At 39.9% G+C, this 72089-nt stretch overlaps 3 protein-coding genes and 3 pseudogenes across 3 annotated transcripts; 5 read left to right on the plus strand and 1 right to left on the minus strand.

Moving 5' to 3' along the window:
* Positions 1–3493: 3493 nt before the first annotated feature.
* On the plus strand, positions 3494–8840 carry LOC120435508 (kelch-like protein 10). Its single transcript, XM_039605257.1, has 5 exons — positions 3494–3723; positions 4971–5454; positions 6018–6632; positions 7540–7689; positions 8396–8840. The coding sequence occupies exons 1-5, from the start codon at positions 3572–3574 to the stop codon at positions 8756–8758; spliced, it is 1764 nt and encodes a 587-aa protein (XP_039461191.1). The 5' UTR covers positions 3494–3571; the 3' UTR covers positions 8759–8840.
* Positions 8841–10857: 2017 nt separating this feature from the next.
* LOC120435509 lies at positions 10858–16196 on the plus strand (annotated as a pseudogene).
* A 1394-nt stretch (positions 16197–17590) lies between these two features.
* Positions 17591–23568, plus strand: LOC116322232 (kelch-like protein 10). The gene is made up of 5 exons (XM_039605258.1): positions 17591–17817; positions 19067–19550; positions 20115–20729; positions 21635–21784; positions 23124–23568. The coding sequence occupies exons 1-5, from the start codon at positions 17666–17668 to the stop codon at positions 23484–23486; spliced, it is 1764 nt and encodes a 587-aa protein (XP_039461192.1). The 5' UTR covers positions 17591–17665; the 3' UTR covers positions 23487–23568.
* Positions 23569–24936: 1368 nt separating this feature from the next.
* On the plus strand, positions 24937–30330 carry LOC120435814 (annotated as a pseudogene).
* A 2088-nt stretch (positions 30331–32418) lies between these two features.
* Positions 32419–37765, plus strand: LOC116319990 (annotated as a pseudogene).
* Positions 37766–60639: 22874 nt separating this feature from the next.
* On the minus strand, positions 60640–67912 carry LOC116320010 (transcriptional repressor scratch 1-like). The gene is made up of 2 exons (XM_031739509.2): positions 67733–67912; positions 60640–61415 (listed from the first exon to the last, which is right to left on the minus strand). The coding sequence occupies exons 1-2, from the start codon at positions 67854–67856 to the stop codon at positions 60640–60642; spliced, it is 900 nt and encodes a 299-aa protein (XP_031595369.1). The 5' UTR covers positions 67857–67912.
* Between the last annotated feature and the right edge of the window lie 4177 nt (positions 67913–72089).

Below are 72089 nucleotides of genomic sequence, written 5' to 3' on the forward strand. Positions count from 1 at the left end.
TAATTTTTAGATTAGGGTTAAAAGCAGTTAGGGCTGGATCAGGTGAGCCTGAATCCTCCTTTTGTTATGCTGACATAGGCTTAGGCTGTTCGGGACTTCCCCAACAGATCGCGGCAGATTGCCATCCCTCCCTGAGCCTGGTTGTGCCTGAAGTTTCTTCCTTTTAAAAGGGAGTTTTTCCTACCCACTGTCCCCTTTGAGTGCTTGCTTAAAGGGGGTTATTTGATTGTTGGTGTTTTTCTATTATTGTAGGGTCTTTACCTTCTAATATAAAATGCCTTGAGGTGGCTCTTGTTGTGATTTGGTGCTATATAAATAAAATTGAAATGTTGGGTTCCTTTGAGCCATGAATTTAGGCACCTAAATAATGATGAAGGGGAGAATGATAATTTATTTATTTTTTGGTGCTTCCTTTGTTTTTAACTCTCCCTCTGAGGCTTTTTTGGAACCTGAAATGGCCTGTTAGGAACAATATAATGAACAAAGATAACACTGGGCATTTTGTTTCACTTTCTAAGAGGGTTGGTCAAAACCTGCTGTAAACATTATGAAAGCACAGATCCGTCATGTTTGTACGTTATGTGTTTGGTCACTGTTCTCTACCCTTTTGCGTGCAAATGGTGCAGTGAGGAAATTCATCAGAAATCTTTCAGTCATGCGTATTGATGAGGCACCATATCAGCCGCATGCAGTTATTTATAGCCACAGTTTTTGCTTTTGGGCCTGTAAAAAAAAAAGTATTCCCCCTTTAAATATTCGTCTCACGCTGTGTGTCTGAATGTTTTGACATCTCACTCTGAGTTGTTTTGCCTTCGAGACAGATTAGTGGGCCAGTGATTTGAAAACAAGCACAGTGACCCCAGTAAATAAGTTCAAGTAGTTTTGATGAAATCTGTTTGATTACAGTCATTCTTCTATGCTGCCTGTTTGTTTTTCTTTATGAATACCTCCTCAGACACTGTCGTATCAGACACAGCTTTGTTTGGCAGAAATTCATCAGGACAATGCCCTCTCCTACTGTTCACAGCCGCGAACGTTTCCTCTTTATCACAGCAAAATGTCACGAACTGAGATCTCAGATTTATTTCGGATGGGGTCTTTACTCAGTCAACCAAAGACTAACTAGCTAATTAGATCTCAGGCTACCTGCTGTGTTTGCCTTTGAGGAAGGCAGTAGTATAATAACATGGAGTGGGCACAGATTTTGGGGGTGATAAAGCTTGAGCAAGTGTGCAGCTGGATATCTGAATGCCTCCCTGTAATGATGCGTGTACATGTGAGGTTGGGAGAATGTATTAGACATTCTGTGTGTGAGCTTTAAAAAAATAAAAAAAATAATGGATGTTTTTTAAATGAGTTTGTGTGTGAGAAATAAAACCAAAAGCAAAATGTGGTTTGTGTTGAATGTGTTTGCAATAAGATGCTTTATTACCTACTCAGGTGTTCAATCACAGCTGATAGGTTTAAGGGAAGAGAGACCCGTTCCCATTGTTTTCTGTCATACAGTGAAAGCTTGACGGAGCTACAATGGGCTAATTTTCTGCTTAACTATGTAAATTATAACAAGTTCCGCTTTAGTGCTATACCAGTCAGAAAAACAAACAAAAACAAAACAAGGCTTGTGTTGCAAATGCAATAAATTTCCAGTCTTTCTTTTAAATACATTTCTTAGTACATCATTTTAATCTTGTAGAGAACCCAAACATATTCTGCGAGCAGTCTTTGGTTCAAGTTGATTGATTTTAGTCAGTGGCGGGATCGGGGTTTCTTTGCCAAGCCCAAATAAACTCACTTGTACAGCTCAGAATAGGTTCAAGTTAATGCATTCTCGTTCGTGCACACTCATATTCAGACTCCTCAGACTGCAGAAGCCAGTGATCAAGCCACTGACCTGCTAATTCGTTGACCACCAGATGTACCTCGTAAGCCACTGCCATCCTGCACACATGTGGCACAGTGGTGCAGTGATTAGCAAACAAATACACATATGAGGCTAAACTGGGAATTCTTAATTAGTCATAGGTGTGAGTGCGAATGTCTTTCTGTCTCCCTGTGACAGACTGGCAACCGGTCAGGATGCACAGACGGGTGCTGCATTCTCAAGGCACGAGTCTCAACATTAGAAGCAGGTGTATGCCTCATACTGCCATCACTGCCACCCTGCTGCAACTGACTGAAGCATCCTGATGTCAGGCTGAGCATGCATGAGGTGCTTTTTCTGATTCCTTGCATGACCATCTGACTGTTCTTGGTGGAAGTGACTTGACAGAGGTATCGAGATGAAGTGCTCTAACCTGTACAACAACCCGGCCTGTGGCAGTTTGACCGTTGCCTCCACATTGCCAGAGATCACCAGCATATCCAGACACTTCCTTGGCCAGCATTTAGTGCTGATATCTCTCCCACTGAATATGCCTGGGTAATTTTGGGCTGGCATGTTCATTAGAGGCAACCAGAACCCATTGCAGCTGGATGCTGCATTTATCTGGGAATGGAAAGCAATTGCTCAACAACAGATCTGGACGCGTGTGCAGTCAGTGCTCAGATAGGTGACTGCTTGCACCTGTCTGAGGTAACACTGTCAAGCACCGTCATTATAACAGTCTTGTACTATACATGCAGTGTATATATTTTAGAGTTGGTCTGTAAAATCTGTTTAGAACACAAACCTGTGTTTGGTTTGTTTGTTTGTTTCTTGCTACTATTGTACATCAGTAAAGTGCAGGACCCCATTTTTCCAACTAGATAAAAGTCTAATACAACCCAAGAAAACAGCTTAGCCATGAATCATAATATCAGTGTTTGGCACTGTCATGTATTTTTAGACTCATATGTTTAATAACAAATATTTTGGCTTGTGTAGTAAGGAAAGTACAGGGGGTATAATGAAGTGTCCACAAAGAATTGTGCCAGTGACCTAGCATGCATAAAAGCAGGACCATCACTAATACACAATAGTTTGACTCTGTGCATGTTACAGTATTTTGTATTAAAATGTTGGTAAAAACTGGTGGTTACAAATGTTTATTTGTGTGTTTGTAGTTTGCTGGGGATAAACTGGATTGCATCTTTGTTGTAAACTGTTATTGCAACATAACAGAGTCCAGTACAGCACGCCCCCAACAACTGGAACCTCAATAATAACTGAGCCAACACACGAAACAATAAAATGCATACTACTCAGAAAAATCAGAAAAAACTGCCTATTAAGGTTGAATATGAGCTAAATATGATATTGTAGTCCATTCGAAAGAGTGATTTGAAGTGCTTATGGTACCGGTTGACCTCTGTGAAGCAAACATACAAAATGCTAGGTGATATCTGTGAGGCTCATATACAATACATTAAAACCAAATCAAATCAAAACAAAAGCTTTTATGCAATGAAAGGTTCATTAAAACAATGTAAATATACATTTCAAAACAATTCTATGGGGCAACTGTTGCCAAGTCATGATGATGTCATAAGCCTCCATTCCCCAAATTCCGCAGTTAGGTTTGACTTTGTGATCTGAACACTTCAAGACAAACTTCAGACAAAAAAACTAAGAAAAACAGTCACAAAACTCAAGATGAGTGAAGACAGCCAGCCGCCATACAAGTCGAGCTCAGTGTATAATGAACTCCGTTTGGAGGGACAATTTTGTGATGCAATCATCAAAGTGGAGGATGTCGAATTTCCGGTCCACAAGATCATCCTGTGTAACTGCACCCCGTACTTCAGGTGAGTTGCTTACCTGATACTGTGAAGGGTTGACTGATTTATACTTGTGAAAAATGTAATTCATGGTCTTAGTCTGTGAAACAGTGCCAACAAAAAGGAACATGTTGAATCATGGAGTTTTTCTGATAGAAAGACTTTGTCATGGTCAACTGACAGATAGACCCAAAACACAATGCAAACATTTGCAGATTTCATCTTTACCTTCACAGAGCTCCAGATTCCACTTCAGTAAATGTGCCATTTAAAAAGCACTGTGAATCACTTGGTGATTGTATGAACTAAATTCAGACTGTGTTGAGCCGAAGTCTAATTTACGTGTTTTAAGTTACATTAATATCTTCTCCACTGTTATTCACACAGGAAAACACACCAGACTTACTGATACTAAAAAGGTTGAAAGTTATACGCTGAGCAAAAGTTTATAGATGAGTTTTTGTTCATTTGTTTATTTGTTTGTTAAGCTATTTAACGCTGATAAATGAATCATTTAAGCATGAAAAGGACACCTACTATGACTTGAAGGATGAACCAGTATTGTTTCTACACATAACACACAACTTAGCGAAGAAACAATTTTAAAGACAAAACAAGGAGTGGCAGGCATAAAAGAAGTAATGATCAACAGCACATGAACAGTATCTGAAAGTCATGTCCTTAAGAAAAACGAAAGAATCCAGCAAATTCCAGACACAAGATCATTTAGTCCATCTACTTTTCATGAAACCTCATCAGAAATGGTTATGGAAGGGAAACAGAGACTGTAATTAAGCAAAATGCACTGGAACTTCCATAAGGAAAGGAAACAGACTGAGGTATGCAAAATTACATATAACTTGAGTGAAGATCAGTAGAAACTGGCCTTATGGAGTTGATTTCAATATCTGTCATAGAGGTACAACAGTGAGTGTCTAGAGTTAACTTTAAAACACGGTGGAGGCTCTGTCATGGTGTGGGACTGCATTTTGTTTTGCATACTGCCAATGTAATAAAGGCATTGAAAACCCAATAATCAAGCACACTAAACATGTACAAACTCTGTTTTGGAGTTATATACTCTAATGGCAATATGGACTAGACATTACAAGACTATCACAGTAATCACATAGTAACACATGTAATTAGGTGATCATTTCCATTCCAGTCAACTGATTTTATATATTTATCCTACTTCTGCATGACGTAGTTTACAATCTTGTTGCCTCCACACCTTTTAATATTTTCTACTCTGTCTCCATCTCTACCCTCAGGGCTCTTTTCATCCGCTGGAGCGACCCAGACAAACAGGTCTTCAACATACCTGGCTTGTCTCCTGAGATGATGGCACTCATCATTGACTTTGCATACACTGGCTCTGTTTCCATAACAGAGGAAAATGCAGTGGAACTTCTCATGGCAGCTGATCAACTCAATGCAATGGACATTGTGAAACTCTGCTGTGACTTCCTCGGGGAGCAACTGTGCCCAGAGAACTGTGTTGGCATTTGGCAGTTCACAAAAGTATGCTTATTACCCGAACTACGCGCCAAGGCCTACCACTACATCATCAATAACTTTGAGCAGGTTGTTCTTGAGGAGGAGTTCCTGCAGCTAACTGTGGAGGAAGTTGCTGATATCCTTGATAGAGAGGACCTCAATGTGCAGTTGGAGACCACCGTGTATGAAGCGCTTATAAAGTGGATTAGCCATGTACCTGCAGAACGGGAACAACACCTCACCGCTCTGTTGTCCAAGGTGTATAAACTTTCATTACTACATTTAGTTTGGACTGAAATCTTCAGCATTTAAGTGATAGATTGAGTCGATCCATCTGGGTATAAGGATGCTTTAATATCTTGAGATGTTGCTCTTTTCAGCTGTAGCCAAACCACATTTAAGAAATTCTCTTCAAGAGCATTAAAACTGTATCAGATCGCTACACACATATTATAGAATAAATTATTTTTATTAAGTATAGTTGCTAGGGCTATGACTAAAAACTGTCCCTAACAAGTACAACCATTCTCCCCTGTTTGTGTTCCCCAGCTTTATTTTATTTTATTTATTTTTGTATAAAGTTATACTTAAGACTTTAGATTTAAAATTGATCTTCATTACAACTGTACAAAAGACTTTTGTCCCTGCTGACAAAAAGGCTAATGGTGTCTGACTTTGGTCGCCTCTTGCTAGCAGTAAGAAAATTAAACAACATGAGGAGCATTATCCTAAAGAAGCTTGAGTTTACTAAAACTGATGTAGTTGATATTCAGTGTTTTTTCTATTTTCTAAGTCATATTCTGTCTGTCATCTCTCTGTAGGTCCGACTGGGACTGATGACTTTAGACTACCTAACGGACAATGTGCTGTCCAGTGAGCTGGTGGGGACCAATTCTGAGTGCCAGTCCATGATAACTAATGCCATCTTAGACATACATGATCTAGGAAACAGACCCTTCATGTCTGGCTTCTGTCACCCTCTTGCTCGTCCCCGCCTGCCTCATTCCATCCTGCTGGCCATTGGGGGGTGGAGTGGTGGTGATCCAACTAACGGCATAGAGGCCTACGATTACCGGGCTAACCGCTGGGTCAACGTAACGAACAACCTCGAGTGTCGTCGTGCTTATCATGGAGTCGCCTTCCTCAACGGGTACGTCTACTCCGTTGGTGGCTTCGACAGGGTGGAGCATTTCAACAGCGTCCGTAGGTTTGACCTGACCACTCGCACCTGGAATGAGGTGGCACCCATGCACTCACGCCGCTGCTATGTGAGCGTGACTGTGTTGAACGGGTTCATCTATGCCCTGGGAGGCTACGACGGGCATGTACGACTCAGCAGTGCAGAGCGCTATCAACCTGAAATCAACCAGTGGAGTCTTATTGCACCGATGCACGAACAGAGGAGCGACGCCAGCTGCACAACACTTTACAGCCGGGTGGGTGAAGTAAAAGAGTAGCAGAGAAAGAGAGCACACAGGCCTAGAGACCTGTCAGCAAACCTTTGGTAACAACCAGTTGCTAGGGGAAAATGTGTACTCCTCAGCTGGTTAGGCAGTGGTTGTATGAAAGACTACAGATTTCTACAGCAAATAGTTTGTGAGTGTTTGCAGACAAGTCAGAGTACTCCATGCAAACCTCTGGTGTGCTCAACAGTCTGCTAACAACCAAAGCAAACACAAGGAGGCTTGTGGTGCAACACCTTCTTGGTTACAATTTCAGACTAGCGACAGCCATCAGCCTCCAGCAACCACTTGCCAACCAGTCAGGGAATACACATTTTTTACAGTGAAGCGAGGTGCAAGATAGGTCACAAACTGGTTTCTATGTTCATGTTTTCAAATTTAAAAGTATATTTTAAAAAGTTGAAAAATATACTAATATATATCTATTTTGTTTCTAACTGATCACAAGTGCATCTTTGCATTTATGTACAGTACTTTAGTAGAATTGACCTGTCAACTCAAATATAACAGATATTTAAAAAATTGTAAAACACATCATTTTATTTTATTAAGATCCCAAATTACAGTTATTTATTTGCATTCCTGAAAAGAAAAATTAGCCTTATTGATTGAATGTTATGTTTGATTCATTTCTGACTTTCTGACTCAAAGATGTCCCACGTACTCAGGTCAAATTTGGGTAATTAAAAGTGTGTTTATGACAGGTAATTGTAAAATGCACACATTTGTTAATTGCTGTATTTTTCAGTTGGACACTTAGTTACTGAGTATCGGTCTAACTTCACAAATGATGTGGAAACATTTCACTTACATGTAACATTGTTTCCAACTGAAACCTAAGAAAAGTAAAAATACTTCATGTCCCTTTTTTTGTCTTCAGATTTACATTTGTGGTGGATTCAATGGCAACGAGTGTCTGCAGACAGCAGAATATTACAACCCAGAGACCAACCAGTGGACGATGATCAGTCCCATGAACAGCCGCCCAGAGCGGATAGGTGTCATTGCATATGCGGATCATGTCTTTGCAGTAAGACCACAAAGTAGTGCTGACACTCACGTAACATACAAATCAAATCTGTAATGTGCTTTGATCAGCAAGGCTTAACACAGATTTGGCTGACACAGAATTTTGCTAACTTTGTTTTGTATTTATCAACACAGATTCCTATCCTGACCACAGGTTCAGAGAAGGCATTCTTACTCATTCTATGTATTAATTTAACTGATTAGTGATGTTTCTGCCTCATTAGTTTTTTTCATTTCATGTGCCCCATTCCCAAAATGTTGTGTCTTTGATGATTTCACTCATGATTTCACATTTCACTCAGTACAACAGAAATACTTATTCAAAACCGAACATTGTCATCCTCATTGTTCCACTAGGGGACATATGTTAGAGACAATTTCAAACTTATCCTGCAACACCTTTAGAAAAATGAGGGAATAAGCCAAGTGATTAGCACTCATCCTCTGGGGACAGGAGGCATTTTAGCTGTAAATTTATCTTGCTATTTGCCTTAAAACCACTTATTTAGTTGATTTACAGCTGCACCCTTTGGTAAAAAGCAAAGATTGTAGTCTCACCTTCTGAGACACACTTCTTTATTTAGCTAGCTACCGTTTAGTATTTATTTTCTATTCAGACTAAGTCTAGCAGGTGCATGTTCTTACAGGGGTGCTGTGAAGCTGGTTACACTTACATTCAATCATTTGACCCATGCATTAATTTTTAGGTTGGTGGCTTCGATGGAAACAACCGTCTGCGCACCGCTGAGGCTTACAGCCCACATTCCAATACGTGGAACCTCGTGTCCTCTATGCTGACCCCCCGCAGCAACTTTGGCATTGAGGTAATCGACGATCGCCTTTTTGCCGTCGGGGGTTTCAACGGCTTCACCACCACTTTCAACGTCGAGTACTACGACGCTTTAACCAACGAGTGGTATGAGGCGTGCGACATGGAGATTTTCCGCAGCGCCTTGAGCTGCTGTGTGGTGTCCGGACTTTCCAACCTGACTGAGTACACCTTACCTCGTGACATCCTGCCACTTGCAAATGTGCCAGAAGAAGAAATGGAGTCAGCGGAGTCCATGTAACATCTTTATAGTGCAGTACTGCCATGTGTCAACATCTGAGACTCCAACATGAAGGACTGAAATAAATCTTTAGAGCATTAAACAGCTGGTGAACTGGACATTTTTTTGTAGATATTTCAAAACTTTCAGTATGTGTGTGAGGAGACCCTGTATTGTAGATATTGGGTTTCATCAAGATTACGCCTTTGCAACAATAAGAAATTTAAAAGATTTCTTCATTCCCTGTAATGTATGGCTGCTGAGTAGCCATAACAGACATGCACACAGGGTGATCAGATCACAATGAGCCGCATGTGGGACTTTTCCAACTCTTGCTAGGTAAACACAATAAGAATAAAGGGAAGCTTTCACTCTCCCTTGTTATTTCAGCTGCGCGTCTGTCTGGTAACAGTATATAGGTTTGAGTAAGGATGTATCCATAGGTCTTTTTGGAGCGATATGTGACAACCACTGAATCTTTAGCCAAATATCACACAAATATACTGTGTCGCTTCACACCATTTTTTCTCTTGTGTGAAACCAAAAAATAACTCTATCTATATCTTTCATCTGCTTTGTGGTATTTTTCACTATATTGCATAGAATGATATATTTGTTTATGATAAAAAGTATGACCTTTATATGTACTAAGGAAAATCCAGTGTTTAAAAAGGTGGATCTCCTCCAGAGCCTGTAAAATGTGGGATATTGGATCAAGATGTGGAGACGGGGGAACAGCATAAAAATGCTGTGCAGTCCCCCTTAAAGAGGGACATCTGATCCCCCTACCTGCACAACATGAAGGTTGAAGCAACACCAGTAAAACAACACCTTATGGTGGCAAACCACCGTGTACACAGTGAACTGCAAAGCTGTTCATAGGAACATCCTCCATCCATGGTGGTGTTATCTTTATTCTGATACCAAATTGATTGATTTATGAATTTACTGCAAACATTTCTTACATTTTTCTTATTGCAAGCAGAACTGATGGTTAAAAATGTTTATTTGTGTGTTTGTTGTTTGCTGGGGAGATAAACTTTATTGCATTTTTGTTGTAAACTGTTATTTCAAGATAACGGAGTCCAGTACAGCACGTCCCCAACAACTGGAAACTCAGTAATAAAAGAGCCAACACACAAAACAATAAAATCTATACTAGTCAGAAAAATCTGAAAAAACTGCCTATTAAGTTTGAATATGAACTAAATATGATATTGTGGTCCATATTTAAATAGGACTACAATTTAATCTTGTCATGATCCTGGGCCATGTTGGCCCAGCATTCTTGGTTCTCGTGTATTTTTGTATTTCGTTATTTAGGCCATGGTTCTTGGGTTGCTCTGTTAAGTTGTTTCTTATTTGATTTCCCCTTGTGACTTTTACCCCTGTGTGCCCCTCTGTGTATCTGTGAGCCCTCGTCTCCCCTCCTTGTGTTTTATTCCATGTTTTCCCCAGCCCGTTATGTCTGTGCTCTCCCCGTGCTCTCTCTCCTCCTGTCTGAACCTCTGTACTTCCTTTTTTACTTTGACAGTCTCCCGTCAGTGTTGCGTTTTCTCCTGCCTTGTCTTGTTATGATTATCAGTGTCACCTGTGTTCCTCGTGTGCTCCCACTTCCCTCGTTAAACCTCTGTGTATTTAGGTCTGCGTCTCCCTCAGTTCTGTGTCGCGTTCTCCCTCATGGCTGTGTTTCCCTCCGTGTGTTTCCTCGTGAGTCAGTTCCTTAGTACTTCCCAGTTTAGTTTCATATTATTTTGTATTGCCTTTATCATCCGTCAGCAATAAAGCTGTATTTTGAGTTCAGTCCTGTTTTCCTGTGAGTTTGCGTTTGGGTCCTCATCCTGCCTGCCACACAGCGACACATGACAAATCTAAGTTGTTTCAGAAGTGTTATGTTACCGGTTGACCTCTGTGAAGCAAACATACAAAATGCTAGGTGATATCTGTGAGGCTCATATGCAATACATTAAAACCAAATCAAATCAAAACAAAAGTTTTTATGCAATGAAAGGTTCATTAAAACAATGTAAATATACATTTCAAAACAATTCTATGGGGCAACTGTTGCCAAGTCATCATGATGTCATAAGCCTCCATTCCACAATTCCACAGTTAGGTTTGACTTTGTGATCTGAACACTTCAAGACAAACTTCAGACAAAAAAACTAAGAAAAACAGTCACAAAACTCAAGATGAGTGAAGAAAGCCAGCCGCCATACAAGTCGAGCTCAGTGTATAATGAACTCCGTTTGAGGGACAATTTTGTGATGCAATCATCAAAGTGGAGGATGTTGAATTTCCGGTCCACAAGATCATCCTGTGTAACTGCACCCCGTACTTCAGGTGAGTTGCTTACCTGACAATGTGAAGGAAGGTTGACTGATTTATACCTGTGAAAAATGTAATTCATGGTCTTAGTCTGTGAAACAGTGCCAACAAAAAGGAACATGTTGAATCATGGAGCTTTTCAGATAGAAAGACTTTGTCACGGTCAACTGACAGATAGACCCAAAACACAATGCAAACATTTGCAGATTTCATCTTTACCTTCACAGAGCTCCAGATTCCACTTCAGTAAATGTGCCATTTAAAAAGCACTGTGAATCACTTGGTGATTGTATGAACTAAATTCAGACTGTGTTGAGCCGAAGTCTAATTTATGTGTTTTAAGTTACATTAATATCTTCTCAACTGTTATTCACACAGTAAAACACACCAGACTTACTGATACTAAAAAGGTTGAAAGTTATACGCTGAGCAAAGGTTTATAGATGAGTTTTTGTTCATTTGTTTATTTGTTTGTTAAGCTATTTAACGCTGATAAATGAATCATTTAAGCATGAAAAGGACACCTACTATAACTTGAAGGATGAACCAGTATTGTTTCTACACATAACACACAACTTAGCGAAGAAACAATTTTAAAGACAAAACAAGGAGTGGCAGGCATAAAAGAAGTAATGATCAACAGCACATGAACAGTATCTGAAAGTCATGTCCTTAAGAAAAACGAAAGAATCCAGCAAATTCCAGACACAAGACCATTTAGTCCATCTACTTTTCATGAAACCTCATCAGAAATGGTTATGGAAGGGAAACAGAGAGTGTAATTAAGCAAAATGCACTGGAACTTCCATAAGGAAAGGAAACAGACTGAGGTATGCAAAATTACATATAACTAGAGTGAAGATCAGTAGAAACTGGCCTTATGGAGTTGATTTCAATATCTGTCATAGAGGTACAACAGTGAGTGTCTAGAGTTAACTTTAAAACACGGTGGAGGCTCTGTCATAGTGTGGGACTGCATTTTGTTTTGCATACTGCCAATGTAATAGAGGCATTGAAAACCCAATAATCAAGCACACTAAACATGTACAAACTCTGTTTTGGAGTTATATACTCTAATGGCAATATGTACTAGACATTACAAGACGATCACAATAATAACATAGTAACACATGTAATTAGGTGATCATATCCATTCCAGTCAATTGGTTTTATATATTTATCCTACTTGTGCATGACATAGTTTACAATCTTGTTGCCTCCACACCTTTTAATATTTTGTACTCTGTCTCCATCTCTACCCTCAGGGCTCTTTTCACCCACTGCAGCGACCCAGACAAACAGGTCTTCAACATACCTGGCTTGTCTCCTGAGATGATGGCACTCATCATTGACTTTGCATACACTGGCTCTGTTTCCATAACAGAGAAAAATGCAGTGGAACTTCTCATGGCAGCTGATCAACTCAATGTAATGGACATTGTGAAACTCTGCTGTGACTTCCTCGGGGAGCAACTGTGCCCAGAGAACTGTGTTGGCATTTGGCAGTTCACAAAAGTATGCTTATTACCCGAACTACGCGCCAAGGCCTACCACTACATCATCAATAACTTTGAGCAGGTTGTTCTTGAGGAGGAGTTCCTCCAGCTAACTGTGGAGGAAGTTGCTGATATCCTTGATAGAGAGGACCTCAATGTGCAGTTGGAGACCACCGTGTATGAAGCGCTTATAAAGTGGATTAGCCATGTACCTGCAGAACGGGAACAACACCTCACCGCTCTGTTGTCCAAGGTGTATAAACTTTCATTACTACATTTAGTTTGGACTGAAATCTTCAGCATTTAAGTGATAGATTGAGTCAATCCATCTGGGTATAAGGATGCTTTAATATCTCGAGATGTTGCTCTTTTCAGCTGTAGCCAAACCACATTTAAGAAATTCTCTTCAAGAGCATTAAAACTGTATCAGATCGCTACACACATATTATAGAATAAATTATTTTTATTAAGTATAGTTGCTAGGGCTATGACTAAAAACTGTCCCTAACAAGTACAACCATTCTCCCTGTTTGTGTTCCCCAGCTTTATTTTATTTTATTTATTTTTGTATAAAGTTATACTTAAGACTTTAGATTTAAAATTGATCTTCATTACAACTGTACAAAAGACTTTTGTCCCTGCTGACAAAAAGGCTAATGGTGTCTGACTTTGGTCGCTCTCTTGCTAGCAGTAAGAAAATTAAACAACATGAGGAGCATTATCCTAAAGAAGCTTGAGTTTACTAAAACTGATGTAGTTGATATTCAGTGTTTTTTCTATTTTCTAAGTCATATTCTGTCTGTCATCTCTCTGTAGGTCCGACTGGGACTGATGACTTTAGACTACCTAACGGACAATGTGCTGTCCAGTGAGCTGGTGGGGACCAATTCTGAGTGCCAGTCCATGATAACTAATGCCATCTTAGACATACATGATCTAGGAAACAGACCCTTCATGTCTGGCTTCTGTCACCCTCTTGCTCGTCCCCGCCTGCCTCATTCCATCCTGCTGGCCATTGGGGGGTGGAGTGGTGGTGATCCAACTAACGGCATCGAGGCCTCACGACACCGGGCTAACCGCTGGGTCAACGTAACGAACAACCTCGAGTGTCGTCGTGCTTATCATGGAGTCGCCTTCCTCAACGGGTACGTCTACTCCGTTGGTGGCTTCGACAGGGTGGAGCATTTCAACAGCGTCCGTAGGTTTGACCTGACCACTCGCACCTGGAATGAGGTGGCACCCATGCACTCCCGCCGCTGCTATGTGAGCGTGACTGTGTCTATGTCTATGCCCTGGGAGGCTACGACGGGCATGTACGACTCAGCAGTGCAGAGCGCTATCAACCTGAAATCAACCAGTGGAGTCTTATTGCACCGATGCATGAACAGAGGAGCATCGCCAGCTGCACAACACTTTACAGCCGGGTGGGTGAAGTAAAAGAGTAGCAGAGAAAGAGAGCACACAGGCCTACAGACCTGTCAGCAACCTTTTGGTAACAACCAGTTGCTAGGGAAAAATGTGTACTCCTCAGCTGGTTAGGCAGTGGTTGTATGAAAGACTACAGATTTCTACAGCAAATAGTTTGTGAGTGTTTGCAGACAAGTCAGAGTACTCCATGCAAACCTCTGGTGTGCTCAACAGTCTGCTAACAACCAAAGCAAACACAAGGAGGCTTGTGGTGCAACACCTTCTTGGTTACAATTTCAGACTAGCGACAGCCATCAGCCTCCAGCAACCACTTGCCAACCAGTCAGGGAATACACATTTTTTACAGTGAAGCGAGGTGCAAGATAGGTCACAAACTGGTTTCTATGTTCATGTTTTCAAATTTAAAAAGTATATTTTAAAAAGTTGAAAAATATACTAATATATATCTATTTTGTTTCTAACTGATCACAAGTGCATCTTTGCATGTATGTACAGTACTTTAGTAGAATTGACCTGTCAACTCAAATATAACAGATATTTAAAAAATTGTAAAACACATCATTTTATTTTATTAAGATCCCAAATTACAGTTATTTATTTGCATTCCTGAACAGAAAAATTAGCCTTATTGATTGAATGTTATGTTTGATTCATTTCTGACTTTCTGACTCAAAGATGTCCCACGTACTCAGGTCAAATTTGGGTAATTAAAAGTGTGTTTATGACAGGTAATTGTGAAATGCACACATTTGTTAATTGCTGTATTTTTCAGTTGGACACTTGGGTACCGAGTATCGGTCTAACTTCACAAATGATGTGGAAACATTTCACTTACATCTAACATTGTTTCCAACTGAAACCTAAGAAAAGTAAAAATACTTCATGTCCCTTTTTTTGTCTTCAGATTTACATTTGTGGTGGATTCAATGGCAACGAGTGTCTGCAGACAGCAGAATATTACAACCCAGAGACCAACCAGTGGACGATGATCAGCCCCATGAACAGCCGCCGCAGCGGGATAGGTGTCATTGCATATGCGGATCATGTCTTTGCAGTAAGACCACAAAGTAGTGCTGACACTCACGTAACATACAAATCAAATCTGTAATGTGCTTTGATCAGCAAGGCTTAACACAGATTTGGCTGACACAGAATTTTGCTAACTTTGTTTTGTATTTATCAATGAACAGATTCCTATCCTGACCACAGGTTCAGAGAAGGCATTCTTACTCATTCTATGTATTAATTTAACTGATTAGTGATGTTTCTGCCGCATTAATTTTTTTCATTTCATGTGCCCCATTCCCAAAATGTTGTGTCTTTGATGATTTCACTCATGATTTCACATTTCACTCAGTACAACAGAAATACTTATTCAAAACCGAACATTGTCATCCTCATCGTTCCACTAGGGGACATATGTTAGAGACAATTTCAAACTTATCCTGCAACACCTTTAGAAAAATGAGGGAATAAGCCAAGTGATTAGAACTCATCCTCTGGGGACAGGAGGCATTTTAGCTGTAAATTTATCTTGCTATTTGCCTTAAAACCACTTATTTAGTTGATTTGCAGCTGCACCCTTTGGTAAAAAGCAAAGATTGTAGTCTCACCTTCTGAGACACACTTCTTTATTTAGCTAGCTACTGTTTAGTATTTATTTTCTATTCAGACTAAGTCTAGCAGGTGCATGTTCTTACACAGGGTGCTGTGAAGCTGGTTACACTTACATTCAATCATTTGACCCATGCATTAATTTTTAGGTTGGTGGCTTCGATGGAAACAACCGCTCTGCGCACCGCTGAGGCTTACAGCCCACATTCCAATACGTGGAACCTCGTGTCCTCTATGCTGACCCCCGCAGCAACTTTGGCATTGAGGTAATCGACGATCGCCTCTTTGCCGCCGGGGTTTCAACGGCTTCACCACCACTTTCAACGTCGAGTACTACGACGCTTTAACCAACGAGTGGTATGAGGCGTGCGACATGGAGATTTTCCTCAGCGCCTTGAGCTGCTGTGTGGTGTCCGGACTTTCCAACCTGACTGAGTACACCTTACCTCGTGACATCCTGCCACTTGCAAATGTGCCAGAAGAAGAAATGGAGTCAGCGGAGTCCATGTAACATCTTTATAGTGCAGTACTGCCATGTGTCAACATCTGAGACTCCAACATGAAGGACTGAAATAAATCTTTAGAGCATTAAACAGCTGGTGAACTGGACATTTTTTTGTAGATATTTGAAAACTTTCAGTATGTGTGTGAGGAGACCCTGTACTGTAGATATTGGGTTTCATCAAGATTACGCCTTTGCAACAATAAGAAATTTAAAAGATTTTTTCATTCCCTGTAATGTATGGCTGCTGAGTAGCCATAACAGACATGCACACAGGGTGATCACATCACAATGAGCCGCATGTGGGACTTTTCCAACTCTTGCTAGGTAAACACAATAAGAATAAAGGGAAGCTTTCACTCTCCCTTGTTATTTCAGCTGCACGTCTGTCTGGTAACAGTATATAGGTTTGAGTAAGGATGTATCCACAGGTCTTTTTTGAGCGATATGTGACAACCTATGAATCTTTAGCCAAATATCACACAAATATACTGTGTCGCTTCACACCATTTTTTCTCGTGTGAAACCAAAAAATAACTCTATCTATATCTATATCTTTCATCTGCTTTGTGGTATTTTTCACTATATTGCATAGAATGATATATTTGTTTATGATAAAAAGTATGACCTTTATATGTACTAAGGGAAATCCAGTGTTTAAAAGGTGGATCTCCTCCAGAGCCTGTAAATGTGGGATATTGGATCAAGATGTGGAGACGGGGAACAGCATAAAAATGCTGTGCAGTCCCCTTAAAGAGGGACATCTGATCCCCTACCTGCACAACATGAAGGTTGAAGCAACACCAGTAAAACAACACCTTATGGTGGCAAACCACCGTGTACACAGTGAACTGCAAAGCTGTTCATAGGAACATCCTCCATCCATGGTGGTGTAATCTTTATTCTGATACCGAATTGATTGATTTATGAATTTACTGCAAACATTTCTTACATTTTTCTTATTGCAAGCAGAACTGATGGTTAAAAATGTTTATTTGTGTGTTTGTTGTTTGCTGGGGAGATAAACTTTATTGCAGTTTTGTTGTAAACTGTTATTTCAAGATAACGGAGTCCAGTACAGCACGTCCCCAACAACTGGAAACTCAGTAATAAAAGAGCCAACACACAAAACAATAAAATCTATACTAGTCAGAAAAATCAGAAAAAACTGCCTATTAAGTTTGAATATGAACTAAATATGATATTGTAGTCCATATTTAAATAGGACTACAATTTAATCTAAGTTCTTTCAGAAGTGTTATGTTACAGGTTGACCTCTGTGAAGCAAACATACAAAATGCTAGGTGATATCTGTGAGGCTCATATACAATACATTAAAACCAAATCAAATCAAAACAAAAGTTTTTATGCAATGAAAGGTTCATTAAAACAATGTAAATATACATTTCAAAACAATTCTATGGGGCAACTGTTGCCAAGTCATCATGATGTCATAAGCCTCCATTCCACAATTCCACAGTTAGGTTTGACTTTGTGATCTGAACACTTCAAGACAAACTTAAGACAAAAAAACTAAGAAAAACAGTCACAAAACTCAAGATGAGTGGAGAAAGCCAGCCGCCATACAAGTCGAGCTCAGTGTATAATGAACTCCGTTTGGAGGGACAATTTTGTGATGCAATCATCAAATTGGAGGATGTTGAATTTCCGGTCCACAAGATCATCCTGTGTAACTGCACCCCGTACTTCAGGTGAGTTGCTTACCTGATAATGTGAAGGAAGGTTGACTGATTTATACTTGTGAAAAATGTAATTCATGGTCTTAGTCTGTGAAACAGTGCCAACAAAAAGGAACATGTTGAATCATGGAGCTTTTCTGATAGAAAGACTTTGTCACGGTCAACTGACAGATAGACCCAAAACACAATGCAAACATTTGCAGATTTCATCTTTACCTTCACAGAGCTCCAGATTCCACTTCAGTAAATGTGCCATTTAAAAAGCACTGTGAATCACTTGGTGATTGTATGAACTAAATTCAGACTGTGTTGAGTCAAGTCTAATTTATGTGTTTTAAGTTACATTAATATCTTCTCAACTGTTATTCACACAGTAAAACACACCAGACTTACTGATACTAAAAAGGTTGAAAGTTATACGCTGAGCAAAGGTTTATAGATGAGTTTTTGTTCATTTGTTTATTTGTTTGTTAAGCTATTTAACGCTGATAAATGAATCATTTAAGCATGAAAAGGACACCTACTATAACTTGAAGGATGAACCAGTATTGTTTCTACACATAACACACAACTTAGCGAAGAAACAATTTTAAAGACAAAACAAGGAGTGGCAGGCATAAAAGAAGTAATGATCAACAGCACATGAACAGTATCTGAAAGTCATGTCCTTAAGAAAAACGAAAGAATCCAGCAAATTCCAGACACAAGACCATTTAGTCCATCTACTTAACATGAAACCTCATCAGAAATGGTTATGGAAGGGAAACAGAGAGTGTAATTGAGCAAAATGCACTGGAACTTCCATAAGGAAAGGAAACAGACTGAGGTATGCCAAATTACATATAACTTGAGTGAAGATCAGTAGAAACTGGCCTTATGGAGTTGATTTCAGTATTTGTCATAGAGGTACAACAGTGAGTGTCTAGAGTTAACTTTAAAACATGGTGGAGGCTCTGTCATGGTGTGGGACTGCATTTTGTTTTGCATGCTGCCAATGTAATAAAGGCATTGAAAACCCAATAATCAAGCACACTAAACATGTACAAACTCTGTTTTGGAGTTATATACTCTAATGGCAATATGGACTAGACATTACAAGACGATCACAATAATCACATAGTAACACATGTAATTAGGTGATCATATCCATTCCAGTCAATTGGTTTTATATATTTATCCTACTTGTGCATGATGTAGTTTATGATCTTGTTGCCTCCACACCTTTTAATATTTTCTACTCTGTCTCCATCTCTACCCTCAGGGCTCTTTTCACCCACTGCAGCGACCCAGACAAACAGGTCTTCAACATACCTGGCTTGTCTCCTGAGATGATGGCACTCATCATTGACTTTGCATACACTGGCTCTGTTTCCATAACAGAGAAAAATGCAGTGGAACTTCTCATGGCAGCTGATCAACTCAATGTAATGGACATTGTGAAACTCTGCTGTGACTTCCTCGGGGAGCAACTGTGCCCAGAGAACTGTGTTGGCATTTGGCAGTTCACAAAAGTATGCTTATTACCCGAACTACGCGCCAAGGCCTACCACTACATCATCAATAACTTTGAGCAGGTTGTTCTTGAGGAGGAGTTCCTCCAGCTAACTGTGGAGGAAGTTGCTGATATCCTTGATAGAGAGGACCTCAATGTGCAGTTGGAGACCACCGTGTATGAAGCGCTTATAAAGTGGATTAGCCATGTACCTGCAGAACGGGAACAACACCTCACCGCTCTGTTGTCCAAGGTGTATAAACTTTCATTACTACATTTAGTTTGGGCTGAAATCTTCAGCATTTAAGTGATAGATTGAGTCGATCCATCTGGGTATAAGGATGCTTTGATATCTTGAGATGTTGCTCTTTTCAGCTGTAGCCAAACCACATTTAAGAAATTCTCTTCAAGAGCATTAAAACTGTATCAGATCGCTACACACATATTATAGAATAAATTATTTTTATTAAGTATAGTTGCTAGGGCTATGACTAAAAACTGTCCCTAACAAGTACAACCATTCTCCCCTGTTTGTGTTCCCCAGCTTTATTTTATTTTATTTATTTTTGTATAAAGTTATACTTAAGACTTTAGATTTAAAATTGATCTTCATTACAACTGTACAAAAGACTTTTGTCCCTGCTGACAAAAAGGCTAATGGTGTCTGACTTTGGTCGCTCTCTTGCTAGCAGTAAGAAAATTAAACAACATGAGGAGCATTATCCTAAAGAAGCTTGAGTTTACTAAAACTGATGTAGTTGATATTCAGTGTTTTTTCTATTTTCTAAGTCATATTCTGTCTGTCATCTCTCTGTAGGTCCGACTGGGACTGATGACTTTAGACTACCTAACGGACAATGTGCTGTCCAGTGAGCTGGTGGGGACCAATTCTGAGTGCCAGTCCATGATAAGTAATGCCATCTTAGACATACATGGTCTAGGAAACAGACCCTTCATGTCTGGCTTCTGTCACCCTCTTGCTCGTCCCCGCCTGCCTCATTCCATCCTGCTGGCCATTGGGGGGTGGAGTGGTGGTGACCCAACTAACGACATTGAGGCCTACGATTACCGGGCTAACTGCTGGGTCAACGTAACAGACAACTTCGAGCGTCCTCGTGCGTATCATGGAGTCGCCTTCCTCAACGGGTACGTCTACTCCGTTGGTGGCTTCGACAGGGTGGAGCATTTCAACAGCGTCCGTAGGTTTGACCTGACCACTCGCACCTGGAATGAGGTGGCACCCATGCACTCACGCCGCTGCTATGTGAGCGTGACTGTGTTGAACGGGTTCATCTATGCCCTGGGAGGCTACGACGGACATGTACAACTCAGCAGTGCAGAGCGCTATCAGCCTGAAATCAACCAGTGGAGTCTTATTGCACCGATGCACGAACAGAGGAGCGACGCCAGCTGCACAACACTTTACAGCCGGGTGGGTGAAGTAAAAGAGTAGCAGAGAAAGAGAGCACACAGGCCTAGAGACCTGTCAGCAACCTTTTGGTAACAACCAGTTGCTAGGGAAAAATGTGTACTCCTCAGCTGGTTAGGCAGTGGTTGTATGAAAGACTACAGATTTCTACAGCAAATAGTTTGTGAGTGTTTGCAGACAAGTCAGAGTACTCCATGCAAACCTCTGGTGTGCTCAACAGTCTGCTAACAACCAAAGCAAACACAAGGAGGCTTGTGGTGCAACACCTTCTTGGTTACAATTTCAGACTAGCGACAGCCATCAGCCTCCAGCAACCACTTGCCAACCAGTCAGGGAATACACATTTTTTACAGTGAAGCGAGGTGCAAGATAGGTCACAAACTGGTTTCTATGTTCATGTTTTGTCAAATTTAAAAGTATATTTTAAAAAGTTGAAAAATATACTAATATATATCTATTTTGTTTCTAACTGATCACTAGTGCATCTTTGCATTTATGTACAGTACTTTAGTAGAATTGACTTGTCAACTAAAATATAAAACATATTAAAAAATAGTAAAACACATCATTATTTTATTTTATTAAGATCCCAAATTACAGTTATTTATTTGCATTGCTGAACAGAAAAATTAGCCTTATTGATTGAATGTTATGTTTGATTCATTTCTGACTTCTCAAAGAAGTCCCACGTACTCAGGTCAAATTTGGGTACATAAACATGTTTTTATGACAGGTAACTGTAAAACACACACACATTTGTTAATTGCTGTATTTTTCAGTTGGACACTTAGTTACTGAGTATCGGTCTAACTTCACAAATGATGTGGAAACATTTCACTTACAGGTAACATTGTTTCCATCTGAAACCTAAGAAAAGTAAAAATGTTTGTCCATTGTTTTGTCTTCAGATTTACATTTGTGGTGGATTCAATGGCAACGAGTGTCTGCAGACAGCAGAATATTACAACCCAGAGACCAACCAGTGGACGATGATCAGCCCCATGAACAGCCGCTGCAGCGGGATAGGTGTCATTGCATATGCGGATCATGTCTTTGCAGTAAGACCACAAAGTAGTGCTGACACTCACGTAACATACAAATCAAATCTGTAATGTGCTTTGATCAGCAAGGCTTAACACAGATTTGGCTGACACAGAATTTCGCTAACTTTGTTTTGTATTTATCAATGAACAGATTCCTATCCTGACCACAGGTTCAGAGAAGGCATTCTTACTCATTCTATGTATTAATTTAACTGATTAGTGATGTTTCTGCCTCATTAGTTTTTTTTCATTTCATGTGCCCCATTCCCAAAATGTTGTGTCTTTGATGATTTCACTCATGATTTCACATTTCACTCAGTACAACAGAAATACTTATTCAAAACCGAACATTGCCATCGTCATCGTTCCACTAGGGGACATATGTTAGAGACAATTTCAAAGTTATCCTGCAACACCTTTAGAAAAATGAGGGAATAAGCCAAGTGATTAGAACTCATCCTCTGGGGACAGGAGGCATTTTAGCTGTAAATTTATCTTGCTATTTGCCTTAAAACCACTTATTTAGTTGATTTACAGCTGCACCCTTTGGTAAAAAGCAAAGATTGTAGTCTCACCTTCTGAGACACACTTCTTTATTTAGCTAGCTACCGTTTAGTATTTATTTTCTATTCAGACTAAGTCTCTATTCAAAAAAAGGAAAAGTTATTATCAGCAGAATGCAGTGACCTTACCCTGGTGCTGACCTCGGGGTCTTTGATCAGGCTTTTAGGCCCCAAAGCCTGTCAGGGCTACTTTAATCTGTTATAGGAAGAAAGGACTGGAACTCAATGTTCCTTTTTGGACTAAAGGCAAAAGAGCTGTGAAGACATTTATACTGAAAACATAAATACTTTTTGTCGAGGGTTATTCATCTTTGGTCATAATTGCGTGACGTAATAGACAACAGTGCTTTAATAGCTGTAGTTGAGGCTATTGAGGCTCATAAAGACTTCTTCAACAGCTGGCTTCTACTTTATTTTACTTTTTCCTTTTAATTGGCCTGTGACAATGCAAATAATGGGACGTTAATGGGCCTTTTTTAAAACAACTTTTATGTGTAAACTCCATATAACAGCATGAGAATATGTCGGGTAACTGTTCGCTTTATCCAGGTAAAACCCTAAACCAATCAGAGTATTTCCAGTAGTCAGACCACACCTAAAGCAAACAATCTCCTTGTATCTGCTACATATTAAGGGCAACTGGACAATATTGCAACTTAATTCTTCAGTCACTTTCTGCAGTATCTGTGCAAAAACAGCTAAAGACGTATAGCAGGTGCATGTTCTTACAGGGGTGCTGTGAAGCTGGCTACACTCACATTCAATCATTTGACCCATGCATTAATTTTTAGGTTGGTGGCTTCGATGGAAACAACCATCTGCGCACCGCTGAGGCTTACAACCCACATTCCAATACGTGGAACCTCGTGTCCTCTATGCTGACCCCCCGCAGCAACTTTGGCATTGAGGTAATCGACGATCGCCTCTTTGCCGTCGGGGGTTTCAACGGCTTAATCACCACTTTCAACGTCGAGTACTACGACGCTTTAACCAACGAGTGGTATGAGGCGTGCGACATGGAGATTTTCCGCAGCGCCTTGAGCTGCTGTGTGGTGTCCGGACTTTCCAACCTGACTGAGTACACCTTACCTCGTGACATCCTGCCACTTGCAAATGTGCCAGAAGAAGAAATGGAGTCAGCGGAGTCCATGTAACATCTTTATAGTGCAGTACTGCCATGTGTCAACATCTGAGACTCCAACATGAAGGACTGAAATAAATCTTTAGAGCATTAAACAGCTGGTGAACTGGACATTTTTTTGTAGATATTTCAAAACTTTCAGTATGTGTGTGAGGAGACCCTGTACTGTAGATATTGGGTTTCATCAAGATTACGCCTTTGCAACAATAAGAAATTTAAAAGATTTCTTCATTCCCTGTAATGTATGGCTGCTGAGTAGCCATAACAGACATGCACACAGGGTGATCAGATCACAATGAGCCGCATGTGAGACTTTTCCAACTCTTGCTAGGTAAACACAATAAGAATAAAGGGAAGCTTTCACGCTCCCTTGTTATTTCAGCTGCGCGTCTGTCTGGTAACAGTATATAGGTTTGAGTAAGGATGTATCCATAGGTCTTTTTTGGGCGCTAGCTGACAATTTATGAATCTTTAGCCAAATATCACACAAATATACTGTGTCGCTTCACACCATTTTTTCTCTTGTGTGAAACCAAAAAATAACTCTATCTATATCTTTCATCTGCTTTGTGGTATTTTTCACTATATTGCATAGAATGATATATTTGTTTATGATAAAAAGTATGACCTTTATATGTACTAAGGAAAATCCAGTGTTTAAAAAGGTGGATCTCCTCCAGAGCCTGTAAAATGTGGGATATTGGATCAAGATGTGGAGACGGGGGAACAGCATAAAAATGCTGTGCAGTCCCCCTTAAAGAGGGACATCTGATCCCCCTACCTGCACAACATGAAGGTTGAAGCAACACCACACCAGTAGAACAACACCTTATGGAGGCAAACCACCGTGTACACAGTGAACTGCAAAGCTGTTCATAGGAACATCCTCCATCCATGGTGGTGTAATCTTTATTCTGATACCGAATTGATTGATTTATGAATTTACTGCAAACATTTCTTACATTTTTCTTATTGCAAGCAGAACTGATGGTTAAAAATGTTTATTTGTGTGTTTGTTGTTTGCTGGGGAGATAAACTTTATTGCATTTTTGTTGTAAACTGTTATTTCAAGATAACGGAGTCCAGTACAGCACGTCCCCAACAACTGGAAACTCAGTAATAAAAGAGCCAACACACAAAACAATAAAATCTATACTAGTCAGAAAAATCTGAAAAAACGGCCTATTAAGTTTGAATATGAACTAAATATGATATTGTGGTCCATATTTAAATAGGACTACAATTTAATCTAAGTTCTTTCAGAAGTGTTATGTTACAGGTTGACCTCTGTAAAGCAAACATACAAAATGCTAGGTGATATCTGTGAGGCTCATATGCAATACATTAAAACCAAATCAAATCAAAACAAAAGTTTTTATCCAATGAAAGGTTCATTAAAACAATGTAAATATACATTTCAAAACAATTCTATGGGGCAACTGTTGCCAGGTTAGGTTTGATTTTGATCACAAAGTCAAACCTAAACGACAGTTAGGTTTGACTTTGTGATCTGAACACTTCAAGACAAACTTCAGACACAAAAACTAAGAAAAACAGTCACAAAACTCAAGATGAGTGGAGAAAGCCAGCCGCCATACAAGTCGAGCTCAGTGTATAATGAACTCCGTTTGGAGGGACAATTTTGTGATGCAATCATCAAAGTGGAGGATGTTGAATTTCCGGTCCACAAGATCATCCTGTGTAACTGCACCCCGTACTTCAGGTGAGTTGCTTACCTGATAATGTGAAGGAAGGTTGACTGATTTATACTTGTGAAAAATGTAATTCATGGTCTTAGTCTGTGAAACAGTGCCAACAAAAAGGAACATGTTGAATCATGGAGCTTTTCAGATAGAAAGACTTTGTCACGGTCAACTGACAGATAGACCCAAAACACAATGCAAACATTTGCAGATTTCATCTTTACCTTCACAGAGCTCCAGATTCCACTTCAGTAAATGTGCCATTTAAAAAGCACTGTGAATCACTTGGTGATTGTATGAACTAAATCCAGACTGTGTTGAGCCGAAGTCTAATTTATGTGTTTTAAGTTACATTAATATCTTCTCAACTGTTATTCACACAGTAAAACACACCAGACTTACTGATACTAAAAAGATTGAACTCTGTTATAAAGTTATACGCTGAGCAAAAGTTTATAGATGAGTTTTTGTTCATTTGTTTATTTGTTTGTTAAGCTATTTAATGCTGATAAATGAATCATTTAAGCATGAAAAGGACACCTACTATAACTTGAAGGATGAACCAGTATTGTTTCTACACATAACACACAACTTAGCGAAGAAACAATTTTAAAGACAAAACAAGGAGTGGCAGGCATAAAAGAAGTAATGATCTACAGCACATGAACAGTATCTGAAAGTCATGTCCTTAAGAAAAACGAAAGAATCCAGCAAATTCCAGACACAAGACCATTTAGTCCATCTACTTTTCATGAAACCTCATCAGAAATGGTTATGGAAGGGAAACAGAGAGTGTAATTGAGCAAAATGCACTGGAACTTCCATAAGGAAAGGAAACAGACTGAGGTATGCAAAATTACGCAATCACTAGACTAAACATCAGGGCAAACTTGCCTTATGGAGTTGATTTCAATATTTGTCATAGAGGTACAACAGTGAGTGTCTAGAGTTAACTTTAAAACACGGTGGAGGCTCTGTCATAGTGTGGGACTGCATTTTGTTTTGCATACTGCCAATGTAATAAAGGCATTGAAAACCCAATAATCAAGCACACTAAACATGTACAAACTCTGTTTTGGAGTTATATACTCTAATGGCAATATGGACTAGACATTACAAGACTATCACAGTAATCACATAGTAACACATGTAATTAGGTGATCATGTCCATTCCAGTCAATTGGTTTTATATATTTATCCTACTTGTGCATGATGTAGTTTACGATCTTGTTGCCTCCACACCTTTTAATATTTTGTACTCTGTCTCCATCTCTACCCTCAGGGCTCTTTTCACCCAATGCAGCGACCCAGACAAACAGGTCTTCAACATACCTGGCTTGTCTCCTGAGATGATGGCACTCATCATTGACTTTGCATACACTGGCTCTGTTTCCATAACAGAGAAAAATGCAGTGGAACTTCTCATGGCAGCTCATCAACTCAATGTAATGGACATTGTGAAACTCTGCTGTGACTTCCTCGGGGAGCAACTGTGCCCAGAGAACTGTGTTGGCATTTGGCAGTTCACAAAAGTATGCTTATTACCCGAACTACGCGCCAAGGCCTACCACTACATCATCAATAACTTTGAGCAGGTTGTTCTTGAGGAGGAGTTCCTGCAGCTAACTGTGGAAGAAGTTGCTGATATCCTTGATAGAGAGGACCTCAATGTGCAGTTGGAAATCACCGTGTACGAAGCGCTTATAAAGTGGATTGGCCATGTACCTGCAGAACGGGAACAACACCTCAACGCTCTGTTGTCCAAGGTGTATAAACTTTCATTACTACATTTAGTTTGGACTGAAATCTTCAGGATTTAAGTGATAGATTGAGTCGATCCATCTGGGTATAAGGATGCTTTAATATCTTGAGATGTTGCTCTTTTCAGCTGTAGCCAAACCACATTTAAGAAATTCTCTTCAAGAGCATTAAAACTGTATCAGATCGCTACACACATATTATAGAATAAATTATTTTTATTAAGTATAGTTGCTAGGGCTATGACTAAAAACTGTCCCTAACAAGTACAACCATTCTCCCCTGTTTGTGTTCCCCAGCTTTATTTTATTTTATTTATTTTTGTATAAAGTTATACTTAAGACTTTAGATTTAAAATTGATCTTCATTACAACTGTACAAAAGACTTTTGTCCCTGTTGACAAAAAGGCTAATGGTGTCTGACTTTGGTCGCTCTCTTGCTAGCAGTAAGAAAATTAAACAACATTAGGAGCATTATCCTAAAGAAGCTTGAGTTTACTAAAACTGATGTAGTTGATATTCAGTGTTTTTTCTATTTTCTAAGTCATATTCTGTCTGTCATCTCTCTGTAGGTCCGACTGGGACTGATGACTTTAGACTACCTAACGGACAATGTGCTGTCCAGTGAGCTGGTGGGGACCAATTCTGAGTGCCAGTCCATGATACGTAATGCCATCGTAGACATACATGATCTAGGAAACAGACCCTTCATGTCTGGCTTGTGTCACCCTCTTGCTCGTCCCCGCCTGCCTCATTCCATCCTGCTGGCCATTGGGGGGTGGAGTGGTGGTGATCCAACTAACGGCATCGAGGCCTACGATTACCGGGCTAACTGCTGGGTCAACGTAACGAACAACCTTGAGCGTCCTCGTGCTTATCATGGAGCCGCCTTCCTCAATGGGTACGTCTACTCCGTTGGTGGCTTCGACAGGGTGGAGCATTTCAACAGCGTCCGTAGGTTTGACCTGACCACTCGCACCTGGAATGAGGTGGCACCCATGCACTCCCGCCGCTGCTATGTGAGCGTGACTGTGTTGAACGGGTTCATCTATGCCCTGGGAGGCTACGACGGGCATGTGCGACTCAGCAGTGCAGGCGCTATCAACCTGAAATCAACCAGTGGAGTCTTATTGCACCGATGCACGAACAGAGGAGCGGCGCCAGCTGCACAACACTTTACAGCCGGGTGGGTGAAGTAAAGAGTAGCAGAGAAAGAGAGCACACAGGCCTAGAGACCTGTCAGCAACCTTTTGGTAACAACCAGTTGCTAGGGAAAAATGTGTACTCCTCAGCTGGTTAGGCAGTGGTTGTATGAAAGACTACAGATTTCTACAGCAAATAGTTTGTGAGTGTTTGCAGACAAGTCAGAGTACTCCATGCAAACCTCTGGTGTGCTCAACAGTCTGCTAACAACCAAAGCAAACACAAGGAGGCTTGTGGTGCAACACCTTCTTGGTTACAATTTCAGACTAGTGACAGCCATCAGCCTCCAGCAACCACTTGCCAACCAGTCAGGGAATACACATTTTTTACAGTGAAGCGAGGTGCAAGATAGGTCACAAACTGGTTTCTATGTTCATGTTTTGTCAAATTTAATAGTTTAGTTTAAAAAGTTGAAAAATATACTAATATATATCTATTTTGTTTCTAACTGATCACTAGTGCATCTTTGCATGTATGTACAGTACTTTAGTAGAATTGACCTGTCAACTCAAATATAACAGATATTTAAAAAATTGTAAAACACATCATTTTATTTTATTAAGATCCCAAATTACAGTTATTTATTTGCATTCCTGAAAAGAAAAATTAGCCTTATTGATTGAATGTTATGTTTGATTCATTTCTGACTTTCTGACTCAAAGATGTCCCACGTACTCAGGTCAAATTTGGGTAATTAAAAGTGTGTTTATGACAGGTAATTGTGAAATGCACACATTTGTTAATTGCTGTATTTTTCAGTTGGACACTCTGGTACTGAGTATCAGTCTAACTTCACAAATGATGTAGAAAAATTTCATTTACAGGTAACATTGTTTCCATCTGAAACCTAAGAAAAGTAAAAATACTTCATGTCCCTTTTTTGTTTTAAGATTTACATTTGTGGTGGATTCAATGGCAACGAGTGTCTGCAGACAGCTGAATATTTCAACCCAGAGACCAACCAGTGGACGATGATCAGTCCCATGAACAGCCGCCGCAGCGGGATAGGTGTCATTGCATATGCGGATCATGTCTTTGCAGTAAGACCACAAAGTAGTGCTGACACTCACGTAACATACAAATCAAATCTGTAATGTGCTTTGATCAGCAAGGTTTAACACAGATTTGGCTGACACAGAATTTTGCTAACTTTGTTTTGTATTTATCAATGAACAGATTCCTATCCTGACCACAGGTTCAGAGAAGGCATTCTTACTCATTCTATGTATTAATTTAACTGATTAGTGATGTTTCTGCCTCATTAGTTTTTTTCATTTCATGTGCCCCATTCCCAAAATGTTGTGTCTTTGATGATTTCACTCATGATTTCACATTTCACTCAGTACAACAGAAATACTTATTCAAAACCGAACATTGTCATCCTCATTGTTCCACTAGGGGACATATGTTAGAGACAATTTCAAAGTTATCCTGCAACACCTTTAGAAAAATGAGGGAATAAGCCAAGTGATTAGAACTCATCCTCTGGGGACAGGAGGCATTTTAGCTGTAAATTTATCTTGCTATTTGCCTTAAAACCACTTATTTAGTTGATTTACAGCTGCACCCTTTGGTAAAAAGCAAAGATTGTAGTCTCACCTTCTGAGACACACTTCTTTATTTAGCTAGCTACCGTTTAGTATTTATTTTCTCTTCAGACTAAGTCTAGCAGGTGCATGTTCTTACAGGGGTGCTGTGAAGCTGGCTACACTTACATTCAATCATTTGACCCATGCATTAATTTTTAGGTTGGTGGCTTCGATGGAAACAATCGTCTGCGCACCGCTGAGGCTTACAGCCCACATTCCAATACGTGGAACCTCGTGTCCTCTATGCTGACCCCCCGCAGCAACTTTGGCATTGAGGTAATCGACGATCGCCTCTTTGCCGTCGGGGGTTTCAACGGCTTCACCACCACTTTCAACGTCGAGTACTACGACGCTTTAACCAACGAGTGGTATGAGGCGTGCGACATGGAGATTTTCCGCAGCGCCTTGAGCTGCTGTGTGGTGTCCGGACTTTCCAACCTGACTGAGTACACCTTACCTCGTGACATCCTGCCACTTGCAAATGTGCCAGAAGAAGAAATGGAGTCAGCGGAGTCCATGTAACATCTTTATAGTGCAGTACTGCCATGTGTCAACATCTGAGACTCCAACATGAAGGACTGAAATAAATCTTTAGAGCATTAAACAGCTGGTGAACTGGACATTTTTTTGTAGATATTTGAAAACTTTCAGTATGTGTGTGAGGAGACCCTGTACTGTAGATATTGGGTTTCATCAAGATTACGCCTTTGCAACAATAAGAAATTTAAAAGATTTCTTCATTCCCTGTAATGTATGGCTGCTGAGTAGCCATAACAGACATGCACACAGGGTGATCAGATCACAATGAGCCGCATGTGAGACTTTTCCAACTCTTGCTAGGTAAACACAATAAGAATAAAGGGAAGCTTTCACTCTCCCTTGTTATTTCAGCTGCGCGTCTGTCTGGTAACAGTATATAGGTTTGAGTAAGGATGTATCCATAGGTCTTTTTTGAGCGATATGTGACAATCTATGAATCTTTAGCCAAATATCACACAAATACACTGTGTCGCTTCACACCATTTTTTCTCTTGTGTGAAACTGAAGAATAACTGTATTTCTCAGTATATCTGCTTTTTGGTATTTTACACTATATTGCATAGAATGATATATTTGTTCATGATAATAAGCATGATCTTAATATGTACTAAGGAAAATCCATTGTTTAGAAAGGTTGATATCCTGCAGAGCCTGTAAAATGTGGGGTATTGGTTCAAGATGTGGAGACGGGGGAACAGCATAAAAATGCTGTGTAGTCCCCCTTAAAGAGGGACATCTGATCCCCCTACCTGCACAACATGAAGGTTGAAGCAACACCATAACACAACCCCTTATGGAGGCAAACCAACGTGTAGACAGTGATGTGCAAAGCTGTTCATAGGAACATCCTCCATCCATGGTGGTGTAATCTTTATGCTGATGCTGATTGGATTGATTTATGAATTTACTGTAAACATTTCTTACATTTTTCTTTTTGCAAGTAGACAAACTGTCCCGGGATTGTTCCCGCTGCTCCCCTTTGTATTATAAATATTCTAAATCAAACTCATGCCATTATAATTTTTTTAATTTTAGGATGATGTTTTCATACAATCCTCTACATCTGCATCAAACCAGACTTGTCATATACAACCTGCTTTTAGTCGTATATATTATATCTTTAAGAAATTGCTCAGCAACAGATCTGGACATCCGTGCAGTCTGTGCTCAGACAGGTGACTGCTTGAACCTGTCTGAGGTAACACTGTCAAGCACCGTCATTATAACAGTCTTGTACTATACATGCAGTGCGTATATCATATTGTTGGTCTATAAAATCTATTTAGATCACAAAACTGTGTTTTGTTTGTTTGTTTGTTTCTTACTACTATTGTACATCAGTAAAGTGCAGGACCCCATTTTTCCAACTAGATAAAAGTCTAATACAACCCAAGAAAACAGCTTAGCCATGAATCATAATATCAGTGTTTGGCACTGTCATGTATTTTTAGACTCATATGTTTAATAACAAATATTTTGGCTTGTGTAGTAAGGAAAGTACAGGGGGTATAATGAAGTGTCCACAAAGAATTGTGCCAGTGACTTAGCATGCATGAAAGCAGGACCATCACTAATACACAATGGTTTGACTCTGTGCATGTTACAGTGTTTTGTATTAAAATGTGGGTAAAAACTGGTGGTTACAAATGTTTATTTATGTCTTTGTAGTTTGCTGGGGATAAACTGGATTGCATTTTTGTTGGGAACTGTTATTTTAACATAACGGAGTCCAGTACAGCACGTCCCCAACAACTGGAACCTCAATATTAACTGAGCCAACACACGAAACAATAAAATGGATACTACTCAGAAAAATCAGAAAAAACTGCCTATTAAGGTTGAATATGAGCTAAATATGATATTGTAGTCCATATTTAAATAGGACTACAATTTAATCTAAGTTGTTTCAGAAGTGTTATGTTACCGGTTGACCTCTGTGAAGCAAACATACAAAATGCTAGGTGATATCTGTGAGGCTCATATGCAATACATTAAAACCAAATCAAATCAAAACAAAAGTTTTTATGCACTGAAAGGTTCATTAAAACAATGTAAATATACATTTCAAAACAATTCTATGGGGCAACTGTTGCCAAGTCATCATGATGTCATAAGCCTCCATTCCACAATTCCAAATTAGGTTTGACTTTGTGATCTGAACACTTCAAGACAAACTTCAGACAAAAAAACTAAGAAAAACAGTCACAAAACTCAAGATGAGTGAAGAAAGCCAGCCGCCATACAAGTCGAGCTCAGTGTATAATGAACTCCGTTTGGAGGGACAATTTTGTGATGCAATCATCAAAGTGGAGGATGTTGAATTTCCGGTCCACAAGATCATCCTGTGTAACTGCACCCCGTACTTCAGGTGAGTTGCTTACCTGATAATGTGAAGGAAGGTTGACTGATTTATACTTGTGAAAAATGTAATTCATGGTCTTAGTCTGTGAAACAGTGCCAACAAAAAGGAACATGTTGAATCATGGAGCTTTTCAGATAGAAAGACTTTGTCATGGTCAACTGACAGATAGACCCAAAACACAATGCAAACATTTGCAGATTTCATCTTTACCTTCACAGAGCTCCAGATTCCACTTCAGTAAATGTGCCATTTAAAAAGCACTGTGAATCACTTGGTGATTGTATGAACTAAATCCAGACTGTGTTGAGCCGAAGTCTAATTTACGTGTTTTAAGTTACATTAATATCTTCTCAACTGTTATTCACACAGTAAAACACACCAGACTTACTGATACTAAAAAGATTGAACTCTGTTATAAAGTTATACGCTGAGCAAAAGTTTATAGATGAGTTTTTGTTCATTTGTTTATTTGTTTGTTAAGCTATTTAACGCTGATAAATGAATAATTTAAGCATGAAAAGGACACCTACTATAACTTGAAGGATGAACCAGTATTGTTTCTACACAAAACACACAACTTAGCGAAGAAACAATTTTAAAGACAAAACAAGGAGTGGCAGGCATAAAAGAAGTAATGATCTACAGCACATGAACAGTATCTGAAAGTCATGTCCTTAAGAAAAACGAAAGAATCCAGCAAATTCCAGACACAAGACCATTTAGTCCATCTACTTAACATGAAACCTCATCAGAAATGGTTATGGAAGGGAAACAGAGAGTGTAATTGAGCAAAATGCACTGGAACTTCCATAAGGAAAGGAAACAGACTGAGGTATGCAAAATTACGCAATCACTAGACTAAACATCAGGGCAAACTTGCCTTATGGAGTTGATTTCAATATTTGTCATAGAGGTACAACAGTGAGTGTCTAGAGTTAACTTTAAAACACGATGGAGGCTCTGTCATAGTGTGGGACTGCATTTTGTTTTGCATACTGCCAATGTAATAAAGGCATTGAAAACCCAACAATCAAGCACACTAAACATGTACAAACTCTGTTTTGGAGTTATATACTCTAATGGCAATATGGACTAGACATTACAAGACGATCACAGTAATCACATAGTAACACATGTAATTAGGTGATCATTTCCATTCCAGTCAACTGATTTTATATATTTATCCTACTTGTGCATGACGTAGTTTACGATCTTGTTGCCTCCACACCTTTTAATATTTTCTACTCTGTCTCCATCTCTATCCTGAGGGCTCTTTTCATCTGCTGGAGCAACCCAGACAAACAGGTCTTCAACATACCTGGCTTGTCTCCTCAGATGATGGCACTCATCATTGACTTTGCATACACTGGCTCTGTTTCCATAACAGAGAAAAATGCAATGGAACTTCTCATGGCAGCTCATCAACTCAATGTAATGGACATTGTGAAACTATGCTGTGACTTCCTCGGGGAGCAACTGTGCCCAGAGAACTGTGTTGGCATTTGGCAGTTCACAAAAGTATGCTTATTACCCGAACTACGCGCCAAGGCCTACCACTACATCATCAGTAACTTTGAGCAGGTTGTTCTTGAGGAGGAGTTCCTGCAGCTAACTGTGGAAGAAGTTGCTGATATCCTTGATAGAGAGGACCTCAATGTGCAGTCGGAGACCACCGTGTATGAAGCGCTTATAAAGTGGATTGGCCATGTACCTGCAGAACGGGAACAACACCTCACCGCTCTGTTGTCCAAGGTGTATAAACTTTCATTACTACATTTAGTTTGGACTGAAATCGTCAGCATTTAAGTGATAGATTGAGTCGATCCATCTGGGTATAAGGATGCTTTAATATCTTGAGATGTTGCTCTTTTCAGCTGTAGCCAAACCACATTTAAGAAATTCTCTTCAAGAGCATTAAAACTGTATCAGATCGCTACACACATATTATAGAATAAATTATTTTTATTAAGTATAGTTGCTAGGGCTATGACTAAAAACTGTCCCTAACAAGTACAACCATTCTCCCCTGTTTGTGTTCCCCAGCTTTATTTTATTTTATTTATTTTTGTATAAAGTTATACTTAAGACTTTAGATTTAAAATTGATCTTCATTACAACTGTACAAAAGACTTTTGTCCCTGTTGACAAAAAGGCTAATGATGTCTGACTTTGGTCACTCTCTTGCTAGCAGTGAGAAAATTAAACAACATTAGGAGCATTATCCTAAAGAAGCTTGAGTTTACTAAAACTGATGTAGTTGATATTCAGTGTTTCCATTTTCTAAGTCATATTCTGTCTGTCATCTCTCTGTAGGTCCGACTGGGACTGATGACTTTAGACTACCTAACGGACAATGTGCTGTCCAGTGAGCTGGTGGGGACCAATTCTGAGTGCCAGTCCATGATAAGTAATGCCATCTTAGACATACATGGTCTAGGAAACAGACCCTTCATGTCTGGCTTCTGTCACCCTCTTGCTCGTCCCCGCCTGCCTCATTCCATCCTGCTGGCCATTGGGGGTGGAGTGGTGGTGATCCAACTAACGGCATCGAGGCCTACGATTACCGGGCTAACCGCTGGGTCAACGTAACAAACAACCTCGAGTGTCCTCGTGCTTATCATGGAGTCGCCTTCCTCAATGGGTACGTCTACTCCGTTGGTGGCTTCGACAGGGTGGAGCATTTCAACAGCGTCCGTAGGTTTGACCTGACCACTCGCACCTGGAATGAGGTGGCACCCATGCACTCCCGCCGCTGCTATGTGAGCGTGACTGTGTTGAACGGGTTCATCTATGCCCTGGGAGGCTACGACGGGCATGTACGACTCAGCAGTGCAGAGCGCTATCAACCTGAAATCAACCAGTGGAGTCTTATTGCACCGATGCATGAACAGAGGAGCATCGCCAGCTGCACAACACTTTACAGCCGGGTGGGTGAAGTAAAGAGTAGCAGAGAAAGAGAGCACACAGGCCTACAGACCTGTCAGCAACCTTTTGGTAACAACCAGTTGCTAGGGAAAATGTGTACTCCTCAGCTGGTTAGGCAGTGGTTGTATGAAAGACTACAGATTTCTACAGCAAATAGTTTGTGAGTGTTTGCAGACAAGTCAGAGTACTCCATGCAAACCTCTGGTGTGCTCAACAGTCTGCTAACAACCAAAGCAAACACAAGGAGGCTTGTGGTGCAACACCTTCTTGGTTACAATTTCAGACTAGCGACAGCCATCAGCCTCCAGCAACCACTTGCCAACCAGTCAGGGAATACACATTTTTTACAGTGAAGCGAGGTGCAAGATAGGTCACAAACTGGTTTCTATGTTCATGTTTTCAAATTTAAAAAGTATATTTTAAAAAGTTGAAAAATATACTAATATATATCTATTTTGTTTCTAACTGATCACAAGTGCATCTTTGCATGTATGTACAGTACTTTAGTAGAATTGACCTGTCAACTAAAATATAACAGATACTTAAAAAATTGTAAAACACATCATTTTATTATATTAAGATCCCAAATTACAAATATTTATTTGCATTCCTGAAGAGAAAAATTAGCCTTATTGATTGAATGCTATGTTTGATTCATTTCTGACTTTCTGACTCAAAGAAGTCCCACGTACTCAGGTCAAATTTGGGTACATAAACATGTTTTTATGACAGGTAACTGTAAAACACACACACATTTGTTAATTGCTGTATTTTTCAGTTGGACACTTAGTTACTGAGTATCGGTCTAACTTCACAAATGATGTAGAAACATTTCACTTACAGGTAACATTGTTTCCAACTGAAACCTAAGAAAAGTAAAAATACTTCATGTCTCTTTTTTGTTTTCAGATTTACATTTGTGGTGGATTCAATGGCAACGAGTGTCTGCAGACAGCTGAATATTACAACCCAGAGACCAACCAGTGGACGATGATCAGCCCCATGAACAGCCGCCGCAGCGGGATAGGTGTCATTGCATATGCGGATCATGTCTTTGCAGTAAGACCACAAAGTAGTGCTGACACTCACGTAACATACAAATCAAATCTGTAATGTGCTTTGATCAGCAAGGTTTAACACAGATTTGGCTGACACAGAATTTTGCTAACTTTGTTTTGTATTTATCAATGAACAGATTCCTATCCTGACCACAGGTTCAGAGAAGGCATTCTTACTCATTCTATGTATTAATTTAACTGATTAGTGATGTTTCTGCCTCATTAATTTTTTTCATTTCATGTGCCCCATTCCCAAAATGTTGTGTCTTTGATAATTTCACTCATGATTTCACATTTCACTCAGTACAACAGAAATACTTATTCAAAACCGAACATTGTCATCCTCATCGTTCCACTAGGGGACATATGTTAGAGACAATTTCAAAGTTATCCTGCAACACCTTTAGAAAAATGAGGGAATAAGCCAAGTGATTAGAACTCATCCTCTGGGGACAGGAGGCATTTTAGCTGTAAATTTATCTTGCTATTTGCCTTAAAACCACTTATTTAGTTGATTTACAGCTGCACCCTTTGGTAAAAAGCAAAGATTGTAGTCTCACTTTTTGAGACACACTTCTTTATTTAGCTAGCTACCGTTTAGTATTTATTTTCTATTCAGACTAAGTCTAGCAGGTGCATGTTCTTACAGGGGTGCTGTGAAGCTGGTTACACTTACATTCAATCATTTGACCCATGCATTAATTTTTAGGTTGGTGGCTTCGATGGAAACAACCATCTGCGCACCGCTGAGGCTTACAACCCACATTCCAATACGTGGAACCTCGTGTCCTCTATGCTGACCCCCCGCAGCAACTTTGGCATTGAGTTAATGGACGATCGCCTTTTTGCCGTCGGGGGTTTCAACGGCTTCACCACCACTTTCAACGTCGAGTACTACGATGCTTTAACCAACGAGTGGTATGAGGCGTGCGACATGGAGATTTTCCGCAGCGCCTTGAGCTGCTGTGTGGTGTCCGGACTTTCCAACCTGACTGAGTACACGTTACCTCGTGACATCCTGCCACTTGCAAATGTGCCAGAAGAAGAAATGGAGTCAGCGGAGTCCATGTAACATCTTTATAGTGCTGTACTGCCATGTGTCAACATCTGAGACTCCAACATGAAGGACTGAAATAAATCTTTAGAGCATTAAACAGCTGGTGAACTGGACATTTTTTTGTAGATATTTCAAAACTTTCAGTATGTGTGTGAGGAGACCCTGTACTGTAGATACTGGGTTTCATCAAGATTACGCCTTTGCAACAATAACAAATTTAAAAGATTTTTTCATTCCCTGTAATGTATGGCTGCTGAGTAGCCATAACAGACATGCACACAGGGTGATCAGATCACAATGAGCCGCATGTGAGACTTTTCCAACTCTTGCTAGGTAAACACAATAAGAATAAAGGGAAGCTTTCACTCTCCCTTGTTATTTCAGCTGCGCGTCTGTCTGGTAACAGTATATAGGTTTGAGTAAGGATGTATCCACAGGTCTTTTTTGAGCGATATGTGACAATCTATGAATGTCTGTGAAGGTTCTCAGTCATCCAGGTCATCGTAGTCAAAGGAGTTTGCAAAGAAAAGCGTCTGGACTTCTTTGAGTTGCTTGAAGACGTTTCACCTCTCATCCGAGAAGCTTCTTCAGTTCTAAGGTCAAATGGCCGAGAGTCCCAGATTTAAACCCAGTGGGAGTATCCCCCCAAGGAGGGACAAAGGACCCCCTGGTGATCCTCTAATCGCATGCGCCAAGGTGTGAAAGTGGGTGTGGGACCTAATCAGCCAGGGTTTCGGGTGAGCTCATTGTGAAACCATTGTGAAACCATTGTGAAATCTTTAGCCAAATATCACACAAATATACTGTGTCGCTTCACAACATTTTTTTCTCTTGTGTTAAACTGAAAAATAACTGTATTTCTCAGTATATCTGCTTTGTGGTATTTTACACTATATTGCATAGAATGATATATTTGTTTATGATAAAAAGCATCAACTTTATATGTACTAAGGAAAATCCAGTGTTTAGGAATTTGGATGTCTTGCAAAGCCTGTAAAATGTGGGACATTGGTTCAAGATGTGGGAGATGGGGGAACAGCATAAAAATGTTGTGCAGTCCCCCTGAATGAGGGACATCTGATCCCCCTACCTGCACAACATGAAGGTTGCAGCAACACCTGTAACACAACCCCTTATGGAGGCAAACCAACGTGTAGACAGTGATGTGCAAAGCTGTTCATAGGAACATCCTCCATCCATGGTGGTGTAATCTTTATGCTGATGCTGAATGGATTGATTTGTGAATTTATTCTAAACATTTCTTACATTTTTCTCATTGCAAGCAGAAACCTGTCCCGGGATTGTTCCCGCTGCTCCATTTTATAAACACTCTAAATCAAAGTCATTCAATTATAATTTTTTTAAATTTTATGATGATGTTTTCATTAAATGTTCTACTTCTACATCAAACCAGGCTTGTCACATACAACCTGCTATCCTCTATATTATTTATTTTAGGACTTCCTGTGACCTCTGTGTTGGTCTATGATAACATTACGTGTATTGATGCATATACTTGTGATGCTTAGAGGCATTGTAAACTTTAATAAATGGTGCATTAAAGTTTATACCGGAACTGCAGTACTTGCTCACACATTGCTCATTGCAATTCCTGTTTTCATAGCCATTGCTAAGAAAAAGTAGAATGGGAGGCAGAGCCTTCAGTTTTCAGGCCCCTCTTCTGTGGAACAAGCTTCCAGTTTGGATTCGGGAGACAGACACTATTTCTACTTTTAAGATTAGGCTTAAAACTTTCCTTTTTGGTAAAGCATATAGTTAGGGCTGGATCAGGTGACCCTGAATTCTCCCTTAGTTATGCTGCAATAGGCATAGGCTGCTGGGGGACTCCCATGATGCATTGAATTTTTCCTTTTTCACTCACTATGTGTTAATAGACCTCTCTGCATTGAATCATACTTGTTATTAATCTCTGTCTCTCTTCCACAGCATGTCTTCTATCCTGTCTTCCTTCTCTCACCCCAACCGGTTGCAGCAGATGGCCCCGCCCCTCCCTGAGCCTGGTTCTGCCGGAGGTTTCTTCCTGTTAAAAGGGAGTTTTTCCTTTGCACTGTCGCCTAAGTGCTTGCTCATAGGGGGTCATATGATTGTTGGGTTTTTCTCTGTATGTATTATTGTAGGGTCTACCTTACAATATAAAGTACCTTGAGGTGCCTGTTGTTGTGATTTGGCGCTATATAAATAAAATTGAATTGAATTGAATTGCTCATCTTCCTCCAGATCTACACACTTCAATTACAAGAACTTACTATTTTTGCCCTTATGGTTCTCCTTCTGCACTTAAAGCCCCGACAGAGCTGAGGAAAAGGGTGCTTAATTCCCTCTGACATTTCCATCCATCCATCTGTCCATTTCCTTTGGCAGTGAGACTTTTTGTGATTAAATAAATCTTGAGAGAATTGAAACTAGAGAGACTGAGAAAGAGAGAAAAATGCAAACATGCTCAAGAAAAAAAAGTCAGGCAGCGATTCAGTCTCAGTAGAAGTTGATGCTTTTACATGACTTTCTGGCTGATGTCAAGGACTGGATGTTCCACAATCTCCTCCAACTAAATTTGGACAAAACTGGGATTATTCAGGGGGAAGAAAAGCTTGAATGACTTCAGTCCGTCCTCTGTTTTGCCGCATGCACTCCCCTCTCTCTGCCTCTCCCTTTCTCTCTTTCACTCTCTCTTAATCTCTCTCTTCTTCTCTTTCCCTCCTCTGCACTTTCTCTCTTTTTGTCTTCTTCTTTATCTCACAGACAAAGCACTGGTTGCTCGTTTTTGGTCAGAGTCACCTTGAGGCAAACAGAGCTTTGTGTGCATTCGGGAGCATCTGCATAGGAATTTATATATATACACTGTGTGTACATATAGGTCACGTCCAATTATTCATAAATACTGATACACAGAGAAATACATTTTAGGCTGGGAGAGGGGTGTATTGTTGTTCCTTTAAATACACTTAGACCATGAAATCACTGAAATGAAGGTGTAGTGAGTTGTTTCAGTGCAGGACATTATTTGTTAAAGTTTTACTTTTGGTTGCTGTTGTTTAGTGACTGATTTTCACACTCTGTGAGTTTATTCATGAGCGAAGCATTTGTACTGTACACTGAGCCCTACATCTGTTCCTTCATCTGCACGCTGCATTTATCACTGAAAACATCTCAACACTTAAGGCCGCAGCAAGGGAATGCAGTGGAGATGTCTTTGTGGTCTGACCATGACTTAGCAGTATCCACACTGATGGGCTTCACAGGCAAAAACACAACCACAGATACTGGAAGAATACCTTAAGAGTTGGGTTATATTATGTGCTGTCATTTTCTATGTTAGTGCTGTGGTTATATTGGGAATAAATGAAGATTAGGGTATGTTAGGAGTAAAGCTACCACTATAGACTTTGGTTAATAACAAGCAAACATTAAAGCTAAACTCAAAAATCCTCAGTATGTTCCAGTCCATGTTGTCAGGTGTTAGAAACCTGTGAAGAGGAGCTTGCCTGTTTTTTCAGATCAGTATAGAGGGCAAAAATGTTCATGCAGGAAGTGCAATAGTGTGCAAAGTTTTTTCAGCCACATCTCATTTATTTATATTCTGCTTATAAAATGAGAAATAGGAGCAGATTTTTTTATCTCTGCAAATGTACATGGCAAAACAGAGGCTTTACAATTCTAATGAGATTGAAAGTCAATATTTGTTATGACCACCAAACTAGTAGTCTATGGGAGGTCATGGACCGCCATCGTGGGTGATAAACTACCAGTCTGTGACCTATACTGGTGACCTGTGCAGGGTGCACCCTGCCTCTCGCCCTGTGAGAGCTTGCATCGGCTCCAGTCAAACCACAACCCTGAATTGGATAAACACGAGAAAATACATGGATGCATCTTTATTCTTCAACACAGCCTGAACTCGTGATTAGTTCTCCAGGATTCTTAAAAGAAGCTTCAAAGCTTTTCTTTGGATGTTGGCTGTCTTTTGTTCTGTTCTCTGTGTGATTGCACTCTACTTCAGTAATGTTGATATGCGTTTACTACGCTGTCAGTGTTTTTGGGATCATTTTCATGCTGAAAAATGTGGTCATTGCCAATGAGATGTTTTCCTGATGATGTTACAATGTGAATAAAAATCTGACGACACTTTTCTGTGCTAGTATTTTGACAAGATCCAACACCACTGGCTGATATGCAGCTCCAAACTATGAAAGAGCCCCAACGGTGTTTTACAGATGACTGTAGGCACTCCCTGTTGTATCAATAACTCTTCCTTAAGAATGGCTTCTTTGCAGTCACCCTTCTACTGACACGATTTCTGATGAGACATCAGCAGAAATTATGTGTTCTTGCAACTGACTGTTGTGTGTCGTCACAAAACTGGTTCATCCCTTTAATTAGATGCCACAATGTTGAGCGGCTTAACAAACAAACAGCAAACAAACAAACATCCTCAACTGACTGAAAATGAAAAAGCAGACAAAAACTGGAAAAACTGTATTGTATAAAGAAATCAGGGTGGCTCCAGACTTTTGCACAAGAATGGTGCAAGCAGGGGACTTTCATTTGGGAGAGCAAACTCTGACTGTGCTGATTTATCTTTAGCCTGTATGACGTAAATGCATATGCTTCTGCTCTCCTGTTAGCAGGGACTCAGAACAGAGAGGAAGGAGTGCTAAAATTCTGGAATTTTAATCTATTTTATTTTATTCATGTTTTTATTTGCTTGGCTGTCTTCTTTCAGGTATGGGACACAAGTTAAAGTCCAAGTTGTGTGAGCTTAAAGAAGCCTCTTCAATAATTTCCATCACTCTGGATTGATTTACTCAACTACTGCATGTAATAGTACTTAAAACTGATGTGGGCCAACACAGTGGTCAGCAACTTCTCCAATTAGTGTAACATATAGTGAAGTAACTTTAATGAGCTTCTTGGACTTAATGAGAACAACATTTCATAAAACACATTGCTTGGGAAATTAACTACTTCATCATGTACCACTGTAGTGACAACAGGGGAAAATAGCTGATTATGTAAATTAGGTTCTCAACATTATACTTGCCCATGTGCCTCAGGCTTCACAGAGAGGCCCTGCTACTTTGAGGCCACGGTGTTAGCTTCACTTTTAACCTCTCTCCATGAAGCTTTCGCTGCTTCCTCCATTAGCACCGGATTCCGGCACTGGATATAAATTGTGAAGCGTAAAATCACCCAGTATGAACACAGTTGCTGGGAACAGTGGGCTACTGAAGGTATGTGTTGTAAGTGAGCAAAGTGCCAAATTTTTTTTTACGGTATTCACATGTGGTCTAGCATTTACAGTTTGCAATAAATGTCTAAAATGGCTCGTATATATGCACATGCCCTTACACGATGTAACGAAAGACTCGTGCAAATACATACTGACGATGCAAACCACCCAAACACACACTAACAGGGATACACACACACACACACACACACGTTGGGAAGCCCTGACATGCACAAAGCACAGAGGTTTTGAAAAAATTATTAGCTAAAGTTACTCGGCTGATGGTTGATGCTCTAAAAGCTCTGTGCAATACAACTTTAATAGCACTGGCAACAGGGTACACACACACATCCACGCACACACATATACACAGAGCCATTTTCTCTCCCCTTATTTGCAATGTCTGGTTTGTCTGTCTCCTCCACTTTCTGTCTCTGTTTCTCTTTTGTATGTCTGCCCACTCTGTAGCCGAGGGCTTACAGTAAAATACAGCTACTCGCTCATAAAACCAGTTAAAAAGACACAAACAGTGATTGTTCTGTGTGAGCAACTGTCAGCAAACTGACAAACGACACAGAATTAGTGCTTTACGGACACTTACATCATGGCATCAGCTGTGTAAAGACTACTTATGCACACAAGTAGGTGTATGTTTAAGACTGTGTGTGTGTGTGTGTGTGTGTGTGTGTGTGTGTGTGTGTGTGTGTGTGTGTGTGTGTGTGTCCTACATATTGTGTAATCTGTTACCATTAAGCCAAACGTACATTACTATGTGTCCCGTGCATTTATGTGTGTGTGTGAATGTCTACAGTGTGTGTGTGTGTGTGTGTGTGTGTGTGTGAGGTACAGAGAGGCGGCAGAGAGTGTGTATGTGCAGCGCCTGAGGGCTTTGTTCTGTACTGGTGCAATAAAAGACACATTAGAGAAAGAGAGAGATTACAGAAAAAAATATTATCAACCATAAAATGGTCTTTTTTTTTTTTTTTGCTCACACTGAAAAAAAAACAACCAAAAAAACACAATAAATCTGTGTGGGTGTGAGAAGCAACAGAGCAGGGTTCACATGATGCATCTGCCTGTGAGTCCTGTAAATGCAACCAGTCTGCAGCAACAGAGAGGAGTCTGACATTCATTGATATTTGGTGTAAGGTACTGAGGCAAACACACATTTTGGAGCCTTAAGTGTAACGACGAGTGCCCTTTAAGAGCTGTGACACCGCTAGAGGGAAGAAATATCAGAAGAAAAGTCTGCAAAGGAGAATCTGGAGGATGAAGAAAGGGACTAGAAGGGGAGCGAGAAGAGGGTGGTGGCTTAAAGATAAGGGAGGAAGGACAGAGTAGAGGAGGAGAAGGTTCGTGGTGTGTTTTGAGTAAAAGGGTGGAATCAATTTCCCTGTCGTGCTTAACACCTGTTTCAGCCTCGCAGCATGTGTGAGGCAGGTGTGTTTGTGTTTGTGTGTGTTTTAGAGGTGATGAGCAGACAATAGATTCTCAGTTAGAAAGGATTCGATTTATTCCCAATCCATCCTCTTTCTGTCCCTCTGTCTCTCTCTCACGCACAGACACGCTATAAAATAGCTCTTACACTCCCTCCTGAAGCAAAACTGGCAATGCCGATCGTCTCTGGCCCAGTTTATGTCGGAGGGTTAGGTCTTTTCCCCAGTGCATTGCGGAATATTGCACACCAAGCTGAGATGATTACTGAGGAGTTTCCCAATAAAGTAAAGCCACAGTGTGATGATGAACATCACAGGCAGCGAACAGAGATGGTCAAAGAAGTGTTAGGATGAGTGGTTTTGACATGCCCTCTTACTGGTAATAATATTGCTGAGATCTGGAAACTATTTAACTCCCCCAAAGCCAAAAGACCGAGACACTCGAACAGTAAGACAATCAGAAAGGTTTTAAATAAACCTGCAGGCTAGATAAATGGAGGAAATGACCAAAACATTTCCCAAACTGTCCATCATATTACTAAACTGTACCCTCCATACTCAGTCATTCCAATGTAAATGCTGTTTTGTGTCTGAGTAGCTTCTGTTGTTCAACTCACTGCACATGTTTCCCTCTCTGAGCCAGCTAGATTAGTGACAGTCAGTGACACTGAAGAAATGATAAATTGCAGTATCTAGGTTTTAAAAATATTAAACATTTATGGTTTTAAAATCCATGATCGTAAGAGTAATGACTGTTTTTTGTTTGCTCAAATTGTCCTTTTGACATTTGGACAGGTACATCTTTCCCCCCATCTTTTGGAAACATGGTTGGGTTGCTTGGAAAACAGGATGGTCAGATTACAGACCTGCTCTCGAGGTTAACTTAGGCATGCACTTCTCTGCCACTTGATTAGTTACACCTTGCCACTTCCTTCTGCTTTCAGAACAGAAGAAACAAGGTGCTGGAAACGTTCCTCAGAGATTTTGGTCCATTCTTACATGACATCATCACATAGTTGGTGCAGATTTGTTGGCTGCAAATCTGTGATGCACATCCCGGAGTTGAGGAGGCCATTTGGGTGCAGTGAACAGACTGTCAAGCTCATCAAGCCAGTTTTAGATGATCTGAGCTTTAAGAAATGGCACATTTATCACAAAGTGTGCCAAGAATCCCCATCATTACATCAACAACCTCAACCGTTAACACAACGTAGAATGGATCCATGCTTTCGTGCTCAGTTTGAAGTTCATCGGGTCGTCTTGACGATCTCTACATGACTAAATGCATTTAGTTGCAACCATATGATTGGCTAATTAGATATTTTCCCTGAAGAGCAGTTAAACAAGGGCATTTTCTTGCTGTATTTGTGCTGACATTTTGTTTCTGCACAGTCAGGGATTATTGCTAAAGGGGTTTAAATTTGTAATCGTTCTCTTTTAACTTAAACTGGACTTCCTCTCAGCATCTGACAGCTCATTTCTCCTTTTACCACTGCTGTTCTGTCTACTCTGTGCACTTGACTCTTTGCATGCTAGCCTGTTAGTTAAAAGAAGAAAAAGATTCAAGCTCAAATAATCAGTTTATCGCTCTTGGAGTTAGTAATTATGCAAGTGAAGCTACCCAGTGGCATTCATATTGTACTTTATGTGCCTGGTAGAATGGGTGGCTGCTGGACCTCCTATTCTTCCAGTTTTCAGCACACTTGTATCCAGGGAAAGATTCTTCTATTCAGGCCGTCTGTGCAACAGCCTCCCCTGACAACCCGTGAGGTCAAAGTGCTGTCACTCACATTGATATGGAGAGAAAGAAAGACAGAAGAAGTGAAAGAGAGAGAGAAAGAGAGAGAGAGAAAGGAAAGTGAATATACGGGCGGAGGTGCGTAGAGAAAGAGGAAGAGTGAAAAGAAAGGGCACACACAGAAGGGAAGAGGAAAGAGGAGAGATGAGAATCCAAATGAATCTTCCTCACCCAACGGACAGACTGTCAAGCCGTGTGTGCATGTGTGTGTGTGTTTGTGAGTATGTGTCTGTCTTACCTACTAATTGAAATGCGATGAGGTGTGAAACACCCCTTTAAAAGACCTATCACTGTGTGTGAAGCTAAATGTGTGTTTGGGGGGGTGGGTGTGCGTTCATGTGTGTGCATGTGCAGTGCATATCAACTCATTTTGACCACAGATACAATGTGGAGTGTGTGTGTGTGTGTGTGTGTGTAAAGAGTGTGTTAATGCAAATGTGCGCATGGCATACTCAAGTCAGGATACACCATACATCCTAAAAATGTACATAAGGATGTGTGTTTGCGTGCAACACGCTTGCAACGCATGTGAATGCACGACGGCAATATGAGCACATGTGTACTGCACAGCACAAACAAGTGAGTCTGCATGTTTGTCCACATGTACACAACAATAAAGTGGGGAAGCTTTTTATTTCCAGTGCATGTCTGTGTGTGTGATTGAATGTGCCTCTGTGTGTGCATGTGTGGGTATAATTTCATTTTGCTGTCTCAGCCTCTTGTTAAGGAGCCATTTAGAGCTCAGGTTGAGTTTCTTCAGCGTTTCCTGACACTTCTTTCCCCCTCACTGCCTCTCTGACTTTCACCATCTTTTCTCCATCTCTGTCTCATTATCTCTGTCTATTCCTCTGTCTTCTCTTCTCCTCTGTTCTTTCGGTCTCATCCTGCAAGGTTAGCGCACCACATAATCTTGTACCTGTTAATCAGCAAGTCATCCCAGCGGTAATTATTAGACTCCATTCGTTCCCTACAGCTGGAGAGCAATCCTGACATGTGTACTGTTTGCTATTTGACCTAAATTATACTGGCTGAGCATGTTAAATAAAACAGAAATTTCAGCAGTCGGTGCAGATTTTCATTATGCAGCATTAGGTTTTCACCACAGAGTGTATATAAAGCATGGATGTGGGTTCCAGGTGTGAAACGTGAAGGCAGTGCTTTCTAATGGCCAGGGTGGGTGTGGCGTCTCCTCTCTGTAAATAAGTTTAGATCTCTTATGTTGAATACAATGTGATGTTCATTTTGTAAATTATGGTTCCAGTTGGAGTAAAAAGGACAATAAAACAGGGTATGATTTATGGCGGACCTAGCTTGTGAGTGATAAGTCAATGCTTATCATATATCATGCAGGATTCCCTTTTTCTTCACCACATCCACACCTTGCTCATCATATCCTGTTTCAGACTACTAAGACAAAGATGGCCAAAGTACTGGTTGAGTCTTCAGGACGGCACTTCAAAAACCTGTTGGTATGCCTTCATCTATCTTTTATATACAGTCTGTCTTTTAGCTTCTCAATGCAAGTATTTTGGGCTAATTTCTAGAACAGTGACGGATGGCATTCAGTCTAGGAGTATGTACTTCAAGTGTTCGCTGTGCTTGATGATGACGCTAAATAAATGTTTTTTTGCCGCATGTAAAGGTGACTGCACTGATTAAATGTTTGTGTTTGCAAGTGTAGGAGTGTATGTATGCATACAACCTTTATGATGCAGGTGTTTCCATATAGATGTGCATGCGTGTATATGTGCATATAAAAAGACTAGTATATGTTCCCTATCAGACTAGTGAACCGTGAGATTACACAGTAAGCTTTTATACACACGGTAACACATAAACATGCAGACAGTGAACGTAACTTGCCCTCAGAAGCACTATTAAAACCACACTTTGATATCATCAGGAATAAATATCCACATGTTAGAAGAAATGGCACTTGTGTCAGCACAAATTGCTATCGGCCCAGCTAAAAGAAAGTGCTGATCACGCTGACTGTGTTTAAAACTGTGCAATTATTTGAGGTTTAACATTGAGATGTTAAATTAGTATTTTAAAGTAGTTTAAATATTAAATCTGTACTGTGCTTTGATATCTTTGTTATTTCAAGTAGGCACCCTCTGTAGGAAGCTAAGCTCACAGATTCTATTATAAAATCACAAGACGAGGCTCTGCTTTGTGGCCAACGTAGAGTTTTATAATCCAAGTCCTGCATATTACACACTACGCGGTCCAGCCACAAGCAAAGCACTCAGTTTACTTGTGTATGACTTAAAATTAGTGCTAGTTCACACAGGTTTTGGTTGTTATCATTGAATATAAGTAGTAATATAATAGTTTAACCGATATATCAGTGCAAATACCATCCATCCATCCATCCATTCGCTTCCGCTTATCCTTTCCAGGGTCACGGGGGCGCTGGAGCCTAGCCCAGCTGTCATAGGGTGAGAGGCGGGGTACAACCTGGACAGGTCGCCAGTCTGTCGCAGGGCCAACACACAGGGACAGACAACCATTCACTCACACATTCACACCTAGTGACAATTTGGATTATCCAATTAACCTATCCCCTCAAACTGCATGTCTTTGGACGGTGGGAGGAAGCCGGAGTACCGGAGGGAACCCACGCAAACACACAGGAGAACATGCAAACTCCACACAGAAAGACCCCGGCCTGATGGTGGAATTGAACTCAGGACCTTCTTGCTGTGCGGCAACAGTGCTAACCACTGTGCCACCGTGCTGCCCATCCAAATAACAATGTTACACTTTAGCATTTCCTCTAATACCAGGTTTTAAATGCTGCATGTTTAACGCTTTCTCATATGTTGAAAAAAGGTAAATAAAACATAATAATGATGGTTCTACTTCTTTGCCAGACTGAAGTGTGACAAACAAGGGATTTTTACCCACTCTGCAGCCGTTTCTCAAACATTCACACAATATAGATTTTATATTGCAGTTTTCCTTATACCCAGAGTACCTTTTTATAACAATATTATTTAGAGCAGATATGTATGAGCAAAATTTGACTAGAATAATTTTTCTTCATTTGATGTGAGAAGTTGTTGCTTTGCCTGAAAAACTGTGCAGTGTCCGTAACAGTATATACCTTAAGTGATGCATGTTTTGTGCACCATGTTGCAGGCTTTACTGTCTAACAGTAAATAATATACATCATAGGGCTTATATGGAATGCATTAGTATGTGAAAATGAGCAACATTTTGATATGCTTTACTCAATGATACCTCATAAAATATAGTATGGAAAGCACAGGGGGAGGCCGCGGTGGACAGTTTTCATTGTTTTTAACACATTGTTTCACTTGAGCTGTTTGTATGGTATAGCTTCGCTCTTCTGGCTAATGGACCAACAATGGTACAAGCAAGAGTGACCCACGGACTGGTTGTACTACATAATTTGTACACTGCCTACATCCAACAACAAGCCTCTCTTCAGGCAGCGAATGCACCACCCATGCTGGAGCGTAAATCCCGCTTCACCATTTACTGGTGCATAAAAATAAAGAAATACGCCAAATTTCCATAAACAGTCCCCTTCAAAGTTGCAAATCTTTTTTCTTAATTATAAAGATATTGCAAAATTTCACACCCTATTTCACATTGATAAAGTTACAGAAATAATCATAGAAACTAGTATATAACAAATCTATTTTTTTCCCATATTGCACAGCTTTTGGCTGTTTGATTGGGGCTGACCCAAAGAGCTTTTTCTTTTAGGATAACAAAACCTTTTTAGTGTCATCTTAAACTATTAGAAGTCATGACCCGTGAGACAGAACCAACTAATGCTGATTATTGGTACATTAAGAAACCAGACGTAAAGAGGGTCGTCCAGTGTCAAGCTCCCTCTGTGATATTTGTGGCTCTATAATAAGGACACTGTGACTTCCTCCCCCACGCTCAGTGGGAATTCTTACTGCCATTAGAGAGTTTTGTTATTTAAGCATCAATATTTGTCATTTGGGGCATGTGCTAAAACAACCTGCGCTGCTCTTTTTCTTGCAGCTGCACTCACAAAGTGTCTGGAGGCAAGATTTTAAAACTCATGCCAGTTAATAGGATGCTTTAGGCTTTTTCCAGAATTTTCTTTTTTTTAGACTAAAGCCCTTTGGCTCCTACAGAGCAGTGTCGAGCAGGGCAACATATATATGGTAACAATGCTGCTGATGACTATAAGCCTCGCAGCACACACTACTTTATAACAACAGGAAGCTAAAATATATATATTTAAATAATGCAGAATTTTATTGACATAAGTCTCTAGGATTGCATTAAAGTGATGCTTGTATGTTAAAGCAGCAGCTAAGGTGCAAACTCTGGGATTGTACTCGATGCCTCCACTTGCATCATGGACGACTGGGCAGATCATGTAGCATGTGGCCTATTCTCATTCCTTTACATCTTAGATATGAATAAATATGAGACAAATCACCCAGCAGCATCTGAAGCCCACTTCACTGTGGGGTGAGCTTTCAGCTGTTAACCACAAGGGATGTTACAGGTGTGCAGGCAAATTTTAGCCTGTGTGATACTAAAATCAAAGATTGCTTTAGGAAAATATATGAGCTCATAAAGTGAAGGGAAGAAAATTCATCTACTTTTATATTGAAAACTGAACAAGCTGGAAATATAAGACTGTCCTGTTTATAGGGTCCACTGAGTTTCACTGTATTTTTGATTTATAAATGATTAAAAATGAGAAGTACACAGGATCAGGGTATGAACTATTTAAACCACCACCTGCTGAAGGCTGTAAGGTCAGCCACCACAGGAAACAGGAATTAACATTTTTAAACACTTTGGGGCATTAAATAAAATATTCTCTCTATGTGGGTTTTCTTCATTTTTATGTCTCTTTCAGTCCTTATGAATACAGATTAAGTGCAGTTGGAAATATCTTCTACCAAATATAATGGATATATCTAATATTTTATTCAAAACTCACAAATATGAACCTTATGGTATTATTTTTTGTGCCTCTGACTATGTTTATAGTTCTTGGTTCTTGTCTTGTAATGTTAGTCCGTCTGTCTCACTCTGTCCCTCTCCCTCTGTGTTTGTTTACCCTTTTCTTGTGTCTCATTGTGTGTCTTAAGTCTGCGTTTCGCTGTCTGTGTGTTTGCTTTTCTTGTTTTATTTTGATAGTCCCTCGTTTTGTGTGTGGTGTGTTCTGCTTTGCCTTCCTTGGTTAATTACTGGATTCTCTTCACATGTGTTTCCAGGTGTTTCCACTCAACCCTTACCTCATGTGTGTATTTAAGTCTTCAGTTTCCCTTGTCATGTTGTCGTCCTTTCCGCAGCTGTGTATGTGCACGCTCCTTAAGTAGTAGTAGTTCTGTCCATGCTTAAATTAATTGTTCCCTGAGTTCTGGAGTTTTGGCAATAAAGCGGCTATTTGAGTTTAGCCTTGTCTCTGAATCCTGCATTTGGATCCTAACTCTGCAATCACACAGAACTTCCCATGAGAGTTCCGGACAGGTCTGCTATAACTATTTCAGAAACTGATGATCTACTGGGATTCCCACACACAACCACCTAGCCACCCAGTACAAGTAGGTATGCAGAAGACCGCTCCTGTCAACTAAGAAAAGAAAACCGAGGCTACAGCTCACACAGGCTAAATAGTTGGACAATAGAGGGTTGGAAAAATGTTGCCTGATCTGATGAGTCTTGATTTCAGATCCAGTTTTCACAATTTGGTCGCCTTAGAACAAACTGAGCACAATTAAAACACCACAGCCTACCTGAGTATTTTATTTTTTCATTTAAGCCAAAGTGTTTGTGGCACTCAAACCTGAGAGAGCTGCGCACTTCGTTTTCCCACCATTTACCCCAGCACCTTAAAGCTGACTCTAATTCAGTCCATTAATTTAATCTATAGAAGACTGGGTTGGAAATTTCAGTCCAAAGTAGTGGAAGAAAAGACTGACTGACCAACCAACAAACCAAAACCCATTTCCAGAAGCATGCTGCTAATGGTGCTGTTAGTGCGGCTAAAAGCAAGGAAAAATAGCTCTTTTAAAGCACCAGTGCACTGTAGCATCTGTTAACATTTGTTATGTCAAGCTGAGCCTTGAGCACACATGGACCAGAAGTAATTGCTGTTGTGTCCTCATATTCATAAATCATACACTCCTTTTCAACTCATTTGTTTGAAACATGACATAAAAGATAAAAGCATCTGTATTCTTGCTAAAAAAAAATGTCTCGTACAATTATTTTTATGACAAGGCAGTTTATTACTTAGGTATTCATTCACCTACTTATTGTGATTTACTGTAGATAATAATGCACTATAGCCTATGTTATAGTACTGGCCTCCATTTATTGTCACTTTGAGTAAATCTGACTGTGATGCTCCGTCTCTAGCACATCAAACTGTTGTGCAATGTGCAAATAAAACAGTTCTCATATGGATTTCATAAATGTGAAGTAGACACACATTGACAGTAGCTATTATAGCGAGGAAGCGTTCTTTAAGGTCCACTGGATTTTAGAATTAGTACAATAAATGAAACAAAGCTAGTATAACAAAAATCAATACCTTTAGTAGCAATAGGAGAAAATCAATCACCTTTAATAAAAGCTCATTTGTCTTCACAGTTAAAATACTGACGGCAGATGGTAGCCAGATGCAGTCAATGGAAGCTTCCATATGGCAGATAATGGTCTAAGTTTCACTGTTAAGGAGTTTATTGGATTCCAGTAAAAGCATCTGAGAGTTAGTCGTGCTAAATTTAGACTACAGCTAAAAATAATGTGGTGCTGGAGCTTGGGTGGATTATAGTTAGTAAATGATGCATTATGGATTTTAGATTTAGCAGCAAATCTGGCAAAGGAAGATAGGATTTAAACCCATATTAGAAGTTACCTTGATAACACCTACATAGTACACATTACTAATGTGCCAGTTTGCATAATTAGGACAACTACTCTTGAGCATATGCCAAGCTCATGTTTGCCATATGCTCATGTGATGTCTTGTGTACACTATGTAGTATTGGGTGGCACAAATCTCAGTGTTTGACTATAATTGTTGTGTTAGCTGTCACATCTTATTTGCAGAAAATAGTGTGGTGGTACCTTCACTTTCATGTACCCAAAGTGGTGCCCACTAAGGGAAAGTGTGCAGCATTGCACACGCAACCTTTGGATCACTGGGAGTAAACCTACCTACATTGAACCGCATAAAGTCACACTTCTCAATTTCAGCCACGTCTGAATGTGAATAGTGAGTGCAAGTAAATAAGCATCTGATTTAAGACACTGGTGCATATCCGTTAAACATCAGCATGGTATAAGTGTCTCTGTGAACATGCTGGGATAGTAGTTCATATCAGAGTCCTAATGGCTCAGTCATATTACAGTAAAAATAGGATGACTAACTCTTTGCAACTAGGAAAAAATGTTGTTTGCCCACTGATTACATTTCAATAAGGGGAGATCATTTGGAAGAATTGAAGATGATTTATTGTGATAGAGAAATTAATTAATGTATTTGGCAATTAGACTCTGATGACCCATCATAGCAGAATGAAATCCCAGCGATGATAGGATTTAGGACTTGACCCCGAAGATTCTAGATGCTGGTGGTGGTGAAGATGAAAACTGAGGGTTGGATGAAGCCCTGAGTAACTCAGGTGAGGTGGAGATGGAACCTGGTGGGTTACACAAATAAGAGTCTGAAAGGGAGAATGACGGCGAGCACAGATTTAAACCACCAAGTGGAGGCTGACTGGCTCCAAAAAGGCAGACAAGAATATGACTGGACTAGAGTAATGATGTCAGTATTGAGACTGACAGAGTGGCAAAGCAATAGTTAAGTAAAGCACAGGCTTGCAGTTGAATACTCAGAAAAGGAGGCATGCGCTTCATTTAATTTTTGTTTATTTATTTTGCTGTACTTGCAGCAAACAACTAGTCACAGAGAGGTTTAGCATGCAACACCCTCAAACTCTGTGTTGAGGCAAATGTTTGCAAACAACTGCCATTCATAAATAACAGTAACAATTAGTAACAATTAGTCAAAATCACTCTCTTAGCACAACTAGTTGCCAACTGGTTGTCAATTGGTTGCCAGCCTGTTAAATTTCTATATAAAAGCAAGGTTGCTGAGAGCTTATGCCATTTTGCAGACAAATGACCATCCTGCAGCAACAAATATGTCAGTATTTGCTGAGGAATTTCTGAAATTTTCTTTCAACTCTATGATGGTTAGATAAATTTGAATTTCTGTGTATGTAGACAGAAGCAAAGTTCTGATTTTCACAGATTTCTCACTTAAAATCTATATTATCACAAGCAGATTGCATGCAATCTCCAACTTGGCAACAAATTACAGAATATGAGGATATGCCTCAGAATGACTGCAGTCTTTTAGGTACACACATGTTTATGTGTATGCATGCTTAATTCAGGCAAAGATTCTTCTTAATCAATTTATGTCCATGGTGGCAGCACCTCATTACAATTCACTGTACATTTACTCTGACTTTAAGTGCTTACAGGTTACACAATACAAGCCCTGTTTTTGTGGTTATGGTAAAAGAAATGTTATTGCATCATGAATTTTTACAAAGAGTATTTTTTAATGAATTTCCAAGGTTTTTTGTTGCTATTTAAATTATTTCAGACAACACAACTAGCAGAGCAACAAATAGTAGTGCATCCATTACAGTATGTGTTTGTCACTTTGATAATATAACTGCTGTTAAACCCTATTACTGTCAGAATCCTTCTAAGGTTAAAAATGTTTTTTATGTCCAAAATCCTTGAGGCAAATTACAAATCTTCTGCTTTTGTTTTTTGTTTGCTTTTTTGTTTTTTGAGCAAAGACATTCACAAGCATTTTGGACACATGCACAAATTCTGCATCCTTGTTGTCAAGGTTAAAGACATTGCACTGACACCAGCTTCTGTGATTGGGAGTGAGACCCAGTTTGAACAGTAAAAAAATTACACACATATACAAACAGAGCTGAGATTTTGACCTCTGCAGAGACGCCATGGGGTTAAAAAAAAAGAAAAAAGCAAGAGGGCTTTGTAGACGATAATCAGCTGCAGTTTTTAAAACTGCAGGCAAATCAAATTGATTAATGTTTTATAAAAACTAATTAACTGTTTACTTGGTAATGAATGCACAGGGGCCAAAGACAATATTTATTAAACTTTTACTATATTTTTTAGCAAACATGTTCTCACTGGGCTCAAGCTGTTTCTTTACATGACTGATTATTTGTCAATTTGCTAATGACTAATGCATACCACACAGCTTGCTGAACTGAAGAGCTCATAATCCCTGTTGCGTCATCTCACCATATCATATCACTCTAAAGATCATCGTGATGGGGAATAGGGTTTTTTTATACAGCTACTTGAGTGTGCTCTTTAAAGGGTCATTGCAACTCGTTTATAGATAAAGCGCAGTGTGCACGTTTTGAGAAACAGTATTCAACCCTCTTAAGGATACATAAGCTTTGCTGATATCCTTTCATCTTATCATTGGCTCAGAGACTACTGAAAACAGTGTTACAAACTTAGGTCATAGTCTTTGAAGGGCATGGGGATTTACCTATAAGGAGTATATAAAAAAAGAAACTATGAGCAAGTTACAGCTTGCTAAGTTGGACCCTTTTGCCTTCTGAAATGCTTTAATTCTTCATGACACAGATTCAACAAGTGGCTGGAAACAACATGATAGCACAGTTGCTGCAGATTTGATGAAATTCAACAATGTAAATTTGCTGTTCCCAAAGGTGCTCAACTGGATTGAGATCTGGTGACTGTGCTGGCCATTTGAGCACAGTGAACTCATTGTTACCTTCAAGAAGCCAGCTTGAGATCATTTGAACTATGTGGCATGAGGCACTGTCCTGTCCATCAGAAGATGGGTACACTGTAGTCATAAAGGGATGGACATGTTCTGTAATAATAGGGAGGCTGCATTGTTTAAACAATTCTCAGTTGGTACTAAGACAGACTATTCCTCGCACCATTACACCACCGCCATATTGAACTAACAATATAAAGCAGGATGGATCCATGCTTTCATTTCTTCACCAAATTCTGACCCTGCCATGTGACTCTCACAGCAGGAATCAAGACTCATTACAAAAGGCAATGTTTTTCTAATCTTCCAGTTTTGGTCAGCCTGTGTGAACTGTAGCCTTATTTTACTGTTCTCAGTTGACAGAAGGGGAATCTGCTGCTGTAGCCAGAAATACTGTACTGCCAGAAAAAAATAGAATATTTATTTAAAAATTCTATATGGAAATAGAAATTTTCTATAATTGAATACAGAAAATTTCTGGAAAATAAACACCAAAATCCACATTTTTAAGTTAAATCCATTTGTCATCTTTTACCTGGTTTTATGTAGTTGCTGCTGGCTGTGTTTCATTCATAACTGTAAAGGTGTTTAATACATGTTGTTTAAACTCTTAAGATATCTGTAGACTAAAATAAAATACATATTTCTATTGTTATTCTTTTCTGTAATTTTACCAATTTGATCAGTAATTTTAAACAATATACAACTAATAAAAAATCTGCCGTTGGTGAATTAATTATAATTACTTCAGTTTACTAATACTTCAAGATGACATATACTCATTAAAAATTATACAATTTTTAAAACTTTTTGGGGGGTAAAAACTTCTATAATTACATAACAATGGACAATCATATCTATATAAATTACAGAAACTTCTCTACTCTGTTTAAAATGTTTAAATATTTGTATTTACAGCATAAAAAATTGGATATTTCTGAAATTAGATTCAATTTTGTCTTTTTGTAAGGAAAAAAAATATTTTTGTATTAAAAAAAGTAAGTAAATTAGAATAAATTTCATGTTTATTTACAGTTATGGGGCATTTTACACTAGACATGTTGATTAAGAACCATTTTTGGGGATTTTTTTATGATCTGTATCAAAACTTTGTAAAAGTCTTTCACATTACTTTTTTTTTAACAGCACACAGAACTGTTGCTCATTGGATGTTTTTCCTTTTTATCCTATTCTCTTTAAACTGGTGTGTGGGAAAGTCCCAGTAAATCAGAAGTTTGCGAAATACACATATGATACCAAAAACAGTCACTTAAATTACATTTATTACCCATAGTTGTCTTGAGATGCCTAAATGCACTGAGTTGTTGTCATGTGATTGGCTGATTAGATATTTGTGTTAAACAGTTGAGCAGGTGTACCTAATGAAGTTTCAGTGTTTTTTATGTTTGATACAGCCTAATGGCATAATGACTAAAGGCTATCATAATGATCATTACCTAACATTTACACCTGTGTTGAGCAGGAAAAAAAGGAGAAAACAATCAAAATTGTTTTTAAAGTATTTTTTTATTTAGGAAGTGAAACAAAATGCCCAGTGTTGTCTTTGTGCTTTACATGGTTTCAAACCGGCCATTTGAGGTCTCCAAAAAAAACCTCAGAGGAAGAACTCAAAACAAAGCAGGAAGCTCCAAAAGAATTCATCATTCTCCCCTTCATCATTATCATCATCACTGCCAACATCATCATCATCGTCATCATCATCACTCGTTACAGTTCTGTAGAAATAATCAGACTCCAAAGTCACATCAGTGCTTATTTACAAGGCCTCTTGCTGCAAAATATTTAGGTTTTATTTACTCTAAAAAAGGTGTGGTGTAGATGCGTTCACAAATATATTAAGAAAAATGACACAGCACATACTGAAAGTGTCATTTTTAACAGTATTTTGTGGTGTAGGACAACAGCCTGTGTTACATCAGCATATTTGTTGTTTTGTCATTTCTATCTTTGAATCATCGTAGTAGAAAAATGAGAAAGAGGTTATTTCTACATACAAGGCATCGTCTACCTGAATCTAAACTCTTTCATTGTGCTACTATCTTTGAAAGAAAAGGTTTTAGGTTATAATTCATAAGAGGAAGTGCTTTTATATAAGAATAGATAAACTAGCTTGTGGCTATAGTAGGCTACAGTAGTTCATAGTAGAATCTAAGTGTTCGGCGATGCACTCTGGTGCTGAAATATTGACCAAATGTCTCCTCTTCGTTCTCAACAAAAGTCTGAATCACATCGAGAACTGCCACATTAAATTCACAACAGCCAGAGATGATGAAAAGGAAAACAACCTGATATCAGGAAGAGCCTTCGAGTCTACAAATGGAGTTTTGTGTTTTCATGTAAAGCCCTCGAGCAAAACTGATCTTCTGATTGGATAAAAAAAAAAATGCTGAGAAGAGAGCACAATAATTGTGACCAACTTATAGGAAGAAACTCTGGCTGTGTTCAAGGACTAGTGAGAATCAAAGAGAAGCCGGTTCAGCAGCACAGCTGTTGTTTCACATCCTAAACAATTCCAATATGATACCAAGGCAGAAGAGTGGCCACAGTTTTAACTGTTCAGGGTTTGCGTCTCGTCCATGTTTCAGCACCAGAGGTCTACAGCAGTACCTTCTACTCTCTACGATATTTTAGAATAATAATACGAGGCAGGCAGTGCATAAACCATGTACAAAAAGACCCATCCCGACCCGACCCAGAGCCCTCTATCTAAAGGAGTAGAACCACCTGTGTGAACCCCTGGAAGCCCCAGCAGCTGCTAATACTCATACAGACACAACTGTCTATAAGATTATAATGATACCAATATAAAATTGTAACTAGGAGGCAACGTTTTCCACACTGCATACCAAAGCAGCTGAGTTTGAAAAACAGACTCCATGCTCACTCCAATTTGATCTTTCTGACTGGCTGTCACAGCGGCGTCACAGTCCCTGTAAATTTAGAGCTCTAAACCCAACCCGCCATTATTTAACACTAACTTGGTTCGCTAACTCCCTGAAATGTCATTTCTCGTAACTACATAGAATAGTGGCATTTGAAAAAAAAAAAATCAAGATGTTACAAGCAGTTATGACTCACGTGTCTTCAAAAATATCATGCATTATTGCTCTATCGGATATCAACGAAATATTGCCCAAGACAGAAATTTGTTCAGTTTTGCCTGTTATCTAAGAGGTTTGGAAAAATATCCAAAAAAGATTCATAAAATTGGCATAGATTCCATTATTAGGCTATTATTTTTTTTCCTCTCTTTTTTTGCATGCATTAGTTTAAATAATTAAAGTGGCTGACAAAAGTAAAAAGATATTCATTAATTAGAAAGTGTCAAATGCTTTGGCATATTTGTAACAAAGGCAAAAAAAAAAAAAAACAAGTAAAGTGCAAATCAATACAAATGTAAATGCATATGTAAATAAATAAATAAATACATAAATACATAAATCATAAATAGACACATTTTTAAAAAAAAGATAAAAACCTCAAAGATGAATGCTGTGCTTCTTGATCCAAATAAACTATTATACAACACTGGAAAAAGGTTTGACCTTTTGAGGAAATCCAGGACATTTTTAATGTCTCAATCCCCATCCAACACTGACAAATTAAAAAATAATAATAATATTAATAATAACATCAGATTTAGGTTATAGCAAAACTGTTAAGGAATACCCTGGTGGCTCAGTGGGAGTTTTTAGCCATCTGATCCTGAACTGGAACTCATAACGGTCCACTGTTTGCAGTTAAGTAATCACATATCCCAACATTACTTAGAAGTAAAGAAAAGAGCTCTTTTGTCCACAGTTTTAAAAATACATCATTTCTCACCACACAGGTGTACTGCCTGTACTACCACATTGTGACAGGTGCGTCTTTTCTTCACAGTTCATTGTGGTAATGTCAGAAGCCACGTATACAGACACTGTATACTGCAGGTGTCCGGTTGTATAAATAAATATCATTACAAGTATCTTGTTTACTTGCACAGGAGAAACACTGTGTGCTTTCCTTGTTTTGATGCTTTATCTTTGTAAGCTCAGTCCAAGGTCAGTCTCAGTAAAAGCAGGACACCACATGTATCCTTAGATTATGAAGGTCTGTTTTTAGAAACGCATAAAACTTGAAAGCTCATTGAATCTCACTGGAAGAAAACCGATGATGTGATTCATGCTTGGAGATTGGAGATGAGTTGTGCTTTAGTGTCATTTCCTCTTGGATTGGGAAAACAAAAAAAAACAGAATGATGAGGGTAGATATGGACATAAATAGATCTAGGTATCTTCAAAAATGATGAGCTAGATGTGCTGTGCTTTATTTATCTTCACAGATATTTCAAAAAGCCTCAACGGGAAGTAACTTATCGACGCAGGTGACAGTCTAAATTAGGCCTTGAAAACTTTTCACTCCACTCGCGGATGAGGGAAGATAAAACAAAGGAGAGATTGGAGGGTTCTTGATAGGAACGGATGCCTTCAATCTATTTTTGTCATATACCTCGTGATTCTTGCAGAGAAAACACTCCTGCCTTGTAACACTCAGATTCTGCTTTTTTGGGGGAAAGAAATAAAAGTAGGGAATGAGGCCAGGAAAATTGCATGTAAATAAATTAAAACCACCCCAGTCATTCTCCCAGGGAGCTCAGAGGGGAGAACGCCCCCTTGAAGCACGCCGACTCATAGTGCTTGTTCAGGTAACTCTTGAGAGCAAACGTCTTGTTACATCGTTTGCACTTATAGTGCTTGAAGGCTGAGTGTGTCTGCATGTGAGCGCGCAGGTTAGACCGGTCAGCAAACGCTTTGCCACAGTGCGCACACCCAAACGGCTTCTCCCCCGTGTGCGAGCGCATGTGGCCCTGCAGCAGCCACGGCCGGCTGAACGCTTTGCCGCACACGTCGCACTTGTGCTTGAGGTCGTGGGTCAGGAGGTGCATAGCCATGGCTGGCATGGAGACGTACACTTTCCCACATGTGGGGCACTTCTTAGCCATCTTGCTGTCTATGCTCCTGTGCGTCTGCTTGTGCCGGCTCAGATTGGAGGACGTGGCGTAGGTTTTACCGCACTCACTGCAGGTGTGCCTCTGGGCAGCTCCCCTCAGGGTTCCCGTGGTTTTCCTTCGTGATCGTCCGTCCATGATGAAAAACGCATCCACGCTGTATCCTTCACTCACAGCTGTGTCGCCGTTGATGTATCCACCGGCTGATGACGAAACCTCGGACCGGGGACTGTCAGGCTGGTCCGAATCGCCATGGATATCACCATGGATGCCAGAATATGTGTTGTTGATGCGGCCATAGATGACTGATGAGTGGCTCGGGGAGGGTACTTTAGAGATGACTGATGAATCGCTTCCAACCACATCGTCGTACGGATTAGGACTCAGATAATCACTGACGTAACCTGAAGAGACAAAAAAGAGGTAAGTCATCGTGGCAGGAGGATTGATTGGAAATTAGAAACTGATTGGCTTGGAAATCTACACAAGTGACTGCTACAAAACTAAAAACAGTCAAAAGGGACATTTGAGTGCTGGCAAACCTGTCTCTAACAAAAACCTAAAGGGGCAGTTCACCACAAAATTAAAATTAAGTTTGTTCTGCACTTTAGTGTTGCTTATCCACACAAATGGTTTGAGTGTGAGTTTTCCAGTTTGAGACACTGACTGTAAAACCGTCTGCTTCCTCTTGGATATGATGGATTCTCGTTATCCTCAATTCCTCTTATAACATTGTACATGTATGTATTAGAGCTTTTTTGTATTATTAGGGCTATTTTGTAAGATATTTTATTTTAACGTGTTTGTTACTCACTGTCTTGGAGCAACTATGACCACATAACTTCCTTTGGGATTAATAAAGTATTCTGATTCTGATGATGATTAATGATTCTTTCCAGAACCTGACTCATCAAAACACTAATAAACATTGGTTTGGATTACATGTAGGAACTGTTTTCCTCCTTCTACCGTTTGCATCCACCAACCAGAAGAAGAAGCCAGCTAGCATTTCTTCTTTTTTTCCAGAATGACACATCTGAGATTGGTAAAATAGTTCTCTTTTTTGAGTAACTGGATGATATTTTCTCATACAAAACTTTTTCCCAAATGTATGACTGCGTATTATGTTGCTTCAAATGTTAATCATTCTGCACCTTTTAGGTCCAAAGTGCAGAACACAAAAACGGAAGAGATTTATATTAAGTGCCAAGTTCGTCCAACTATCCACCATGTTGTTGCAACGAGTTATACAAAGAAAGCACCTGAGTGCTAGAAATACAAGATATGGATCTAGTATCTATTATAGCACTCGTTACTATACTACTCAAGACCCTGAGGGCTCTGCAGAACCTATCACTACTTAGAAAATTGTTTTTTTATATAATTGTATTGTACAACGGCAGGCCTCAATCACACTCGTTCGTCAAAGTTCATTCATTATTAACATTTTGTCTCCAGACTACATTACATTACTGATCACACCCTGGCATCTCTGGTTTCTAAATATCAATTGTACCACAATAAGGATCACATGAACCACATTCGCCATGTGTTATGCATTCCCATTAAGCCTAGTATCCATAAAAGACCAAAAAGGTTTCCGAGTCGATTCGAAAGAAATACCTTCACATCGGTTTTTGGAGGTGATGCAAAGCAAATGAAGGGAAAGAGAAGGAGACAGTTGTGGTATTCATAGTGGCAGTAAAATGCCTCTCAGTCCTTACAAGCAAGGAGGAGACACTTTCCCCTCAGTGGGAAATCTTTATTTTTCATTGGAGGGCTCAGTGAGCACACTTGCTCCTCATCAGCTGCACCTTTTCTGACAGGTCTGAAGCTGCACACAGTCACACCTCAGGGCTGTCAAAACCTCAACTGCTGTACAAAGAGCATCTCTATTACAGCAGCTGGGTGGGGTGGGGGGGGGGGGGGGGGGGGGTCCAGTGCATTACTCAGTGGGCGCAGTGACACTGACAGTCTCCGTCTTGAGGGAAAACGGGAAGTACACTCCACCGAGACTCACAAATTCCAAAGCAACCTGCATATTTCTGCACACCTCCTGACAAATCTGGTGAATTATTTGATGCCGCGTTATGATGCCAGCTGCTTCATTATTTCTATTATTGGCACTCAACAGGCTAAACTGTAACAGACACAAGGAGAGACTGGTAGCTAATAACCCATGGCCGCAACTCCTGTGGATTTATGCCGATCAATAGCTCTCCATTTCAATTAGCACTCTGTGAGCATTAAGACACAGACAGCAGAGGAGATACTATTGCTGGTAATATAATTTCATGATGCAGTTCTGAGAAAGGCTCAGATGTTGGTCGATAATGTGATGAGAACAACAGACAGAGGGTAGAAGGGTAGAGAAAGGGGAGTCATATTAAGGTGAGGGAGAGAGGGAGGGAGGAAGAAAGAAAGAAAGAAAAACCTAGCAGTGAGAAAGTAATGCTACGTTAAATGTGGTGATGGTGGTTGGGTGGTTTGGCAGTCCTGTACACAGCGTTCATGCTAATTTAACATTTTCGAATTTAATTAAGACCAAGTAATAGAGAGAGAAAATAGAGGGAAAGCGGGTGGGGGGGGAGAAGAGGTGTGGAGTGGAGAGAGGAAATCATGAATCATAAATATTCAATCATTGCACTCTGGAAGGAAGTACTGTGTTTGTGTGTGTGCCCATGTGTGTGTGTGTGTGCCTTGTTTTATAGAGCATGAGTAAAGTTTTGAAACATGACCAAGTGCTCAGTTTGGACCCTTATAACCAGGTATGTTGACTAAGAGCAGCTGGAGTCTTGGAGATGTTGTAGAGAGTCATAATCACTCAAACTGACAGTTTCCAGTCCTGCTACAGTCCTGGACTATAGTGGATACTCAGCAGCTGCACTGGAGGTGGTATAGCCTTGCAAGCTGCTGCAGATAAACCACCTACCTCTGCTTCCCTCCGTTCTCTAACCTTGCCCTGACTCACCAGTGGCACATGCCACACCGGTGGGCACGGAGCCACTGCAGGTGGGGAAAAGTGCAATATGTGAAACTAAAGTAAATTAAGGTCCACTTCTTCAAAAGAATCTTCAAAAGAAGATTGATATCTCCATCTGTAGTAATTTATATTTGGCAGCACAGCTCTGTTCAGGGACCTCACCGCACTTCCATGTGCAAATGTGGAAAGATGGAGGTGGGGATAGCAGCAGCAAGACAGCAGCACACAGAACAGAGCAAGTGCCAGTGACAACAGATGTGATACGAATTAAATTAGAAGGTGGGTTTCAAAGTGGCTTGCAGATGTGCCACAACTGAGGTCTAAATCATCATCGGCAAGGACCTTGAAGAAGACGTTCTCCCAAGTGTTGGCAATCAGGGAACACAGTAAATAATCAATATAACTGATGCGCATTAGAAACACATTACATATTTTTCCAGAAGGTCAGTTTTGCCTTGGGCTTGGGATCCTTGCTGACGATGACTTAGACCTCAGAGGGTTAAATAACGACCTATGTGGGATAACCAGCTGGATGTGTAGTAGGGAGTTTTGTCATCAGTTAATGTGTGCTGGCACTGAGATCAGCTGTTTTGCCGGGACTGACTTCACAGCCTGCTAAGTTTTGTTGATGCTATCGTGCTCACCTTTATTCCACTAAAATTTACACTTTCAGTTGTTAATGATTGCTTTAAGAAGGGTTTGTGGGGTTTTTACACAGATTTCTTCTTCTGATAGGGGCCGTGGCAGAAGAAGTTTGAGAAGCACTGCTCTGATCGACGTTGCGTTAGCAAAGATGGCACCAAATTCCAAACTCTTACTGCATGAAATGCTGTCTAAGATTTAGCGAAAAATAATGATACCGTCAGATTTTCTGAAACAGCATACTAATACGTGGTCGTGACCTGCTGGATAAGCAAGACACGGAAAGCCAATTTAGAGTCTATGATGAAAAGGGTTCATCTTTCTGGGGACAAAAAGATGGTGTTCAGTAATTGTTATCTCAATGCATCGTATAACTAATTATTTCTTGGCCACCATAGAGGGTAAATTGTCCTGCTGGTGATGTAGGGAACTATATGATCTATGACTAATTAGCAGAAATCTTTGGTCCTGCGTCCAAGGAAAGAAAGTTAGGGAGGGAGACAGACTAAAAAAGAAGTCTTTTCAAGTAAGCAAAATAACCCTATCCATTATCTACATTATCTTTGACTATTCTGTGTGTACCATATCACCTCTCCTTCACCTGTACTAACAGCCAGACTGAGCCGTGCATATGTGACTGACAGGCAGAAACAAAAACAAGCTCGCTGTCTGGTTTTAGGATACTTTTTTCTCACACGGAACCTTTTTGCACGATCCCTGCCAATTAAACATGACCATTCCCTTTCATCCCTTTTCATTTAAAGCGCTCTTACTGTGACTGTTGCTGTTGCTGTTGCTGCGCATCTCGGCATCAGTGTACTGTCTCTATTTGTTTTTTTGTCTCTCTCTGTCTGAGTATCTGTCTCGCTGTGTCAACTCCGTATTCATTTCAAAGTACTTTAGCAGCATTAGAGCTGATAGCTGTTCTAAATGCTTATTAAAGATTAAATACTCCGCCAAACTAGAGCCATCCCACTTTCATGTGTCTTTGAAATACCGAGAATTAGGAATGGAAAGAAAAAGAAATGGAGAGAGAGAAAGGCTGCAAGCTACAATTTAATTTTTGATCCAAACCAGCAGTAACTGACGCACACTTGTATGCTTTGGACACTTGTAGGTCACCGACTGCTTCCTGTCTGTGTGTGTGTATGTGTGTGGGTAATGCTGTGCACTCAGCTGTGCAAGCTGCCTGGGAAATGTGCCGAGTTGACAGAAACAGCAATGTGTGCGTGTATATGTGTGTGTGTGTGTGTGTGTGTGTGTGTGTGTGTGTGTGTGTGTGTGTGTGTGTGTGTGTGTGTGTGTGTGTGTGTGTGTGTGTGTGTGTGTGCAACAAGCTGCATTTGCTTCAGTCAAACTGTTGTTATATTTATAACAAGGGATAGCTTCCCTAGTCTTTACATGCTTGCCACAACGCTACTGCTGCTGCCTCTGCTGCATGTTTCTGGTTTCAGATCAGTCATCAGAACGCCTGGGATCTCTTCATCTTACATTTGACCTTGGCACAATGTGAAAACCAGCAGGCTGCACTAACTCCATTACACGCTTGTCCCCGTGCAGTGACGGTGAATTTCTCTTTTAGCTCTTTAAAGCTGTAGTCATTCTTTTTTGGCCACTAGAGGGCAGAATCAAGCAGACACACAACCCAGGCAAATTATTTACCTATAAGGGTGCTATGTGTTTTTCTAGCAAAACCTGCCACTTTATTTGCTTTACATTACTGGATGCTGAACAATGACTCTCAAAACATAAATCAAAACAATAAGCTACAGGGGGGCAAAGGGGGACAAATGAAGCAAAAAACCATAGCTATTTTTCTCTGGGGATTTGTGACCCATTTACATAGCATATAGTAATTTTATTCAGTATCGTGTCTTTAATGTAAAGGGCATATTGACATAAATAAAAGCTCCTATCTCTGTTAAAGTGCATATGGCATGTTTTCTGTGGTTTTGCTTCCGAGATCATCAGACCAGAGCAAATGCATGACTTCTGAGTAGAAATGCCAGGTAAGTATTCCTTTTGTAAAAGATTTCCACACTTTTCCACTGAATATTTGACCCAAATGCTGCCCTTTTCATTGACTCTGTATCGTATTTTCCCCGTGTACCCCAGATTATACAGTGCGTGGGAACCATTGGCAGCCAGTGTAGCTGGGCATGATTGCAGAAATCTTTGAAAGTGACTCACAGGTGCTGGAGAGAAGGCTGATTTGAATAATATAATTGGCAACAGAACAACGGTGTATCCCAATGTATGTGTGCTGCTGACATAATGCATTAACATAATCATTTAGCATGGTTTTCTGCAATGATCCTGCGCTCTCTGGCTCCCTGTTGCTTCCGCCACAGTCTTTGTATGCTCCTTCGGTAAAAATGTATTTTTCTGCCTAACATGTTAATGTCAGCAACTGTTCAGAGCTGGATGTGTGTGTTATAATGCTTTGTGTAAGAGTAAAGGCAGGGGGAAACGCAAAATGCTACAGGTACATTTAAAAACTATAACAGGTTGTTGAGGGAGTGCAAAGAAAACCTGAAATTCAATTAAACATTCTCTCCTGTTTTCTTTAAATTATTTTTTATTCCAGATGTGACTTCCTTTCCTTGAGCATTAAAAACCATAAATAATACAGAGTATTTCCCCCTCATGAAGTGCCTATATAAAAAGCTCTTAACCTCCGACCTGACTGCAGTCAGATCCAATATGCATCGCACACTTTCTCCCTTATATTACCTATTTTGTATTATTATTAAACCGTCTCTTTTATTGCCCCAAGTCTCGAGAGGTTCTCATCAGACTGAGAGTGTAGGTTTCCTCTCATTTGTTTCTCTACATAAGTCTATTTCATGGAACCACAGCATTTCACCGAGTATAATTACAGTGTTGGAAATGGTATATTTTTGGGGGGCTATGACCGAAGTTTGACCCTGTAATTCCCTTCTCCTCTTCCTTCTGAAACAGTCATGACTAATGCTTTAAATCTGGGAGTGAAAACATTCTCAGAGGGATGCATGGCAGGCTTTAAATGGGCGCCTGTCTCCGCGCGCGCGCGTGTGTGTGCCCCGGCGTGTTTGTGTGTGTAGGTGTGTGACTAACCTTTGTCATGATGATGGAATCGCAGACTGAGCTCTTCTCTTCGGCTGTGACCATACGAGCTCTCCAGCTCGGCAGCCGAATAGTCGTCCAGCTTGACTTTCTTCACTAAGAAAGACCGAGGCATGATGGCTCCTACACTTGCACGACAAACACAGGCTTTTCTATCCCACTTCAGTCTAAACTCACAACCTATCAAACCCCGATCAGCTGATTTTTATTTTAACCGTGTAATTTTATTTATTTATTTTTAATTCAGCCACTAAAGCTACGCTTGCTCCCTTCCGTCAAACAGCTTGGAAAAGTGGAGACATGGCTTTTAAAGATCAGAGAAACCGAGCTCTCCTCGTGTGCTTCTGCATGTTTACCACACATAATATTAATTTATTATTATTATTATTTATTTTGCTGTGGTTTGTCAAATACAGGCTATGTCTGCAAGTAATAGCCGGATCTCCTGGAGAAAGCGGTCTGTTTTCATCCCGTTAACTTGCCACTGGAAGACCTGTGGAGTCCTAAAGGCTCAAAAATAAAAGAATATAAGTCAGTTTCTGTATGGCTGCTCCGTTAAAAACGTCCCTCGTGCCGTGCCGTGCTTAAATCCGTTGCTTCTAAAAGAAAGATTATGGTCTCGTTCTAATAAACCGCTGGTCTTCAGCACGCGGACAGCTCCCAACAAACACTTCCTAACGTCCAGGCTCGTGCTTTCAGCACCGGACAGCTCCTCCCGTCGCGAGACTCTTCCCCCCCTCTTTTTTTTTTTTTTTTTTTTGTTTTACACCGCGTGCCACAGCCAAACCGCTATTGCCCCTTTAGCTCCAGAGGGAAAGGAGATAAACAGAAAGGCGAAACGAGCAGTTTTAAGGGGTCTGTCTGCTCAAAAGTGGCAATCCAAACACAGGTGAGTCAACGACTTGACGATTTTTGAAAAAAAAAAAAAAAAAAAAACCAAACAAATAAACAAACATTTGGGTGCCGGTCAAAGAAGCGGGAAGGAGTATGGCAGCAGAGTTGCAGCGCTTGGTTAAAGGTCGGGACAGTTTAGTCCAAGAAACCTCTCGAGACCTTCGCAGGACTTCAAACCCCAGCTCGAATATCACAGACTCAGCCAAAACGTCATCACAGTTCATTTAAAATAAGTAAATAAAAATAAAATATTGCTCAAATTTGTTTTAAAAACTGCGGCTGGAAGACCAGAACAGCTCTTCTCCGGTCGCTAACTCTTCGTTTCACTCTCTCTCCTCTCTCTCTCTCTCTCTCTCTCCCTCTCTCTCTTTTCTCTCCACTCCTCGCGCGTGCGGAGCTGCGGCTCTCTGTAGTGCACGGGATCAGCTGTTGCGGCTTTATAGGGCGCGAGAAGGAGGGGTAGGTGAGGTTGGGGGGCGCAGGAGCTAAATTTTATTCATCAGGAGAAGAAAAAGAAAAAAAAGAGCATCTTGTCTTGTTGGACCAACAGCAGCGGTGCTCTGTGATAGCCGGGGAGGGTTTTATTTCGATAGTTTCTTGTGCTTGCCCACTCTCACACTCTGATTATGACAGTGAAAGATGTTTGGTTGGATGCACGGATGGGTGGATTAGTCCATAAACTGGAAATCAAAGATTGCATCTACGTAGACAGGAAAGTGCTTAGAAATCTGATTTTTCCTTTTAATCTGTTACACTGTGTTGTTTCTATAGATAATCTATTGCTTTTGCATGTTAAGCTCATGACGTTTAAAAATGTTGTTATAAAAAAGTTCAGTAACTGTTGCTTTAAGGGGAAACCTTTTGTGCCCGCCTGATTTGTAGTCCTTCCTAGGGACCGAAAACCATCAAACCAACGGCTCAACTCCAACTTCTAATGTAGCACCGCACACAGGTCAACGCTTTTACGCTGCGATCAACCAATCAAGCTCCTCTTATGCAAATCAGCACTCCTCTTGACCAATCAGATCCTAGGCGCATAAATCCATAGTCAGCATTAGCCAATGAGTTTGGTTAATGCAGCTGAGGTGAAGGTGTTTTTACTGAATGGTCTTTCAGAGAGACAGAGAAATAGACGGAGACCCTTTTTTTAATGCCATGCAAACAGACTTTTCCCTCCAGCTACCAGGCAGAAACAGACTTGCATATATACACACATTGTCATGCAAAGCCCTTCCCCATTCATACACACGCAGGCAGGCTGGCAGGAGGGATGATGGCGTATGATGTAATTCAGTGACGTGTGCATTTATGTAAGTTCTCTTTGGTGAGGTCCTTGGAGTTAACCTATTTTTAAAGTTCATTGATAAATGTTTAAAGGAGACAGAGAGGGTATGTCCTGTGGGTGTGAAAGAGCGTGTCTATTTTAAAACACAGTACAGTATGTGTAAATATGTGTGGATCAAAGTGCAGCAGCATATTCATCAGTGGCCTCAGGATCTATGTGTTGCATAAAAGAGGTTTCTTGCTCATATTTAAGATTTTACAACATTAAATACAAAGAGTAATAGCACGTGTCTGACTATGTAATCTGAGTCTCTGAAAGTATGAAGAATTTCTTAAATAAATGACATTTTTAGTAAAAAAAACTAACCTATTGATGTTGCACTGAATGAAGTGAGACTCATCACCCATCTTCTTGTGCAGCTCTCAGCCTCTTTTAGTTTCCATCTCATTGTTTTATTGTATTCTGCCCCCCCCCCCCACACACACACACACACTGTATGTACAAACTGTCTTACATGAAGCATTTCCAGCAGTCACTCTGTGACAAGCCCTTTGTTTGTTTCAGCAAATGCTCCTAAAATGATGCATATTTATCCTCAAGTGACAAAGCCCTCTAGCAGCCATAGAAATGATGACCTGTCATTTGTGCGAAAATGTGTAAATCAGCTAACAATGTAATACAGCAATACAGAGCCTGCACAGAGAGGAGGTTGGGTGGATGGATGGGTTAATAAAACACGAGAGACTGCTGCTGCTCACTTTCAGTTTAAACAAACAGCTTCTCAGACCTCAAAATTGAGGATTGAGAAAACATTTTATAATATGACATTTTCTCATCAATCTCTTCTAGGTACATTGATGAGAAAACCTCAGAACTTGCCAGAGCACTTTCTCATGACTCCAACAATACGCCTGGCAAGTCTGAAGTATAGCAGTGGCTTCCTTAATTTATCAGCAGGAGAAAGTGAGTAAAGTTATATTCTTCAGAATCGGTTTAAAGAAATTGGGTGGGCTGTACTACTCACCACTATAATTTTAAACTTCTTCAATATTATATTAGTTTTGGAACACTGGGTAAAATATAAGGGCAAAATGCAAACATTTGCAATTATAATGAACTCATATTTTGTTCATAACCAAACATAGAAAACATAGTAAATGTTTAAACTGAGAACATATAACATTTAATTTTAATTTTAATTTTAATTTTTTGGGGACAGGGACAAGAAAATGCTAGAAAAATAAGTGGTGGGAAAAATAAGCAGAGAGAGGAAAATTTGGCATATTAGGTTAACTGGCAGCAGGTGAGTAACATGACTGGGTATAAAAAAAAGAGTTTCTCAGAAGTAAAGATTGAGAGGTGTTGAGCAACTGGAAAATAAACTACAATTTCTGTAATGTTTCTCAAGGAAAAATTGCAAAGACCTTGAATATCCTATTATATACTGTAAAATATCATCTACAGTACATAATGTTGTCAAAAGATTTTGAGCATCTGGAGAAATCGTTGTGCTAAACATGGCCCTGTCCAAACTTTTTTCGAGATGCATGTCTAACTATTTATATTTTATTCCTGCAAAGTTGGTGTGGAGCACCCACACTTTTCTTGTACACTGCAATGACAATAACGGGCCCTTTTTCTTTATTCTACTTTCAAATTCAAAATTGATCAGTAAGTTTTCAAAGTTCTATGGTGAATAAAATATTGGTTTTAGAAATTTGCAAACTGTTGCATGCTGTTTTTATCTGCACTTTATTTACAGCGTCCCAGCATTTTTGGACTCGTAATACACAGTAACTCATAGCTGCACTTGCTGATAGTAGAGCCATATTGTCAGCATACTGTCAGGTGCACAGCTTCCTACTTGTTGAGCATTTTATCGTTCTCTTTTATAAAATGCTTCATCGCTGGAGAGAAAGTTTCAGATTCATAAAAAGCAAGACGATCCAAGGAAAAGAAAGCATTCAGTACATATGTGTCAGCGGACCTGTAAGTGTATTTCTCTGTGTCTTTCCGTGCTGATCAGTGACACGCACTGCCCATTTTGTCCCATCTGTTTTTGTGATGGTGAAATTGTCCACTCCTCGTTATTTTCCCTGCTAGCCACGAGTGCAGCTATACTGCTGAGTTCAGCGAAATATGTCTGTGTATATGTGTGTGTGTGTGTGC

Source organism: Oreochromis aureus, linkage group 22, assembly GCF_013358895.1.
Source record: "Oreochromis aureus strain Israel breed Guangdong linkage group 22, ZZ_aureus, whole genome shotgun sequence".
Taxonomy (NCBI): Eukaryota; Metazoa; Chordata; class Actinopteri; order Cichliformes; family Cichlidae; genus Oreochromis; species Oreochromis aureus.

Coding starts and splice junctions, on each gene's coding strand:
- LOC120435508 (XM_039605257.1), top strand. CDS start 3,572: ATGAGTGAAGACAGCCAGCCGCCATACAAGTCGAGCTCAGTGTATAAT. Junction 6,633..7,539: donor GCACAACACTTTACAGCCGG/GTGGGTGAAGTA, acceptor TTTTGTCTTCAG/ATTTACATTTGTGGTGGATT. Junction 7,690..8,395: donor ATGCGGATCATGTCTTTGCA/GTAAGACCACAA, acceptor ATTAATTTTTAG/GTTGGTGGCTTCGATGGAAA.
- LOC116320010 (XM_031739509.2), bottom strand. CDS start 67,856: ATGCCTCGGTCTTTCTTAGTGAAGAAAGTCAAGCTGGACGACTATTCG. Junction 61,416..67,732: donor ATTCCATCATCATGACAAAG/GTTAGTCACACA, acceptor TTGTCTCTTCAG/GTTACGTCAGTGATTATCTG.
- LOC116322232 (XM_039605258.1), top strand. CDS start 17,666: ATGAGTGGAGAAAGCCAGCCGCCATACAAGTCGAGCTCAGTGTATAAT. Junction 17,818..19,066: donor AACTGCACCCCGTACTTCAG/GTGAGTTGCTTA, acceptor CTCTACCCTCAG/GGCTCTTTTCACCCACTGCA. Junction 21,785..23,123: donor ATGCGGATCATGTCTTTGCA/GTAAGACCACAA, acceptor ATTAATTTTTAG/GTTGGTGGCTTCGATGGAAA.